The 72,089-nt window shown below is 39.3% G+C and overlaps 1 protein-coding gene and 1 non-coding gene across 4 annotated transcripts; both read right to left on the reverse strand.

Annotated features, from left to right (window-relative positions):
• Window positions 1-27,411: 27,411 nt before the first annotated feature.
• On the reverse strand, window positions 27,412-27,518 carry LOC140824914 (small nucleolar RNA R71). The gene has a single exon (XR_012116530.1). It is a non-coding gene; the product is annotated as a small nucleolar RNA R71 (small nucleolar RNA).
• Window positions 27,519-38,326: 10,808 nt separating this feature from the next.
• On the reverse strand, window positions 38,327-47,654 carry LOC140823002 (uncharacterized). Of its 3 annotated transcripts, none has more exons than XM_073184051.1 (10): window positions 47,240-47,654; window positions 44,704-44,747; window positions 44,264-44,399; window positions 43,213-43,339; window positions 42,221-42,813; window positions 41,339-41,672; window positions 40,662-40,929; window positions 40,384-40,476; window positions 39,474-39,935; window positions 38,327-38,770 (listed from the first exon to the last, which is right to left on the reverse strand). In XM_073184051.1, the coding sequence occupies exons 1-10, from the start codon at window positions 47,412-47,414 to the stop codon at window positions 38,450-38,452; spliced, it is 2,553 nt and encodes an 850-aa protein (XP_073040152.1). In that variant the 5' UTR covers window positions 47,415-47,654; the 3' UTR covers window positions 38,327-38,449. The 3 variants fall into 3 exon arrangements, with proteins under 3 accessions (XP_073040152.1, XP_073040149.1, XP_073040150.1); XM_073184048.1 differs by having other exon boundaries at window positions 43,213-43,345; XM_073184049.1 differs by having other exon boundaries at window positions 41,339-41,669; window positions 43,213-43,345; window positions 47,240-47,653.
• Window positions 47,655-72,089: the final 24,435 nt, after the last annotated feature.

The raw sequence follows: 72,089 nt of genomic DNA on the forward strand, positions 1-72,089 counted from the left end.
CGAAGAAAACTTACGTCACCTTGTAGCTAATGATGAGAGGAGTTCAAAACCGCAATCGGATTAAGGTTTGGATGGCTAAATCTTGTAAAACCCCAAATTAAAAGTTGCAAGACCATGAAGTTTCTCTCCTCTGAACGTCTGAAATTATGCTGGAATGAAGAGAAAACGTGCATGTTATATATATATATATATATCTTGCATGTCTCGAAACACATGGCAAATCCTTGGATGTACACGGCTCTCGCTCGGGCGGTCAAAAGTTGCCGCCCGGGCGAGTAATTCGCGGCCCTCGCCCATCCAGCAGCCTCGCTCGGGCGGTCAAAAACATCCGCCCGGGCGAGTGAATCTCGGCCCTCTTCTCCTAGGCACTCTCGCTCGGGCGGTCAAAAACGTCCGCCCGGGCGAGTCACTTTCGCCCAACTCTATTATTATCTCAATTTAATCTTAAAATAACCTGGTTATAATCATGTCCACTCAAAATCAATAATCTCAAACTAACATGTTATAAAATCTTGGGCATTACACATACCGCGCCATATTCGATACATCCAGGTATCACCAAGATGTATCAGGATCTTTGTAGACTCTATTGGTGGCCAGGTATGAAGAAATATATTGCCATGTTTATTTCTCAGTGCCTAACTTGTCAGCAGGTGAAGATCGAGCATCAGAGACTTGCTGGGACATTGTTATCATTGTCGATTCCTCAATGGAAATGGGAGCATATTACGATGGATTTCGTGACTGGTCTTCCCATAACGCAGAAAGGTTTTAACTCTATTTGGGTTATTGTTGATCGGTTGACCAAGTCAGCGCATTTTCTTCCAGTCAAGATGACGTACTCCATGAACCAGTATGCGGAAGAGTACATAGCAGAGATTGTTAGACTTCATGGTGTTCCTGTGTCGATAGTGTCTGATCGTGACCCTAGATTAACTTCAGAGTTTTGGAAGAGTTTGTGCAGTGCTATGGGTTCACGGTTAGCGTTCAGTACAGCATATCACCCCCAGAGCGACGGCCAATCAGAGAGAGTTATTCAGATTCTAGAGGATATGCTCAGAGCTTGTACTATTGATTATCCTGGTAGCTGGGATTCCAAATTGCCTCTTGTTGAGTTCACGTATAATAAAAGTTACCAAGCGACGATTGGCATGGCACCGTATGAAGCACTTTATGGCAGGGAGTGTAGATCGACCTTGTTTTGGGACGAGGTTGGTGAGAGGAAGATGTTGGGTCCAGAGTTGGTCCAACAGACAGTTGATGTTATTGCGGTTATTCGAGAGAGGATGAAGACAGCACAGTCGAGACAGAAGAGTTATGCTGATGTCTGTCGTAGACCGTTGCAGTTTGAGGTTGGCGACCATGTGTTCTTGAAGATAGCACCTCTCAAGGGTGTGATGCGGTTTGGCAAGAAGGGAAAGTTGAGTCAGAGATTCATTGGCCCATTTGAGATCTTGTACAGAGTCGGTGATCGAGCTTACAAGTTAGCCCTACCGCCAGATCTTGACAGAGTTCACAATTTTTTTCATGTATCTATGCTCAGGAAGTATATTGCGAATCCTTCCCATGTTCTTCGCCACGAGCCATTGGATTTGACGCAGAATTTGACTTACCAAGAGATTCCGGTCCAGATTCTGGATCGCAAAGTTAAAGTGTTGCGAAACAAAGAGATCGGCATTGTTAAAGTCCTTTGGAGGAATCATTTGATCGAAGAGGCCACGTGGGAACCAGAGGACGAGATGAAAAAGAAGTATCCTGAGTTGTTTGCGCAGTGACGTCAATTTCGAGGACGAAATTCCCTTAAGGAGGGGAGATTGTAATAGCCAAGCCTGGCGAACGGTACGGTTTAAGTTTTCGTATGTTTATGGATTATTTGGTTTAGATGTTAAGAGTTGTGATTATGGGTCATAGTATTGTTGGTTATTATTGTTTTGTGGCATTGTTGATATTAGTTGATGGTAGTTGTTTGGTATCAGCGTTGCGATTTGATTTTAGTTGCATAAGAGTTTGTTTTGGCCGAGAGCAGACCGCACCCGCGGTATTTTGAGCAGCGCCCCCGCGGTCTTTATTGCAGCATTTTTGGTGGATTGCCGAACAGACACCACACCCGCGGTGCGACAGTCACCGCACCCGCGGTGAGTTTCAGAGCGCACCTGCGGTCGACATTTTTGGATTTTTGGTTGAGGTGTCGTAGGCACACCGCACCTGCGGTGCATGTTGGAGCGCACCCGCGGTGCATGAATAGTACAAGCGTGTTTTCGGATTTTAAGTGATATAATTGGATGAGTTGGGTTACTTTTCCTCATTCTTTTCCCCTCATTCTCGATTTTTCTCTCCTTTGAGCTAGGGTTCTTTCATTTCCTTCATTTTGTGCCTTTGATTCAAGCTCTTAGTTGGATTATTGTTGTGAGAGCAAGGTTCTCTTGGATTCTAAGAGCTAAGGTAAGCATTTTGGTATAGTTATTCTTTGGTTTTGGTGTGAAAGATGTTATGGGTTTGTTGTTGGTATTGGTTTTATGGATTAATTGATATGGGTTTGTGATTATTGAGTTGTTGATGATACAATTTATGGTTTATTGTTGTAGGAATTCAAGCAAGGTTTAAAACCAAGTGTTCCAAGTGGTTGTAAGTGGAATTTCATTCCTTGTGCTCACATGATAATATATGTATTGTATTTCAATGGTTTTAATGTGCCATTCCCTTCATTTGATTCATGATTATGTATTGATACATTTGTGGTATATTACTGGAGGCATTTTATGTCTCAATCGTAAAAAGGGAATACAAGAGATTAGAGTCTTCAAAGTGTTTGAAAAAATACCAAAGTGAGAGTTCAAATGATTTATGGATTGATAGATACATAGTCAGAGATTGCATGCAATTAGTTGATCAACGACCATAGGCTTATATCCCTCAGAGTTATCGATTTATATCGATGGGATATAGGTACAGAGAGAGAGATACTATATAGATATCAATCCAACAGAGAAAAGAGAAATACCATCTTATTGTTATATTGTTTTGTTATTCATCAACTGCGTGTATGGGACTGAAAGAATGGACCAACATGATCTTAAAATGTCCTAGTACATGTCTAGATGCAGCTTTGAGAGCCTGGACATGAGCCATCCACCTGAAACATCAAAAACAAGCGATCCGTGAGAGCACAAGGGGAGGGCCGAAATCTACATGTTCTTTTCTTGAAAATTCTTGATCTATTTCGGGTTTCTCATCCATGATTGATGCACACATGATGTTTTAGAATGTTAATATGACTTGATTGAAGAGCCAATAAAAATATAAACATGCATCGTTTCATTTTGAAAAGAAAACGAACGAAACGACGACGCGGCGCGGAGGAGACGGAGTGATCTTCTTGATCTTACTTCTACTCAATTTTTTTTGCTCTCTTAATCTAGCTATGAGGCTCACATTTTTTACACTGAAATGCTCTCAAATTTTTGGTGATGTGGGAGAGGAAATGATGGTTAGGAGAGTGAGGGGAGTTCCAATAATAAAGGGGTTCAAATGGCATGACCAAGTCTTGCTCTTTCTTGAATTTTGAAATGGTTTGATATCAAAGTAATGGTTGGAGAGGGATGACCGATTCTACATGCTAAACTAGGCTAGGATAATGATCTAATATTAATTAATGGGGTTTAATAGATGAAAGGATTATCATGTTAAGAAATGACAAGGAATGGGTCAAAGGGGTGAGTTGTCAAAGAAATGTTGTAACTCCAAGGGGTGGCCGAAATTTGATCTAATAAATGGAAGGGAAATATTGTTTAGTTAGTAAATTTTAAATCTTTAGAGCCTTACCTATTTAAATAATTTAGTGAATTAATCCCTTAATTATGGAACCTAAATGAACTTATTTTCTACTTACCTCAAGTTGCTTAAATAATTCGTTAAACCTCCTTTTAACTTAAATCAACTTATTAGCTAGCTAAAATAAACTCTGGGAATGATTTCTTAAATTTTAAATTTTATCTCAAAACTCCAACTCTAGTCCGGCCTCACTGAATTAACTAAAAAGATAAAAATTAAACTACTGCCTAAAATAATTAACTTTAAAGAAAAGGGTTTAAATATTCATGCAATAAAATCATTTTAAAATACTAGAATTATGCATGGCTTATACGTAGTCTAATTTACGGGTTCTACAATACCATTTAAAAATGATCTTAAATATTTGACAGTAAAAATAGTGCAGTTTAAAATAACCAAACTCATCCCAAAATCATATGTAAACATGAACCAATCAAAATCTTAAACATCAACGTAGGAAAATATTCATCTCCACTCAATCTCATAAATTATAATGCTTAAAATATGCGGTCCTCGGGTCGTGTCACCCACCAGATTTGCCTACTCAGAGTTCAGCACCTCCAGTCTCCTCATCATTAAGCTCACCTGCATCACACACTCCTAGTGAGTCTAAAGACTCAACACGTCTGTACCAGAAATAACAAGTAGATATACATAGCACACAGCAGTGAAAAATACCATACTAAACATACCTTTTCATGAACTTTAAAAGCGTAACGTAAACGTGTTTCGTAAAATCATGACGGGTCAAAACAGCTCATCGTTAATCATCATTCATCCTTAATCAGTTATAATTCAGCATTCATCATTTATCATTCATCATTCATTGGCGAATTCAGTTCATTAGAGGTTACTATCATACATTATCATTTACGATGGATTCATCATATATAGAACCGCAGTACCCGGTGGCTGTCAGACATTTGTGACAGGATTACCCATCCACTGTGCCTAGGCCTCATCATTAGTATTTACATATACATCTTATATATTTACATATATTTCGATATCCACAATTAATTCCCATCATTCAAAACATTATCATTTACATCACTTATAAAAATAATGCACCAATGCAATTTTCTTTAAATTCAAGCATGCCACGTATATTTTCATAAAACATTAAAAATCTTGAATCATGATGCATAGAATTTTAAAATATGGTAAATTGGTGTTCAAGGCGTTACCAGGACCAAAATCTCACCGCGGGTGCAAAATTGTCATTTTGCACCTAGAAACCCAAAAATCACCGTTTTACCCCTGGACCTCCCGAAGCTTACCAAACTCCTTAAAATGTCCCAAAACATTTTTATAAGCATTCCTAGACATAAACTCGAGCCAAATCCACAACTTAATCGATCCGTTTTAAAACTTGGATCGGGGTCCCAATTTTAACCCGAATCCACTCGAAACTTAACCGAATTTTTCCCAACTTGAACCCTAACTTAAACAACTCATCCTTAAACATTTACTACTTAAATTATGCGCTTAAACCCAAAGTCTTTCTGGAACGTCTGCCCTTTTTATTGCTTTAAAAGTACTAGAATTTTTTTTTCTTTCTCTAAAATTTTCGGCTTTCACTAAAATATTTTAACCCTTAAAATAAAATACCAACCATCTAGCATTTTGAAAATCAAGTGAAATGGTCATAAAATAAAATCGTCACATGTTTACCAAACCTAAAAAGCAATAAATTTGAAAAGTATAGCTCATACTAAACCTCTCAAAAATCTCTCAAAAACATAAGTAAATAGTCTTAAAAATCTTTAATCATAAAGCGTGAGTCAAAAATCATAATGCGGAATAATAGAAGTGCTGGTCCTCGGGTTGTGTGCTCCATCAGTCCAGTCTAATCATCCGTCAAGTCCTCCTTCATCCTCACCTGCATCCATCACACCTAGTGAGTCTAAAGACTCAACACACCATAATCTTTATAACGATTAATACGTAATACAGTCAACATATAACGGTGAAAAATATTTGTACTTAAAATATCGTTTTCATGAAGATGCATAAACATAAACATTTTCGTAAACATTTTCATGATGCATAAAACTTTAAACATAAACATTTTCATGACATGCAAACATGAATTTCCTTTTCCTCAACATGACATGACATAAAACCTTAAACATAATCATGAACATTTTCTTTTTTCCTTTGTTGAATTCAGATCGTTAATTGTGACTTTCTTGACATGACATGACATGAAAATCGATGGATCCATCTACGTGAAACCTCAGTACTGGGAGGCGGAGGACACCAGCAACACTCTCACCGGTCAACTGGGCCCTAACCTATCATGATCGAATATAAATACGCTCGTCGGGGTTCTCTCGGGGGCCTATACCCATAAATAGGTTCCCTCTGGGGCCTTTTCCCCTCACGACATTCCCATTCTTACCGTTACCACATAGCCGTTATGTTGAACCCATAACTTAGACTACGTATAAGCCATGCATGGTTCGGAGTCATGATTAAATACGAAGACATTAGGCGCATTTGTCTCAGTTTTTGGTTTTTAATTGCATGGTTTGGTCAAGTAAAAACTATTGCATATTTTCATGGCATATTTAGGTTGCAGCGAGCTTGGGAGCGATCCAATCCAAGCAGTAAATTATTACAGAATATTTAATTATGTGAATTAATTATATTACGTGCAAAAATGTTCATTTTTAAGATTATGCGATATTGCTTGTGGTCATTTCACTATCATGGGATTATTGCTAAATCCGGTCGCCAGTTACCGGTCCGGTCGCCAGTTACCGATCAGTTCAGTTTGTACCACCCAGTATACTTTGGCATAGTCTGATCAGACGTTTATTATTTTACCCGATCGCCAGTTACCGGTCATGGTAGCATTTTATTATCCGGTCGCCAGTTACCGGTCAGTTTCAGTGCAGGGACCACTTGCGTAGACCATAATCTCACCAGAAAAATTATTACAGGCTATTTCAGTACAGGGCTCCAAGGAGCAACATTTTCACTATGATTTTCAGTTCAGTTATGCACGTATTATAATTAATTGTGACACGAAACTTTTACGATATGCCTCATGACATGATATTTTCACTTGCATGAAATTTTACTATTTATTTACTTGTTATTTACGATATATGCATGTTGAGTCTTTAGACTCACTAGACTTGATTGTTGTAGGTACTGATGATGCTGGGGCCGAGGACGGGGACTAGTGAGCTAGCTTGGGTCGGCAGTAGTGGAACCCGAGGACCTCATTTTAGCATTTACCATTTTTATGCTCAAACAGTTTATCCGTTGTTGGATTATTCTTAAATTGTTCTTTTGCAAACAAATAATTTCTTCCGTTGCTATTTTTAACAATTAAACTTTATTTAACGGTCTATTTTATGAATGAGGCATTTTACTTACTTTACAAAGAAAATTTTTAATTTTTCCGAAAATATTCAAACACGAATTTTCGGGCCGTTATAGCTGGTATCAGAGCAATGGTTCTGTATAGGGTTGTACTACTACTGACCACGAGAAGCTCATGAAGTCAAGTCTTCGGTCTGTAAGTTTACATTTACGCATTTTATTTAAAGCATGAATTATTTTTAACGGCATGATTTCATGAAGCATTTTATGTCCAGATTCATTTTATTTGTTCACTATTTAAATTTAAATAAATTATGGAATTATGCATGTTAGTTACGTATGGGTTATGTATGGAATAGTATGCCCCCTAGACGCATCCTTGAGCGCCCTACTGAGGATGAGCCTCGCCGAGAGGACAGGGAGGAGCCGAGGCAGAAGAGAGACTTACCACCTCCACCTCCACCGGACATGAATGCCCAGATGCTAGCTGGGCTGACGCAGTTCTTCGCACAGTTTGCGGGGAACCATGTTGTGGCGACCAGGTCGACAGGGCCCGAGGCTGTCTACGAGAGATTCATGAAGATGCGTCCGAAGGAGTTTTCTGGGACGTCTGACCCCATGATTGCTGAGGGCTGGATCAAGTCCCTCGAGGTTATCTTCGAGTTCATGGAGCTTGGAGATGCAGACAGAGTCCGATGTGCCACCTACTTATTCGGAGGAGATGCCCGCTTATGGTGGGAAGGAGCATCGGTAGCCCTGAACGTGGCTACGCTGAGTTGGGTGCGCTTTACGGAGGTGTTCTACTCCAAATACTTTGCTGAGGAAGTGCGCACCAGGTTGACCACTGAGTTTATGAGCTTGAGGCTAGGAGATATGACTGTTACGGAGTTCATCCGTAAGTTCAAGAGGGGTTGTCATTTTGTACCCCTGATCGCAAATGATGCTAGAGCCAAGATGATGCATTTTCTGGTGGGTCTACGGCCGATCTTGCGCCGTGATGTTAGGGTGTCCGACCCTACTTCTATGAGGTCGTTGTCTCCACAGCTCTAGCCGCAGAGCAGGATCAGCGTGATATCGAGCGAGACCGTTTGGGAAAGCGACCAGCCCAGGTACCGCACCGCCCTCCTCCTCAACAGCATTAGCAGCAGAACAAAAGGCCTTTTCATGGGCCGCCTAGAAACAGAGGCCAGCAGCAGCAGCAGCAGTGGCGGGGACGCCCAACCCCGAGGGCTATTGAGCGCCCAGTCTGTCCTAAGTGCTCACGTCGCCATCCTGGAGCATGTATGTACGGCTCAGGAAAGTGTTATAGGTGTGGTAGTCCATACCACTTATTTCTGCAGCGCCCTCAGAGGAACCTTCCTACCCAGGGCAGAGTGTTTGCTCTCCATGCGACGGAGACGAACCCCAATACTATGCTGATGACAGGTACCTTAAGCTTTGAGTCTGCATTTGGAACTTAATGTTTTGCGTTAATATTTTGAACATAGAATTGCGATAGGATTGCATGCTCTACTTTGTAATATTTTGGAAATTTAAGTTAGAAGAACTTCAATCTTTGCATGTCTATAAGTTTAGTCTTTGTAACTATTGGGTTCAACTTAGAGTTCCGATCTTTCAGGTAGAATTTTTATATCCGGTTCCGCTACGAAGGCCTTGATAGATTCAGGGGCCACTCACTTATTCATTTCAGAGGTCTTTGCTAATTTCCTCAAAGTTAAGACCATTGGGCTAGATATAGCCTATTCCGTAGTACTGCCGTCTGGCAAGGAGATGGCAGCCACCAATGTGATTCGAGACATAGATCTTGAGCTCCATGGCAACCTTGTTTACGCGGATCTTATCGTACTACCGATGCCAGAGTTTGACATTATTCTAGGGATGGATTGGCTACTGCGGAATAGAGTTTTGATTGACTTCCAGCGGAGATCTATTCTAGTCCGACAGCCTGGAATGACGCAGTTCTTATTCGAGGCAGACATGTACTTTTCTCTACCACGTATTATTCCTTATGTCCAGGCTAGGAAGCTCGTGCATATAGGGTGTCGGACGTTTCTAGCAACCTTTATATCTGTCCCCGAGGCGCCTAGTCAGTCAGCCTCAGATGTTCCGATTGTTAGAGACTTCTTAGACGTTTTTCCTGAGGACGTCTCTGGTATGCCACCTGAGAGAGAGGTGGAGTTTTCCATCGAGCTTATGCTAGGTACGGCTCCGATCTCAAAAGCACCGTACCGACTTGCACTGACAGAGATGGCAGAGCTTAAGAAGCAGATTCAGGAACTTCTTGACAAGGAGTTCATTCGCCCTAGTTTCTCACCTTGGGGCGCGCCAGTCTTGTTTGTTTAGAAGAAAGATGGCACGATGAGGCTTTGTATTGACAATCGGGAGTTGAACAGGGTTACCGTGAAGAATAAATACCCACTTCCGAGAATTGAGGATCTGTTTGACCAGTTGCAGGGAGCTTCAATTTTCTCCAAGATAGATCTGCGTTCCGGTTATCACCAGTTGAGGGTGAGAGATACTGATGTTTCGAAGACAGCTTTCAGGACTCGTTATGGCCACTACGAGTTACTTGTGATGTCGTTCGGTTTGACGAATGCGCCAGCGATCTTCATGGATCTCATGAATCGCGTATTTCATCCGTACCTCGTCTACTCCAAGAATCGGGAGGATAACAGCAGGCATCTGACCACAGTGTTGCAGACATTGCAGAAGCACAAATTATTCGCAAAGTTCAGTAAATGCGAATTCTGGTTAGAGAATGTGGCGTTCTTAGGCCACATTGTTTCCAGCGGTGGCATTGAGGTAGACCCAGCGAAAGTTGCAGCAGTCAGAGATTGGGTTGTGCCGTAGAATGCATCAGAGATCCGCAGTTTTCTTGGCTTAGCAGGATATTATCGGAAGTTCATTAAGGGATTCTCTTCGATTGCAGTTCCACTCACAGCACTGACAAAGAAGAATGTGAAATTTGTTTGGAACGAGGAGTGTCAGAAGAGCTTCGATACTTTGAAGGAAGCTCTTATCTCAGCACCGGTTTTGGCCGTGCCGTCAGGGTCCGGTGAGTTTGTACTGTATACCGATGCTTCGAAGCTCGGTCTTGGTGCCGTATTGATGCAGCATGGGAAGGTAATAGCTTATGCTTCTAGACAGTTGAAGACTCATGAAAAGAATTACCCTACCCATGATCTAGATTTGGCCGCAGTAGTTTTTGCCTTGAAGATTTGGAGGAACTACCTGTATGGAGAGAAATGCCAGATCTTTACCGACCACAAGAGCCTCAAGTATTTCTTTACGCAGAAGGAGCTGAACATGCGTCAGAGGCGTTGCTTGGAGCTTGTGAAGGATTATGACTGTTACATTAGCTACCACCTGGGTAAAGCTAATGTAGTTGCGGATGCATTGAGCAGAAAAGTCATAGTGATGGCTCATTTGACAGTGTCGAGACCTCTTCAGCTTGAGATGCAGAGGTTTGATCTAGAGTCATATCCTCAAGGTAGAGTTCCCCGTATATCTAGCTTGACCATTCAGTCTTCCCTTTTGGACCGCATTCGCAGTGGCCAGATAGCAGATGAGCAGTTGGCCAAGTGGAAGCAGAGAGATGAGGCCAAGGGCAGTGTCTTGTATTCAGACAGTGATGGTATTGTGAGGTACCGAGACAGGATATAGGTTCCTAGCAGTGATTCTATCCGAGCAGATATCTTATCAGAAGCCCATACGTCGCCGTACTCTATTCATCCAGGGAGTACGAAGATGTACAAGGATCTGCAGATATTGTATTGGTGGACAGGGATGAAAGATGATATCAGACGATTTGTATCCGAGTGTCTGACTTGTCAGTTAGTGAAGGCCGAGCATCAGAGACCAGCAGGTTTGCTCAAGCCTCTCCCTATTCCCGAGTGGAAGTGGGAGAATGTTACCATGGACTTTGTGACCGGATTGCCGAGGTCAGCCAGAGGATCGAATGCCATCTGGGTGATTGTTGATCGTCTTACCAAATCAGTGCATTTCTTGCCTATTAAGATGACTTTCACCATGATTCAGTATGCAGAGTTGTACATCCGGGAGATAGTCCGACTTCATGGTATTCCAGTTTCTATCGTATCTGACAGAGATCCCAGATTTACTTCCTCATTTTGGAGGAGTTTGCATTCGACTATGGGGACGAAGTTGCTGTTTAGCACAGCTTTCCATCTTCAGACATATGGGCAATCAGAGCGAGTCATTCAGATTTTAGAGGATCTTCTCCGCGCTTGCGTCATTGATTTCTCTGGGAGTTGGGAGTCGAACTTTGCCATTGATAGAGTTCACCTATAACAACAGCTTTCAGCCGTCTATATGTATAGCTCCTTATGAAGCACTATATGGCCGTAAGTGTAGATCTCCTGTTCATTGGGATGAAGTAGGAGAGAGAGAAGAGTTGGGTCCAGAGATTATTCAGCAGACTGTCGATGTAGTAGCCCGGATTCGTGATAGAATGAGGACTGCTCAGAGTCAACAGAAGAGTTATGCAGATCAGAGGAGGAAAGATTTAGATTTTGCTGTTGGCGACCATGTCTTTGTGAAGGTGGCACCTATGAAGGGTGTCATGAGATTTGGGAAGAAAAGGAAGCTCAGTCCGAGATTTATTGGACCGTTTGAGATCCTCGACAGAGTTGGGACGCTAGCTTATCATGTTGCTATTCCGCCGAATCTGGCCGGAGTACACAATGTCTTCCACGTCTCTATGCTGAGGAAGTATATGGCGAACCCTTCGCATGTCCTGAACTTTGAGCCGTTGCAGCTTACTCCGAACCTATCTTATGAGGAGAGACCGGTGCAGATCTTAGACAGGCAGGAGAAGAAGCTTCGGAACAAGTTGGTCAAGCGAGTCAAAGTCAAATGGCTCAACCATTCAGAGGAGGAAGCTACATGGGAGTCTGAGCCAAAAATGAGGAGTCGGTACCCCGAGTTATTCAGTGAGTCTTAATTTCGAGGACGGAATTTCTTTTAAGGGGGGAAGGATTGTAGAACCCGTAACTTAGACTACGTATAAGCCATGCATAATTCTAGTATATTAAATTAAAATGATTTTTATTGCATGAGTATTTAAATGCTTTTCCTTAATTTAATTATTTTATCATAGTAGTTTGATTTTTATCATTTCAGTTAATTCAGTGAGGCCGGACTGGAGTTGGAGTTTAGAGATAAAATTTAAGATTTAGGAAAACATTTCCAGAATTTATTTTAGCTAGCAAGTAAGTTCATTTAAGTTAAAAAGGAAGTTTAAGGAAGTATTTAAGTTACTTGAGGTGAGTAGAAAATAAATTCATTTAAGTTCCTTAATTAAGGGGTTAGTTCACTAAATTATTTAAAGGATAGGTAAGGCTTTTAAGAGTTATAAATTTAGTAAATAATCAACATTTCCCTTCATTTTATTTCCAAGAATTCGGCCACCCTTAGTAGATTAAGCTAGGACATGCCAACTCACCTTTGACCCATTCTTTGTCATTTTTAGCATGATAACTTTTTTAATTATTAATCAACCTTAATTAATTTATTAGTAAGCAATATCCTAGTCTAATTATTATGGATAAATCGGCCATGCACCCCCCAAGAAAACTTGTTCAATCAAATTCAAAATTTAAATGAGTGGTAGACTTGGTCTTGCATTTGAATCCCTTTCTTAGTGGATCTTCACCCTCACCTTTCCAACCATCATTCTCCCCCCTCCATCACCGAAATTCAGAGTGATTTTTGAGAGAAAAATCGTGGCTAGCACTAGAGAAAACTAGAGAGAAAAATCGAGCAAGAAAGGTAGAAAAGAAAGTGCTCCACCTCCTCCTTGCCGGATCGTCTCATTCTTTCGTTTTTTTTTCAAAACGAAACTTGGCATGCATATATTCTTCCTTGACTCTTCAATCAAGTCCTAATATCATTTATTTTCATTACATGATCATGTTTTATTAAGCAAAAACCGAAAGTTTCAACAACAAGAACAAGAAATAATTTCTGCACCGATTTCATTTCTATTATGCTTCACGTTGGGTATGCTTCTTTTCGATTTCAGGGATGGCTCGTTCCAGGGGCTTGAGGCTGCATATAGACATGTACTAGGACATGTTAGGATCATGAAAGAACGTTGGTTCCAGCCCCATACTCACTGGAATTCAGAAATGACATCACATTCCCCACGAATGTCATATTGAGTTTCGAAAATTCAGCTTGTTGTCAAAGGGAGGAGTTCTGATCATGGCTACCCAAAAGGCCTATAGCCATGGTTAGATCACTTCCCTAGCATGTCTAAGACGTGACTAAGTCACCCTTTTGGTGGCTTGGTCCATGGTGAATCGTTTTTCAAATAAAACAACAAGAACATGTCTAGCACACTTTCGGCCCTCCCCATTTTCAGCGTATGGTTTGATTTTGGTGGAATGGTGTGGATCTTGGTTGGCCTATGGCCCTTAGCCACGGTTCATTCCATACCCCTAGATGTCTAGATCGTGTCATGGTCAATAAAATGGCCACTGGAACGATCCGTGACCGCAAAACAAGAACAATGCTCGACGCGCAGAATTGTGCTCTCGGGTGAGTCTTTCGAGTTGTTGCTGGAATGGTTCGAATTGTGGCTGGCCTAGAGCCCTTAGCCATGGTCCAAATCATTCCTTAGGATGTTGGTAAGAGGTTATGGTCGGTAGTTCAATCCCCAATGGCCATTAACTCACAAACGACGCAAGGAAACCAAAGCACAGCCGCGGTATTTTGTGGACAGCAACTGGATGTGACGGTTCAGTGGCTCGTTCGAGTTCTAGGTTGGCTTTTAGCCTATGGCCTTGGACTGGACAATGCCTCATTGAGTTAGGAAGGTCATGTTTTTGACCGTTTGTCATTCGGATCATTTTTGATGTCGTGCGAGAATTTACGGTGCTATGTGCCAAATTGACTCTCGAAAGAGCGTTTCATGTTTTGGCCTCCATTCACCTAAGATTTGACATGCATCATTTGAGGAGCATTAATTCATCATTTTAAGCGTATTTTAATCATGACTATATGACGTTTCAGTGTTGGTTTGGGTTGGTTCGGAGTCATGATTAAATACGAAGTCATTAGGCGCATTTGTCTCAGTTTTTGGTTTTTAATTGCATGGTTTGGCTAAGTAAAAACTATTGCATATTTTCATGGCATATTTAGGTTGCAGCGAGCCTGGGAGCGATCCAATCCAAGCAGTAAATTATTATAGGATATTTAATTATGTGAATTAATTATATTACGTGCAAAAATGTTCATTTTTGAGATTATGCGATATTGCTTGTGGTCATTTCACTATCATGGGATTATTGTTAAATCCGGTCGCCAGTTACCGGTCCGGTCGCCAGTTACCGGTCAGTTCAGTTTGTACCACCTAGTATACTGTGGCATAGTCTGATCAACGTTTATTATTTTGCCCGGTCGCCAGTTACCGGTCATGGGAGCATTTTATTATCCGGTCACCAGTTACCGGTCAGTTTCAGTGCAGGGGCCACTTGCGTAGACCATAATCTCACCAGAAAAATTATTACAGGCTATTTCAGTACAGGGCTCCAAGGGGCAAACATTTTCACTATGATTTTCAGTTCAGTTATGCACGTATTATAATTAATTGTGACACGACATTTTTACGATATGCCTTATGACATGATATTTTCACTTGCATGAAATTTTACTATTTATTTACTTGTTATTTACGATATATGCATGTTGAGTCTTTAGACTCACTAGACTTGATTGTTGTAGGTACTGATGATGCCGGGGCCGAGGGCGGGGACCAGTGAGCTAGCTTGGGTCGGCAGTAGTAGAACCCGAGGACCTCATTTTAGCATTTACCATTTTTATGCTCAAACAGCTTATCCGTTTTTGGATTACTCTTAAATTGTTTTTTTGCAAACAAATAATTTCTTCAGTTGCTATTTTTAACATTTAAACTTTATTTAACGGTCTATTTTATGAATGAGGCATTTTACTTACTTTACAAAGAAAATTTTTAATTTTTCCGCAAATATTCAAACACGAATTTTCGGGCCGTTATACATTACCACATATTCGCAATGATGGAAACACGATCGTCGGGCTCCCACTGGGACCATAACCCTCACGACGTCGTCAACATTAACGAATTAGTCACAATCACTTCACATCCTTCAACATTTTATATTCACATCACTTAGAAAAATCATGAGTAATATTTACATTTTTCATTTTTGAAACCAAGCGTGCAACATGTATTTTAAATGTCTTCTTAAATCATAAAAATCATTTAGACATCTAAAAAAATCATATTTTAATCATGAACAATTCATAAACATTTAAAAATAATCGTAATTTCATAAAAACAACATTTAGGGCACTGCCATGACCTTTACTAATTTCTAGGTGTAAAAAGACCGTTTTACCACTAGACTCGACATTTTATGATTTCGACTTTTTTTGTGATTCCATTGACTCTAACATGTCCCAAATCATTATTTAAGCCTACATAAATTTTCTCATATTTTTGTTTAGCTTAAATCGAGGACTTTTAAATTAATCTTTAAATAAGACGTATTAACACGTTTTAATCCCGAATTAAACCAAACCTTAATATAAAATTCTAAAATTAAAAAATTAGACTTCTAATAATTATTTAAGCTTAAATTTAATTTTTCATAATTTTATAAAGCTTAAACTTAGGCGTTTCAATTAACTCGTTAATTAGCGTTTCGTGCGGCGATTAAATCCCGAATAAATCCAAAACTCATTATTTTGATCCCAAATTTTAAACATAGCATTTTTAAGATTTATTCTACCCTTCCAAGTCATGAGCCACCCCCGTGGACCCTTGGATCAATTTTAGTTGTTTAATTTTCGAAATTGACCTTTAACCGATCAACCCGAGCCATCTCCTAATTTACTAGAGCCACACCCGAGCTGCCTCAAGCTAAACCCTAGCCAACCCACTAGGACCCTACTGTGCAATTCCAGCCCAAAGAACCAGCCCCTAGCTCACACAAACCCAGCTGAAACTTGACCCAAAATCCTGCATCTTTTGAGCGTGACCCTACCATTTCACCAAGACTCCTAGCCAACTAGGACTCCTCTAGCCACCTAACCAACGATCACCTAGGACCCTCACCGACCATAGACCACGCCCAGCCCTAGCCCAGACCAACCCACACCATAAACCCAGCAGCGAAGCCACTAAACCAGAAGCACACACCTGCTCGCACAAGCTGCCCTCGTGGCCTCTCTCACGTTTTCTGTTGCCAGGCCCCTAACCCTCGAGCCAACCCTTGAACCATCCCCTCAAGCACCCTCCAAGGACCCTAAGGACCTAACCAACTCGCCCAAAAACCTTCTGGTCGAGCCCTCTCTTCCCTGCACCACAGCAACAACCTGCGCCACTCTCCCTAACTCTCGGGTGGGAGTCCTAGCAAGCTAGGACTCCTTCCCCAGCCCTTGGTTCGAGTCCTAGCATGGCTAGGACTCTACCCCCGACTCAAACCCGTCCCTAGCCCGACCCTAGCCCAAGCCATGACCCTCCAGCCCCCTACACAAGGAACCCGATCACCTGCACATGCACATGACAGCAACTCACGGCATCCAACTATTCTGCTTGTTTCTCTTCGATTCTGCCGTGAGTTGAGTGTTTGTGTGTGACTCTAATTCACATAATAACATAGCTTGATTATCTCTTAACTTCATGGCAGCCCCTTAGGTATAAAAAAAACGTGAACCATAGCATCATACATGTTGCAATAAAATCATGCATATGAGAAACGATAGCAGCAAAAGTTCTGGGCTTCAAGCTTCATACGACTTAACTTAAAAATATATATGACATGATGGATGAGAAAAAAAATATGTATAGCGTGCCTTTGCGTTAACTACGCTCGAATATCGTTGACGTTGAAGAACGGATCGAAACCAAGGCTTGAATCTCCCTTGCCCCTTCGAATTTTCCTTCAAAAAGCTGTGTTGTGTGTGCCGTGAGCTGCTGGGAGGGTTTGGGGAGAGTTCTGAATTTTTAAAATTGTGAGGCGTGAAGTTGTGATGCAAAGAAAAGGGTTTTTAGCATTTTAAATACCAATAAAACCACTAACTAGGCTTAGGCCTATTAATCCAATAAATTAAGCCTATTGGTCTTAATTAAAATTTAATAAAATATTAACAAAGTTTTTTGTTTAAATAAATTTGTGAATTTATTAGTCGGGTTGTCAAAAAGGTCGTATTTTTGTTTTAAAGCCAATACCGATAAAAATTTACGTCCCGGCGTATAAAATCACCTAAAAACCCCATATTTTCAAAAATAAGTAAAAGAATCACCCATAATTTAAATAATTAAAAATAATTATTTAATAAAAACATTTTCTATTTTTCAGCCCTCGGTCTCCATTCCTCGATCGCAACTTGAATATCCTTTAAAAATTACATTTTAATGCAACAATGTAGAAAATATATTTTGAACATGCAATTACGCACAACATAATTAATTAATGCAATTAAAATATTTACTTAAAAATACAGGAGAATTTAATAATTCAAATGCATGTGGTTCACGTGGACCTTTAAATTTTCGGGGCGTTACACTTTCGGCCACTGCCTATTTTCCGAAATTAAGAATCTTGGCCACCTCCCCTTTGTGCAATCATCAAACTACCCATGGCCCTTATCCTTGCCCCCTTTGGTCCTCCCTTATACCACCACTTGTCCAGCCCTTAAGACTCATCATTAAGACCTTAATGACCCTTCTAAAATATGCCAAACCCAAGCAAAAGCCGCTGCACCACCACGTGTAGAAAACCAGCCGACCACTTCCCTCCCGATTCACATCAAGCTTCCGAGGATCGAGCTTCTCCCTCAACCAGACACCCATGACTCCTTCGTAGCATCTAACTAGACTCTAAAAGGTCTGAAACATGGCTGGGTTCAAACCCATGCACAGCCGAATCCTCCATACATCGATCAAACCCATTACCGAGCCAATAAACAAGAACCGTGGATCACTCCTACTCTACATCGCGTGGCCTCGCTCCCTGAAACGTCCTGATCTTTTTGCTTAAAAGTACTAGAAAATTTTTTTATATATAATACGGCCATCTCATAGAACAAATGAAAATATTTTTATAAAATATTTTACGCCTTTTTAAAATAAAAACTCAAGCGACTAGTATATTAAAAATCAAGTGCAATCGACATCAAATAAAATCGTCTACTGTCTTGACCAATTTAAAAAGCAATAGTTTGAAAAGTATAGCCCATACTAAACTCTCAAAAACCTCTCAAAAAGCAAAATTAAATAGTCTTAAAATCTTTAACATAAAACTTAAAGCATAATGCGGAAAATGTAGCGCTGGTCCTCGGGTTGTGTGCGCCATCAGTCCCGTCAGATCACTCATCAAGTCCTCCCTCAATACCACATGCATCCATCACACCTAGTGAGTCTAAAGACTCAACACACCATAATCTTTGTAACGAGTACTACATAATACAGTTAACATATAACAGTGAAAAATATTTGTACTTAAAATATCATTTCATGAAGGTGCATAAACTTTAGACTTATTCGTTTTCGTAAACATTTTCATGATGCATAAAAATATTTTCAAAGGCATAAACATATCACTTAAACATATTCATATTCATGTTCGTATTCGTGTTTGTTGAATTCGGATCGTTGATTGTGACTTTCATATACGTGTTAGGCGATGGATCCATCTACATGTAACCACAGTACTGGGCGGCGGGGGACACCAGCAACACTCTCACCGGTCAACTGGGCCCTGGCCTTACGTAATATCATGTCATCATATACATATACATATCCGTATCCAAGGAAATACGATCGTCGGGCTCCCACTGGGACCATAACCCTCACGATATCTCCAACATATCATCGTGTTAGTCACAATCCCGACACATCCTTCAACATATTATCATTACAAAAAAAAACGTGCATATAACATTTTTCATTTTAAACCAAGCATGCAACATGTTTTTTAACGTTATCGTTTCATCATAAAAATCCATAGACATTTTCAATCATCGTTTTAACATTTAAAACCATAAAATAATCATTTTAACTTGTAAACATTCATAAGCATTGAAAATAATCATATTATCATTTAAAACAGCTAATAGGGCACTGCCATGACCTTTACTAAATTCCCGGTGTAAAATGACCGTTTTACCCCTGGACTCGACATTTTACGTTTTCGATTTTTTTCTTGATTTCATGACTCTAACATGTCCCAAATAATTATTTAAGCTTACTTGAATTTTTCGTAATTTTATTTGGCTTAAATGTTAGACTTTTTAAATTATCTTTTCTTAATTGTTTTAACAGTGTTTTAATCCCGAAAAATACCAAACTTTAATATAAAATTCCTAAATTCTAAATTTAGTCTTTTATATTATTTTAGCCCTTATGGACCACGACTCGACCCCCGTGAGTCGTTTTCCAAAAATTCTTTATTTTAAAACTCGTTTTGACATCTAGACTTCGACCCCGAGCCATCTCTTAATTTTATCGAGTTACCCCCGAACCATATCAAGCCAAAAGGTGCCCAACATGTTAGATTAGCCTACTGTACCCTTTAACCACCAAGAAATCATGCCCAACCCCAAAACCGAGCCCTCCCAAGAAGACCCTAAACTGGCCAAGGACTCCTTGTTGGACAAGGAGTCTTGATCAAGCCCCTAGGACTCTACCGGTGCACCCAGCCGCTGAACCAACGTGATAATCACTTCCTAAGGACCCTAAAGAGTCACCCTAACCCAGTCCACTAGCCCTCACCATAGCCTGATTGCGCGAAGCCTGCACCTTAAGGTGCAGCTTCTCGGGTGGAGTCCTTGCTTGCAAGGACTCCTCCCTGCCCCTTCCCGATCGAGTCCTAGCCTGGCTAGGACTCCCCTCTTGACACCAACGGACCCTAGGCTAGCCCTGAGCCCCAGCCCAGGCCGGCCCTCCCTTGAGAACATGCACACCGAAAGCCCTAAGGCTTTTGACAGCAAGTTGGTTGTGTGCAGTTTATCTTTCTGTTCTTAGTTTTCCTTCGATTTCCTGCTGTCAAGGGACGAGTGTAAGGCTTAGTTTTATATTTAAATCTTTGCTTGAACATGTATAGCATCATGGCAGCCCCTTAACCAAGCCTAAAACAATTTAGTTGCATCAAAACATCATGAATTCGAACATCACATGGACAGAAACTCGAAAACCTGAACAAAGCTTTCATGGCGTTTATGTATACAATAATTCAAGGACATAATATGATATAATGGATGAGCAAGGGAGATTAGGGTGTGCCTTTGCGTATTTTACGCTCGGATTATCGTTGACGACGAAGAACGGGACGGAAACGAGGCTTGCTTCCCTTGAACTCTATTTTCGAAAATCTCCTTCAACTAGTTGTGTGTGCTGCCGTGTGTGAGGGAGAGTTTTGGTGGTGGAGAAGTATGTGGCCGATTTTTGATCAATAAAATAGAATAGGGTTTTCAATAATTAACACTTTAAATACATTTAAATCCCTAATCTAGACTTTAGGCCTAATAAGCCATTAAATTAGGCCCATTAGTCTATTTTAGGATTAAATTAAAATTATAACAAAGTTTTCTTTTATTTAAAATGTGAATTTAATAGCCGGGTTGCTAAAAAGCTCGCATTTTAGTTGAAAAACCAACACCGATAAAATTTACGTCCCGGCGTATAAAATCTCCTAAAAACCCTAAATTTTCAAAAATACTTAAAAGCATCGACCATCTTTTAAATAATTAAAAATAATTATAATAAAAATATTTTACATTTTCTTCAGCCCTCGGTCCCCGTTCCTCGATCGTCACTTGAATATTCCTAAAATACCATTTTATGCATGACGACAATAAAAATCGTATTTAACAAATAAACATGTATGTCACATAATTAATTAGCATTTAAAATAAATTAATTACTCATTTTACGAATTTCCTAGATTTGCATGCAGTTGGATTACGTCGTCTTAATTTTTTGGACCTTACACTCCCAACCTACGACTCTTCTCCTGATCGGTAATACAGACCCCATTCGCACCAGTTGATAGTCCCCTTGCACAACCAGAAGAGAAAACGTGAGCAACTCAATATAAGATACGATAAAATTATGCAACCCGAAAGATTTATCGTGTTCTTGCCTATATCGGCAGATTACGTTAAGGTTTGTACACACAAAATTAATATTGATGTGCCTGATGCAAAAACAGGAGTAACAAGCGTGCGTGATTATGTTAAACGCGAGGAGATAGAAGAGAGGAGCACCGGAAGAATTTATCTACGCAAGAACTGAAATGGCCGAAGGTTCCTTGAGCTTTGCTGCTGAGAAAATCGAGAGGATGAGGAATTCTGAGTGGGATGTCGGCTGGTGAAGGTGCTAACAACTAGGTTTAGGTTAAGATGATAATTAGGCAATTAATATTTAAATAGCTAACAACCAATTAATGGGCCTAATTTTTTATAATAAAATTTAAAAAAGGATTTTAAGCCCAGCAAGCTTAAAAATAGGCCCATTAAGTCCAAACGTACTCCCAAAAAATATTTCGTGTTAGAAATATTTTGAAAATACTAGCCGAACCCTTATAAAGTCCCCCGATTTGATAAAATTTACGTACAGTTAAAAACAAAATCATGCGGGTAAAAATTCTAATAAAATCTTATTTTGAAAAATACCCTAAAAAACACCTTATTTTAATTAATAAAAATTAATCATGTAATAAAATAATTTTTCCTAAAATTCTCCGGTCTCCGTTCCTCGTTCGAGTGTGAAATGCACATAGAAACCCTAATGCATGAACTGATAAAATTCATGAAATAAATCCCTATCATACAATAATTATACATAAAATGCATGAAAATAATTAAACACAAATTAATAAAATAAACATGCATTTTATGCTTTAAAAGAATTTAATAAAATAACAAATAAATTTAATAATTTACATGCACGTGGTTCACGTGGACTTTCAGATTTTCAGGACGATACAATCTACCCCCCTTAAATTGATTTTCGTCCCCAAAATTCATCCTCGATAACCGAAAGTTTAGACTCTTAATTCTTGTATCCCAATAATCCACGCTTCTGTTGTGCTACTCGAATAAAATAATTGTTAAGCTATCCTTACGTCTCCTCAATCCTAATTAAATTTGCCTTCAACATCCTCGTTGCAAATCTCAACTTAAAACAGCCTATGGTGACTTATTTTTATTTTCCTAATACCTCGAATTTCGACTTACCTCGCCTTTTCTCATACTAGAAATGGATGTCCAAACTTTATCGTGCTTTATTTTTCTTATACTATACCCATAATGTTCATTGACCTATTATATTAGCATTTATGCGGTTCAACTTGAGAAACCTTAGCACCAAAAATTACCGATCAACTTCTATCCTCGGTAATACACTTATAAGTTAAACCTTATCTCAACCCCAAAATAATATTAGCCTAAGATCCTTGAATCGAATCTTGATCTTACGACACCAAACTTAAGTAACTTACTATTTACAAATACGTCCCAGATGTAAAATTGTTGCAAATATTAAACCTTGAATAACATTAATCAATAAAACCCAATTATACAATAATGATCTTCTACCTAATTAGTAAAACCCTTCTGGCATCAGTTGCATGCTTCAATTATTCCCTTCCCAATTACAATATAGTTGAGACCTAAGACCATTGGACTTTCCTCAATGGAACGAATATCTCATTCTTACGTACTCAATCCTTAAATAATCCTGGCGTATAAAACTTAATAACTTATCACATGGTAGTTTTAGACTAACTCTAATAAATCAACTATGCTTATAACCCATAGAGTTCTAGAATTCCCACACCAAGATTTAGATTTTTTACTCGGTAAAAATCTTAATATTCGTTCATTGGTAATCTATGATGAACACCACTAATTCTCTTTTGTTTTTTTTCCACTCAAAATTTTCGTATGAACAAATATCCCATAAATTTGAAATTCAAACTTACCTAATCCAAATAGCTTTGGACAAAATAATTCCAATACACATATCCGCTTAGCCCCAAGTTTCTTAATGACTTTCAAAATTTCTCAAGACAATGCGTCTATCAAATATCTTAACCATCAATCACATCCAACTTTCTTGAAAAATAAACTCCAACAGAGGTATAATTATAACTCTTAATATCACGATTAAAAATTATGATACATCAAAATTAAGTTCCCAAAATTTTGTTAGCTCCATGTCTACTCTTATAACTTAATTAACTGATCAACTTCACCTTAAATTGTCATCACTTTAAATTCTTAATTTGCCACAACATTATTTCACTAACACTTAAATTTTCAAGCCCAAGATTGATTCATCCTACAATGTCCTTGATTACAATTTCTTATAACATTATAACCCAACTATCTTAAGGTTCCAAATATCCCTTCAAATCTAAATCATCAAAAATTCCGGTCATTTAAACCATTCGCTTCTCATTTACTACTAAACAAATCCCCCAAAATTTCTTAAAATTGCAACATTAACTCTTAATTTCCTCAAAATTTATTCAATTTGTCCTTAATTTTGAAAATTCCACCATCACCCATAAGCTCTTGGCGTTCCTAATTCTATTTTATAGGTTTCTCGTAACATAAAGTTCAATAATTTTGAACTTATTAAACCCAAAATCAATTCTCATAACCTCGAAAAATTACTGATTTAACTCAAGTGTCCCTCAAAGTTAGAATTTAATCCTAAAAAATTTCAGAATTTGCAATTTGGCTCTTATAGTTCTCAAAAATTACATTTTTGGCCCTACACTCTTCGAAATTTGCATTTTTGTCCCAATAAAATTTTTAATTTTATCCTCATTAAACTTAAAATTCTCAAAACTCAGAATTAAATCCCAAATTTAGGTAAATTCAAAAATAGTGTCTTAGAATTTTATTGTTGCACTTAGGTCCTCAAATTATTGGTTAATACATTTAGGTCCATAAAATTCTCAATTCATACAATTCAACCCTTAAATACCACTAGGTAGAGCATGCATCCTAAATAATTTTTACAATTTTATACTTCCAAAAATCGTCGTAGTCTTTGAATCATTATTTTTTACGTCGAGTCCTCAAAATTAACTCAACTAGCCACCACGAATCGTCAGTAATTTCTAATAAAATCTACAAGTCCCAAAAGCATACATAATCGTCAAGTTTAACTTATGACCCACAAGTAAAACATAAGTACTACCAACCACAAATTAAAAGTCGAATCATTTCCAATATCTCCTAATGCCCAATAGCAGAATTCTTATTCATATCCAATTCCACCACTAATCCAGCGTGCATGAAAATCATATAATTTTCATTTCATGTCACAACATGCATAAAATTTTTATAGCATCTAATCTCAAACATAACGACAGATAAACATGCACTGAAAATCCTCGTAAATCGTATATCATAAAGACATGCAGGTGATAGCAGTAAAACAATTAAAACATTAAAACTTACAGACTTGAGGCTTGAAGACTGAGCTGCAGAAGTTGGCGGTGGCACAACCCTCTACAGGACTCTTGCTCTGATACCAACTGTAATGTCTACTCGTTTAATAATGCGGAAATATTTATTTATTTATTTTATATAAATCTCACATTTTCGAAATAACATTTAAATGTTTCGTATGCATGCGCTGTACAAAAAAATATAACATTTAAAAATGATCTTTAAAATTCGACGGTAAAATTAGTGCAGTTTAAAATAACCAAACTCATCCCAAAATCATATGTAAACATGAATCAATCAAAATCTTAAAAATCATCAACGTAGGAAAATATTCATCTCCACTCAATCTCATAAATTATAAAGCTGAAAATATGCGGTCCTCGGGTCGTGTCACCCACCAGGTCTGCCTACTCAGAGTTCGGAACCTCCAGTCTTCTCATCATTAAGCTCACTGCATCACACAGGCCTAGTGAGTCTAAAGACTCAACACGCATATACCAGAAATAACAAGTATATATACATAGCACACAGCAGTGAAAATTATCGTACTAAACATACCTTTCATGATTTAAAAGCATAACATAAACGTCTCGTAAAATCATGACGTGTCAAAACAGCTCATTGTTAATCATTGATAGGACTCATTTTTACGTGTTTTTAGTGTTGTTTTCGAGTCGCATTCATGCATCATATTATTTTGTTTTAGTTTAATTTAGCATTTTTCTATCATTATTTAGCATATGGCTGATCTCGTGTATTTTGTGGTTGTTTTGTAGGAATTGGACCGAAAAGTGGGATTTTATTTGGCACAGCAGCGAAGAGATCTCGCTAGGGCGGTCAAAAGTGTCCGCCCCAGCGAGCATTTTAAGTTGATCGAGTAGTTGATGCGCGAGTGTCTCGCTAGGGCGGTCAAAAGTGACCGCCCCAGCGAGAATTTTAATCCAGCCGAGGAGCATTTGCGCGAACCTCTCGCTAGGGCGGTCAAAAGTGACCGCCCCAGCGAGACCAGAGACATGGCCAAGGATTTTAATTCGAGAACCACTCGCCCCAGCGGTCAAAGGTGTTCGCCCTAGCGAGCGACGAGATCAAAGAAGATTTGTTTCCAAGTTTTGTGGACTCTATTCTACACCTAACCTAATACACGAGATTGGGCGCCGTTTTTTGAGTCTGACACCATATTTTTTCATCACTTTTCTTGGGAGGAAGGCTAGGAGCAAAGAGATTTCGAAGACATCGAGATTTCCAAGCGTCGTGGCCGTCATCCATCGTCAACCTTAGTATTTTAATTATTCAGTTTTTATTTCTTAGATTGTTGTTGATTTCTAGCATGAATTTTAGTGGCTAAACTCTAGATTTGTTGGGATTTGAGGGGATCCTACCCCGTACTCGTTGTTGAACATTATTTAGCGACGTTTTTTATGAGTGATTTGTTTATGCTTTTGTGCTTTCTTATTTCAATTGGAGTCTAGCTAACTTCCTTTGATTATTTCATGTTGTTGATGATTTCGATAGAATAATTGACAATAGGATCGAATAGTATAGACCACGGATTTACAATTTTAGTAGATATACGGAATTGGATACGTGTCGATAGTGATAATTCACCCGGATGAAAGCTAGCGGGTTCCATAGAACGTAATGCAATCGTGAACTGTTAAATAATTGAGGATACTTGATTACTGCATGTTTATGATTAGTATTAATATAGCTCGACAGAGTATATTAATTAGTCTAGGGAATTCCGTCGAATGCACGAGTAAAAGTCGAGTATAATTGTTTAAACACGAGTGGTAGGTGAACTGATAATTCCCAACAAATTCGTCTCTCATTTGATTTTCATCCAATTTAATCATTGATTTCTTGATTATTTGTTCTTGCACTTTAATTATTTCAGTTATTAAATTCACTTTAGTTTAATCACCAACTCAATCTATCGTTGCTAAAGAAATTTACTTGAAAATAAAGATATTGTAACGCAGTCCTCGTGGATCGATACTCGTATTCACTTACGTTTATTATAACTTGACTATCGTGCACTTGCGATATTTTAAATCGAGCTTTCATTTATAAAACAATTTTTGGGACTATTCACTGTGCAAGTTTTGTTCGATCAAGTTTTTGGCGCCGTTGCCGGGGACTGTTGATTCACAATTTTTATTTCTCGTTTAAATTCTTTAGTATTATTTATTTTATTGTTATTGGATACTCTCATTGTGTTGCAGATCTTTCTTGCGGTGCATGCGAAGATCACTCGAATTTAAGCTTGAGCTTTTTGACCCCGAGATTGAACGCACAGCTAGACGTCGAAGACAACAACAAAGACTCAAAGAACAGATGGAAAGACACGAGCAAGAACGTGGAGAGGAACAGCGTGACAATAGACAAGTTGAGATACCACGTCGCATTCCAATTTTGGATTATGCACAGCCGTCTCTTGATGGAGCACGTCCAAGCATCGTAAGACCAGTCATCCGAGCTAATCAGTTTGAGATCAAGCCAGCTATCATCCAGATGATTCAGAACACTGTTCAATTTGGGGGAAGTGCACTTGACGACCCTAATTCTCATATAGCTGACTTTCTTGAAATTTGTGATACTTTTAAGTTTAATGGCGTGTATGATGATGCTGTTCGTTTGCGCTTATTTCCATTTTCACTGAAAGATAAAGCTAAGTCGTGGTTAAACTGTTTGCCTGTAGGGTCTATCACTACATGGGAGGATATGGCAAAGGCATTCCTGATCAAGTACTTTCCTCCGTCGAAGACTATGAAGCTTAGAGCCGACATTACTACGTTTGCTCAATATGAGAACGAGTCACTTTACGAGGCATGGGAGCGCTACAAGGACTTGTTGAGGAGATGTCCACACCATGAGCTACCGCTTGGGTTAGTTGTTCAAACTTTCTACTATGGTCTGATTACTCCTAACCGTACTATGATAGATGCTGCTGCATGTGGTAACTTACTGAGAAAGACGGCTGAGGAAGGATATGAGTTATTGGAGGAGATGGCTGCGAGTAGCTATCATCCTCAGTCTGATAGGCAGAGACGAGGTGCTGGAGTTCATCAAGTTAATGATTTGTCTGCGGTTTCAGCACAGTTAGAGGCTTTGAGTAGAAAGATTGATGGGATGAGCATGAGTGGGTCGGCTATGCGTCTGCAAGAAATTTTCTGTGATAAGTGTGGAGGTGAGCATGACGTGCAGGATTGCCAAGATGGAAATCCATTCTATGTGCCTGAAGGAGCACCAGTAAAACAAGTGGTATTCCTGAACCGTCCAAGAAATGACCCGTATTCAAACACATATAATCCGGGATGGAGGAATCGCCCAAACTTTTCATGGGGAGGTCAAAACAACCAGAATCGCCAGCAAAGAGGTCCACCATATGGGATGCACCAAGGGTTCAAGCAAGAACTGCCTCGGGAGGAGAAATCTAATTTAGAGCAAATGATGACTAAATTCATTTCTGCGACGGAGACGAGATTTCAGAACCAGGATGCATCCATAAAGGGGTTAGAGACTCAAATTGGGCAATTGGCTAAGTTGATTGCTAACAGGGAGCAAGGAGCTTTGCCAAGCAACACGGAAACTAACCCGAAGGAACATGTGAAGGCGGTGGAATTGCGCAGTGGAAAAGCACTTGAGTCTAATGAAAAAAAAAACAAGCAAGGTGAGGATGAGGTGGAACATCAAGGAGGTAAGTCTTCTAACTCTACATTTACACCTATTGCACCGAACAAAATTGTTGTTCCCCCACCTTTTCCTGCAGCAATGAAAAAAGCTAAGATAGATGCACAATTTGGTAAATTTCTTGAGATACTCAAAAAACTGCATATTAACATTCCTTTTGCTGATGCTTTATTGAATATGCCAAGTTATGCAAAATTCTTGAAAGATATCTTGGCGAATAAGCGGAAGCTAGAAGATCATATGACTGTGAACTTGACTGAAAATTGCTCCGCTTTAGTTCAAAACAAGATGCCTCCAAAGCAAAAAGATCCAGGGAGTTTCTCTATACCTTGCATTATTGGTGATATTAATTTTCATAAAGCTCTATGTGATCTTGGTGCGAGTATTAATTTGATGCCCTATTCTGTGTTTAGGAGACTGGGATTGGGTGAACCCAAGCCAACTAGGATGTCATTGCAGCTGGCTGACAGATCTGTCAAGTATCCACGTGGGGTTATCGAAGATGTCTTGGTGAAAGTGGATAAGTTTATTTTTCCTGCAGATTTTGTAGTACTTGACATGGAGGAAGATTTAGAGATGCCTTTAATCCTAGGGAGACCATTTCTGGCTACAGGGAAAGCACTGATTGATGTTGACGAGGGAAAATTGAGACTGAGAGTTGGAGAAGAAGAAATTATTTTTGATGTCTTTAATACTCTCAAGCACACAATGCACAATGATAGTTGTTTTCGTGTTGATGTCTTAGATTCTCTCGTTTGTGATTTTGTGCAGGATGGATTGCAAGAGCCATTGGAGGCCACTCTCACTACGGAAAAGTAGGAGGACGAGTTAGACGAGGAAAAGATGGAGATGGTAGCTCACTTGAATGCCATTCCACCTTGGAGAAAGCAAGTGAGGCTTCGACTAGAGGAATTGGGAGACAGAAAAGATTTAATGCCTCAAAAGTCGAGCCTAGAGGAGCCACCTACTTTGGAGCTCAAACCACTACCTCCACATCTCAAGTACGTATATCTAGGAGAAAATAATAAACTGCCTGTTATTATTTCCTCTTCTTTGACAGATGATATGGAGAGTAAGCTCTTAGGAGTCCTTAAGGAGCATAGAGGAGCATTCGCTTGGAAAGTTGCGGACATCAAGGGGATAAGTCCTTCGATCTGCATGCACAAAATTCTGATGGAGGATAAATACTCACCCCTAGCACAACCTCAAAGGAGACTCAATCCAAAGATGCAAGAGGTAGTGAAAGCTGAAACGATCAAACTTCTGGATGCAGGTATTATCTATCCTATCTCTGATAGTGCGTGGGTAAGTCCTGTACAATGTGTGCCGAAAAAGGGTGGGATTACTGTTATTACCAATGAAAAAAATGAGTTGATTCCCACTATAACTGTTACGGGTTGGCGTGTGTGCATGGATTATAGGAAATTAAATGATGCAACCCGTAAAGATCACTTTCCCTTGCCATTTATTGATCAAATGATTGAACGATTAGCCGGTCATGAATTTTACTGTTTTTTGGATGGATATTCGGGATACAATCAAATCACAATTGCACCTGAGGACCAAGAGAAAACTACTTTCACTTGCCCTTATGGTACTTTTGCGTTTAGACTGTATGCCCTTTGGTCTATGCAATGCACCTACTACATTTCAAATATGCATGACCGCTATCTTTCATGACATGATTGAGAATTTTCTTGAAGTTTTTATGGATGATTTCTCCATTTTTGGCTCTTCATTTAATGAATGTTTAGAGAATTTAAACTTGGTGCTTATTAGATGTGAAGAAAGCAATTTGGTGTTAAATTGGGAGAAGTGTCATTTCATGGTGCAAGAGGGGATTGTGTTAGGACACAAGGTGTCGGAGAATGGAATCGAGTAGACAAGGCCAAGGTGGAAGTAATCAAAAATCTACCACCACCTGCATCGATAAAGGGAGTCAGAAGTTTCCTAGGCCATGCGGGTTTTTATAGGCGTTTTATTAAGGATTTTTCTAAAATTGCTAAGTCTTTATCCTCTTTGTTGATGAAAGATGTTGAGTTTAAGTTTGATTCTACTTGTCTGCAGGCATTCGAAATACTCAAGGAGAGCTTGGTGACAGCACCTGTTCTGACTGCCCCTGATTGGGAGTTACCGTTTGAGGTGATGTGCGATGCTAGTGATACAGCTGTTGGTGCGGTGCTAGGTCAAAGGAAGAACAAGGTATTTCATACCATCTACTATGCAAGTAAGACCTTAAATGATGCTCAATTGAATTACGCTACTACTGAAAAGAATTACTTGCTATAGTATTTGCTTTTGAGAAATTTCATTCATACCTTGTTCTGTCTAAAGTGATTGTGTATACAGATCATTCTGCCCTAAAATACTTGCTTGCTAAGAAAGATGCGAAACCTAGGTTAATTAGGTGGATTTTACTATTGCAAGAATTTGATCTCGAGATTCGAGATAAAAAGGGTGTAGAAAATGTGGTTGCTGATCATCTGTCTAGGCTTGAGGATGTTAGAATTAATGGCGTTGATACTGATATAGATGACTGGTTCCCTGATGAGCAATTGTTTGAGGTGAATGCGTGCCCTTGGTATGCCAATGTTGCAAATTTTCTTGTCACTGGCACACCTCCCCCAAATTTATCGTTTCACCAAAGAAAGAAATTCTTTTCTGACGTGAAATATTATTTTTGGGAGGAACCATTTTTGTTTAAGATCTGTGCAGATGCCATGATAAGGAGATGTGTAGCGGAGGAGGAAACCAGTCAAATTCTGAACCACTGCCATGACCGTGAGGTAGGTGGTCACTTTGGACCCATACGGACGGCATCTAAGGTACTTGAATGTGGCTTCTATTGACCAACTCTTTTTAAGGATGCTCGTTTGTATGTTCTCAATTGTGATAGATGCCAACGCACAGGTAATATTTCTAACCGTCATGAGATGCCTTTGAATAATATTATTGAGTGTGAAATATTTGATGTGTGGGGGATTGATTTTATGGGTCCTTTTCCTGCTTCTTTTGCAAAGAAATTTATTTTGGTGGCAGTGGAGTATGTGTCGAAATGGGTGGAGGCAGAGGCTTGTGCCACGAATGATGCACAAGTGGTGTTAAAATTTTTGAAGAAACACATTTTTAATCGATTTGGTACACCACGTGCAATCATAAGTGATGGTGGCACCCACTTTTGCAATAAAATTTTTGATAAACTATTGGGCAAATATGGTGTCACCCACAAAGTTTCCACTCCATACCATCCCCAAACTAGTGGACAAGTTGAAGTGTCCAATCGAGAGATTAAGAGGATTCTAGAGAAGACAGTGAATGTGAATAGAAAACACTGGTCCATGCGGTTAGATGATGCTTTGTGGGCTTATCGTACTGCTTTTAAAACACCTATAGGCACTACACTATATAGGTTACTTTTTGGTAAAGCATGTCATCTACCCGTAGAATTAGAGCATAGAGCATACTGGGCGACCAAGGCACTAAACTTTGATTTTGCTCTTGCAGGTGAAAAACGGTTGCTGCAGTTGAATCAGTTAGACGAGTTTCGAGGAAAAGCGTATGATCTTGCACTATCTTACAAGGAACGCACCAAACGAGCCCATGATAAACACATTGTAAGAAGGGAGTTCAAAGTGGGTGAGGCGGTGCTGTTATACAATTCTCGCTTGCGACTTTTTCCGGGCAAGCTGAAGTCCAGATGGTCAGGACCATTCATCATAGCCGAGGTGTTCCCATCAGGTGCAGTGGTGTTGCATGATTGCAAGGAAGGGACGTTTACTGTGAACGCCCAAAGATTAAAGCACTATATTGGTGGCACAATTGAGCCACAAATTGGAGTCACTCGGCTCCATGACAGTCGTTGAGGACACGGGTGAAAAGTCGAGCTCTAGACTATAAATTGAGAACTGCTTCTTCTCCTTTTTATTCTTTTTCCTTTATTCCTTCATCGTATCATTTGCATTTAGGTAGTTGCATGGCATGGCATTCATTGTTTTTATTTATTTTTTCGAGAGTATCTCGCTAGGGCGGTCAAAACCGACCGCCCCAGCGAGACGTCGTTTTTTTTCAAAAACATAGCCACCGAGAAAGCCTCGCTCGGGCGGTCACTTTTGACCGTCCCAGCGAGTGAATTTTTTTAAATTGGTTTTCCTGGCGAACACTCCTCGCTAGGGCGGTCACTTTTGACCGCCCCAGCGCGCCCTCATATTTTTCAAACAGTCTGTCACCGAAAACCACTCGCTAGGGCGGACACTTTTGACCGCCCTAGCGAGTCGCGCATATTTAAAAAGCTGCGTCGCGTTTTTTTTCTTTCCCACTCGCAAACCCTCGCCTCCCTTCTCGATTTTCGGAGCCTCCTCCATCTTTTAAGCTCAAATCTTCTTATTTTGTGATAATTTCAGGAAAAGACTCGATCTTGGACGCTACCCTCCACCGGGACGTGTTTACACTACAATTTCTTCTACTCCGGTCATCTTCCAAGGATTCCGGCGAGCTTCTCCGGCGAACTTCAAAAATTTTCCGGCGACTTCAGACTCTTTGCACTCCCATCTCGACATGGCACCTAAACGGTCTAAGGTAACTCACGGTGCCTCTAGTTCTCATTAGACTCCGTCTAATTTTGTTAATGAGAAAGCTAGGGAGCGGTTTGAGCATGCTAAACTACATAGAAAACCAATACCTGAGCGAGGGTTTACTACATCTGCTCTTCGTTATTTTCCGGACGTCTTAGTAGAGGGACGAGGGTGGAGTAATTTTTTAGCACAACCGAATGCCGCGGTGATTCCGGTTGTGCGTGCATTCTATGCGAATGCTCCGGAGGGGAGTGAGCATAAGGCATCTGTGCGGGGAGCGTCGAGTCCCATATGATTCGAGAACTATCAATGACTTGCTGGGTTTACCGTCGGTGGATGACTCTGAGTTTCAGGCGTGGGTACTTAACCCGGATTATGATTCGATTATACACACACTCTGTTATCCGAGCACCACGTGGAAACAACCGGGGACGTATACGGTTTTCAATGAAAAATTTTTGAGAGTGGAGGCGGCAATGTGGTATGCGTTTCTATCTAAGAGATTGATGCCGGTCGGGCATACGAGTGATGTCCAGCAGTGAGCGGGCGGTTGTTCTGTATGCCATCCACACTGGGATGGCGATTGATGTGGGCAGACTCATCTTTGGACAGCTCAACATGTGCATAAACAGCAGCAATTTGGCGTTTTATTTTCCGACGATCGTGACTGAGCTATGCGCCCGAGCGGGGGTGATATTTGCTGATGATGATGAGTGGCTACCACCGATGAGAGCCATTGATGACGCTCTCTATCGATCCAAGAGGGAGAAGAGACAGGCAGAGCTGCCCGAGGATGTATTTTTCGAGTATGGGGGAGCAGCTCAACCACCTCTGGCTTTAGGACATGCACCGCCACCTCCGCAGCCACGCCGCCGTGCCATGCGAGATCGCATCAACGAATTGGGCGCTTGGGCCACTTATCAGACTGAGTATCAGGCCGTGAATCAAGCTCATATTCAGAACGTCGAGTACTTGGTACAGAGGATCTCCATGCATCTGGGCATCGACACATCCGGCCGGCCACCTGTACCCGCATACCCGCCACCCTTCCAGTTTCAGTATCATTATCCTATACCCCCAGCTGCTGACGAGGGAGTTGCACCGCCTGAGCATGACGAGGAGGAGGATTTCTGATCAGGGGAGTTTACTGTTTCCCCTTTCTTTTTATTTATTCTGTCGTTGCATTTGCATTCATGAGTTTTTTTAGTTTTTAGTGTGTGTTTCGTTTTGTGCATTGAGGACATTGCACAACTCTAGTATGAGGGGGTGGGTATATTGTTTTGATTGTTTAGTTAATTGGTTTAGTTTCGTTGCATTTCTTTTGTTGGGTGTCGTTTATGGTGAGAAGACATCGTTTATGAGCCAATGATGATTTGAATTGATAGTTTACAAAAGTGTTGATTGGGTCACGTCGTGAATGATACTCTTGATTGTTAAAGCATGAATTTTGGTACAAAATTTGAACCTTTTGAGCACACATGTGTGGGGACTAGAACTTTGTAGGAATAATGGTGAAATTTGAAAGTTTTGTGTGGCTAACTTGAAAGGCACCATTTATGAGTTGATTTGGCATGTAAACCCGTGAAAATAAGTCGCTAGTTGGGACCTTGAATGAAAAAATTTGATTTGTCTTGAACTTTACATTTACCTCTTTTCCATTGCACTGAATTACAATTTCATACTCCTAACCAGCTGTGATCCAAAGTATTATATTCTTAGCCTAGGGAGTACATATGTGAAAATTGTGCAATTAAAAAAAAACAGAAAAAGAAAGAAAAAAAAAAAGAAGGAGATGTAAGGTGAGGGGGAGCCGAAATAAAAGGAATGAAATTCTATTCCTAGGCTAAAAGTTGGAGATGTAAGGAGACGAGGAAAGTCAGACGAAAAGTCTTGACGATTGCACAATGAAAATGATCGGTGTACTCCCAACTTTTAGCCACTTGAGCTTATTTTCCTTCTTTTCGACACCCTTATCTATGCTTAAAAGCTGAATAAAGTTCAATTTGTGGCTAGTGATGAATGGACACGGGGATGCATGCTAGTGAGACTTGTATTGAAGTGTTAATTGAGTGACTCGCATGATTTGATAATTGATCTATTTGAAGTACGAATGACTAGACCCATCATGACACACACACACGTTCAAATTAGTGTCGAAATTTATGTATAGATGAGAATGAGTATTCGGTTGCGATTTGACTTGATTGGTAGTAGGAAAGTAAACTGAGGCATGAACATAAACATTGTTAACTCACCATTGACATTTACTCGTGTTAGTTATTTCTTGTTTGAGTAATTTTGTGGTTGTTGAGTTTGTTTAGTATCTCATGCTTTAACCTATTTTACTCGAGGGCGAGCAAAAGGTTAGTATGAGGGGGTTGATAGGACTCGTTTTTACGTGTTTTTAGTGTTGTTTTCGAGTCGCATTCATGCATCATATTAGTTTGTTTTATTTTAATTTAGCATTTTTCTATCATTATTTAGCATATGGCTGATCTCGTGTATTTTGTGGTTGTTTTGTAGGAATTGGACCGAAAAGTGGGATTTTATTTGGCACAGCAGCGAAGAGATCTCGCTAGGGCGGTCAAAAGTGTCCGCCCCAGCGAGCATTTTAAGTTGATCGAGTAGTTGATGCGCGAGTGTCTCGCTAGGGCGGTCAAAAGTGACCGCCCCAGCGAGAATTTTAATCCAGCCGAGGAGCATTTGCGCGAACCTCTCGCTAGGGCGGTCAAAAGTGACCGCCCCAGCGAGACCAGAGACATGGCCAAGGATTTTAATTCGAGAACCACTCGCCCCAGCGGTCAAAGGTGGTCGCCCTAGCGAGCGACGAGATCAAAGAAGATTTGTTTCCAAGTTTTGTGGACTCTATTCTACACCTAACCTAATACACGAGATTGGGCGCCGTTTTTTGAGTCTGACACCATATTTTTCCATCACTTTTCTTGGGATGAAGGCTAGGAGCAAAGAGATTTCGAAGACATCGAGATTTCCAAGCGTCGTGGCCGTCATCCATCGTCAACCTTAGTATTTTAATTATTCAGTTTTTATTTCTTAGATTGTTGTTGATTTCTAGCATGAATTTTAGTGGCTAAACTCTAGATTTGTTGGGATTTGAGGGGATCCTACCCCGTACTCGTTGTTGAACATTATTTAGCGACGTTTTTTATGAGTGATTTGTTTATGCTTTTGTGCTTTCTTATTTCAATTGGAGTCTAGCTAACTTCCTTTGATTATTTCATGTTGTTGATGATTTCGATAGAATAATTGACAATAGGATCGAATAGTATAGACCACGGATTTACAATTTTAGTAGATATACGGAATTGGATACGTGTCGATAGTGATAATTCACCCGGATGAAAGCTAGCGGGTTCCATAGAACGTAATGCAATCGTGAACTGTTAAATAATTGAGGATACTTGATTACTGCATGTTTATGATTAGTATTAATATAGCTCGACAGAGTATATTAATTAGTCTAGGGAATTCCGTCGAATGCACGAGTAAAAGTCGAGTATAATTGTTTAAACACGAGTGGTAGGTGAACTGATAATTCCCAACAAATTCGTCTCTCATTTGATTTTCATCCAATTTAATCATTGATTTCTTGATTATTTGTTCTTGCACTTTAATTATTTCAGTTATTAAATTCACTTTAGTTTAATCACCAACTCAATCTATCGTTGCTAAAGAAATTTACTTGAAAATAAAGATATTGTAACGCAGTCCTCGTGGATCGATACTCGTATTCACTTACGTTTATTATAACTTGACTATCGTGCACTTGCGATATTTTAAATCGAGCTTTCATTTATAAAACAATTTTTGGGACTATTTACTGTGCAAGTTTTGCTCGATCAATCATCATTCATCGTTCATCGTTCATCATTCATCATTTATCATTCAGCATTCATCATTATCATTCATTGTTCATTGGTGAATTCAGTTCATTAGAGGTGACTATCGTACATCATCATTTACGATGGATCCATCATACAAGAACCGCGGTACCCAATAGCTGTCGGACATCAGTGACATGATTACTCATACACTGTGCCTAGGCCTCATCATCAGCATTTACATATACGTCTTAAATATTTACATATACTTCGATAGCCACAACTAATTCCCATCATTCAAGTCTCTGACTAAGTCAGTGAACTGTAATAAGTTTGATTGGTGTAAATCTTCAAGTGGTCTAGTAGAAATGTAAGTAATAGGGAAATGCAAAATTTAAAGGATGTGTGGTTCCAAGTGGGATAAAATGTTGTCGTGTGAATGGAATTATGGATCGTTGAAACGATGAATGCTTTCGGCGACAAGCAATGTTGATTTTCAAATACGGCAACTAAACATTAATTTCAAGATGATATTTTCAGACGAGGAAGAGCACATATAAATAGGTGCATCACTCCACCTCATTTCTCATCCTATTTGAGTTCTCTCTTCACCTATCACATAGTATTTGAGTGTTTATTTTTTAAATATTTGTGCGAAATTTGTTCTCCTATATTAAGACAGTAAATATGCTATTTGAAAATACGGTGATTGTAATCTATAAAATATTGTAATCGAATCTTTTTCATCTTCTCCGTGTTTATTACTATATTAATTTTTTGTTTTTCATATAAATTTCGATGTTCAATTTTATCATTTATTTTCATATTTATATTTCAAAATTGCTGCGCATGCCACCAACATAAATGGATTTAATATAACTTCAAGCTAATATCATAATAATAGACAATTACAATTTATCCGATTGATGTTTTATGCCACCAACATGAAAATAAGCAGAAAACGGACTTGCATTTTGGAAATCCCAAGAAGAAATTCACAGTTACCACACACCATTTTGGAAATCCCAAGAAGAAATTCACAGTTACCACACACCATCGGATGCATCATATATTTGCAGATTCAGATAAATTATCTATTATACCCATTTGATTCAATCCAACGAACGCTTGTCAATGGAAGGTCTACTTGGCGGATCCAATCTTGAAAGTAAACTAATTGGGTAAGAGGCACCCGAGGCCGAACGGATTGCAGTTCCTTTATTTATCAAAAGTTAGACAAGACACCGTTGAGTATCAATCCATCGCCCCTCAACATTTCCTCGCACCAATGGCTTTTGAGCGAACAAAAAAGACTAATGTTTACACACGATTTTCAAAACCTAGTCGTGCGACAACTAGTATCTAGTTAGCAGGACCATCTTCAAATTCTACAGTTCTCGAATTAACTAATTATGACACGATAAGACAAAGGCGGGGGTGGTGAATGGTAAAAGGCAAATTTGGCTGATCAAAGATCAATGATCTCAGGAACCAAGACCAATTAGGTACAGGCTCAGAAAACGAACGCCTAATGAGGCCTGCGGTTCCTTCTCAAGAAAACTGTCCTCGAGGACACATTAGACATGGCAACACAACTTAATGCATTGATAGAAACGACAGCATTTTACACATTTAATAATAGCAAAATCTAAAATACCTATGGCTAATGTCCGTCGCTGTAAGCCGAAGGCATTTAAAGAACTATCTTCAGAAGTTAACGGCCCAATTCAAATGACCCAACTGAGGTTGATGATAGGCACCAACTTGTGCTCCAGGACCTGGTGCAGCCACACCAACTCCAACATTACCGCCCATGGCAGAGCCCAAATGATGAGGATTCGCAATTGCAGCAGGCTGCGGGGATGGATGGTACATGCCAGAGAACTGCATATGAGAAGATTGTGCTGCCGCTGCTGCATGTGAGGGCAAATACGCAGCATGAGGTGTCTGCCCGGGAAGATTGTAATATGAAGCAGACTGCAGACTAGGAAGTTCCCTGGGGTTCATCCAAATCTCAGATGTCTCTGCCTGCCAGCCAATTAAATTGGAAAATGGAAGCAATTAAGCGACGAAGGAATTTTCAACAGGAAAATATGCAAATAAATTTTTAACTTTTAAAGAGAGGAGAGTGCACTCATATACTAACATTTTTATCATATACAAACAGTCATCAGCAGTGCTTGAAATATTGGAAATCCAAGAGAAATTAAAACTGTCTGATATCATTACCAATAAAAATGGATTTGAACAGAGTAGTTGGGAAAAATCAAACATCTGGATGCACATTAAACAGTCATTCTATCATTCACTGAAAACTAGCATGGGAAACCAAGCTAACAAAGAAAAAACAACTTCTACATTTTCTTAACATTTTGCAAATCACATCAATAGATGAATTTCGTTGAGAAAACTCTCATGATACACTACTCGGAAACCTCATTTGCTAGTCCATGTGTAATCAGAGAATAAATCAAATATATAGATATTTATGCAAACCAAAATATTAGTAAACTCGCTCTATCGTTTTAACAAGATAAAATAAAATTTGAAGGTGGCCTCCACAATAATGACTGCACAGATAATTAAATAATTAAAGAATTTACGCTTCCATTCACCTTTATTCTGGTATATTAAAGTAGAACAAACTATAAATTTTCCACAAGCCAAATTCATCATTAGGCAAGTCATGCATGATAAATTGATAATACGGTTAAAAACGGGATGTAGTCACCTGAGGATTTGGAGCATAAAGACTATCATTATAGTTGAGCCGAGATGACTCCTCATGCCCCACTGCGTTTCCAACCCCAGGAGTATTGATGGCATAACCTGCTGGACTGGAGAAATTTCCATACCCTGTTGGACCACCAGTTGGGACTGGCTTAAATTGCTGAACACCATACTTGAGGCCGCTTGGAGATATATGGGCGCCATTTCCAGGCATCAGCAAGTAACTGTTTCCGTTAGAGGGATGGGGGTGGGCAGGACTGTTAGAGTAACCAGGTAAGGGCATTGGAGGAACATATACGGGGGAGAGGAACTGGCGATATGGCATTAAATTAGCGTAATGGGAAACGTGAAGTTGGGGATACATCTGGGCCATCTGTTGCTGTAGCTGCTGTTGATGTTGCGGATGCTGTATCATTGCAATTGTCGAAGTAGGAACAGTGTTTGTTAAATGAGAACTCAGGACCTGTAAAATAATTAATATATGAAAATCTAAAAGCTAAAGATCAACCCATGATAAAGCATTTATTGAGGCAAACATGTACAGAAATTTGTAATACTTCAGTTACCATTCAAAATAAACCATCCCCTATTTCCCCTTGTCATTCTATTCATGTGGATTACCACAAACATGAGAAAGGCAATCACCAAACAGCAGCCTTTCACTACTGTTTTTTTACTATTTAGGGCAAACACTAGGACTCCAGCATTCATTTGGTTCCAGCACACAACCTAATCTCCACTACAGAAAGCAACTAAGTGCTAGTAAAATCTAAAAGGTCCTACAGTACAGTCAAATGAGTGACAACACACCACAGTGATTGAATGTTTCTTGGAGAATGCCAGCCTAGGGCAAGAAAGGTGAGAAACAAAGAGGTGTAGATACGCATGGCATCTAATCATTTTATTCTAACCTCTTGAGAAGATGGTAGAGCTGGCCCTCTAACCGTGTCATCATCCAATGGGCGAAAATATGGCATATCATATCCCATATGAGGGTCATAATCCTGCTTCCAGTAAAAATATAGTTAAAAAAGTGTGGAGGGCTGCTGATATTAACATCAATAGTTAAAATTAGCTTTGATTAATGAAAATATGTAGAGTCCCAAAGTGGCAATCAAATCAGTCCACGAGACATAAAGATAAACAAGAATGCTCTTTCATCAGCAGGATTAATCAATTTTGAACTCACCGAAAAGTTTGACAATTCAGAAGTATCTTGATGTATCAATTCCTGAACATAGGGTGGCAGGTTGTCTCCAACCAACCCAATATCAGCATAGTTTTCCAGGTTTTGTGGGCTGGAAGCCTCTTTCTTCTCAGTTAATTGAGAATCAGACACAGCATCTGAAGCAGCAGGAAAATTGAATCCTGAAGCTTGGACTGAATCATTTTTCATCTCTAGCTGCTTGCTATCACCAGACTCATCTCCTGAAGCTTCTGGATTTGAGACTGACACACTGCCAATTCATATGGCAGTCATTCAACCAGGGCTCCAAATAAATCAGACAAATCACAGATTGCAAGTCTGAAAGAAATTTATAATGTTGTATCACAAAAAATGACTGGACCATCTAATTCTAGCAGAAGACCCAAATTGTGATTCTGGTATTATCAATGCTTCATTTTCAGGAAATCAGAAAGCACGTCCAATAGATGTACATACAACTTTATTTGACATCGCAAGCTTATACAATCTTTAATGACTACAACATCAATAGTAAAGAACCTATGGAAAATTTGCATGTAAATGTTTTCATGCCGAGTTGACTCAATTTCTTAAATAAGGTGCCACTACATCAGGAGACAGTCAACAACTAATCCTTATAAATGACAGAAAAATGGAAGTTAGTAATTAAAGAAAGCAACCTCGCAGAAGGTTCTCTGGATAATTCTTCAGCCCCCTCGTTGACCTTAAAAACTAAATTCCTAGATGCTTCTAATTCAGTTCCAAGGCTACCAAAGGTCAGACGATATCTGTCAGCATCGGAGACACGGATGTGTGCAGCTATAATAACATTTTGATTCTCAGAGATGGCCGACCGTGAAATATTATCTTCCATCTCTGTTGCCTCCTCTTTCAATTCTTCAGGACAGGCAGCAGGAGAAACAATTTTAGCAGAAGTTTCAATAACCACTGGAGTGCTAGCGATTGTTTTGACCGTTGACTTTGGCTTCCACTCCTTATTAGGCTGGGGAGCTACTGCAAGAAAGCATTGGTAAGTTCCATCATAACTTCACTATAGATGCATAAGTATTTCACGATAGACTGTATTATCCATAATGCTAGAAAACACCAACCCTACTAAGAGGGAAAGAAAAATTTTATACAAAGGAAAAATCAAATCCAGGACTTCCTCGTTCTTTTGCTTACATTTCTCTTTGAGAAAACATTCCCTCCCTCCCTCCCTCTAGAGTCTAGACATCCATCTTTCTGCATGGTAACTTTATCCAATCACCAAAGAGTTCAGATAACATGAAACCATATGCAGTAGGATAACAAAAACGATTTCAAGGTAGAACTTTGGTATCCATGTTATACTGCTCAATTCCAGCTAAATACACAGCACATACCAATTATTATATTATTATTATAATAATAAAGAAGCAAATCACCATGTACCAACTTATCAACTAAGTTAGGTCAAACTGCTTTCTATGATCATAATTAGAAGTATGAGCAATCAATAGCATCGACTTTGAAATTAAAGAGAAAAACAACATTTGAAAAGGATAGTAAGCAACAGTTACCTTTCTGATGACCAGTCACTTGATGATGAGATCTGCTGCCAGATTGATTACTCAAAAAAGATCTGCTCGTGGATGGACCAGGAATAGAAGATTCTGGCACCATATTTTGTCCAGATTGGTTACTTTTAGATAATCCACTGGATGGCCTAGCTGATTCCCTTGAGTGGCTTTCCCTAACTAACTGAGAGTTAGAATTTGAGGTGTTTTGAAACGTTGAGGACTTGACAGAAAATTCAGACGAATGCCGGCGAGGACCCGCGACTCCAACCTCCCGCCTGATAGCCCCGACATTGATTGCTGGTTTAGAATAAAGGGATGGCACATGGACGGGATCCAAAGAGGACGAATAAACCCCGATGATAGAATTATTAGAAGAACTTTCACATGGTAAAGCATCGTTTGCCTTTGTTTGAACTCGCAAATCAGCACTAGGAGTTGGAAGATGCTTCTCCACAAGTAATTCTTTACTGTCATTATCACCTGCTGTGGTATCTTTACTTTTCTTCACTAGTGAATCAGCAGGACCATTCAAAGCCTGAGATGAATGTTGACCAACAGGAGAATTTTGATGCCCAGAAGGGCTGGTTGAATCTCTGTAAGAGCTAACAGTGTAAGATACATATCATGCTCAACAAAATTTAGAGAAACCCACACTTGAATAAATGTGGAGGTGATAGCTAATTCAAATTTCGTTATGTGTGTACAAACCAAATATATGAGAAGTTCCTAAGAAATCCCACCAGACATGTACTAAACAAGCAAAGCATGTTAATAAAGCAGGTCACTGCCACATCCCCGAGAAGTTGAACAATGATTCAAAAAATTATTACCCTTTTCCTGATTAGTTATATCAATTGTATATTAATTTCTTTTGATTTTTTTACAAGTTTAAAGTACATTTTATTAACTAGCAATCAGACAATTAAAATTAGCCATGAGTAATTAAAAACACCAGCAGTAGAAAATAAATCATTTGAATCAATTATCAGTACCTCTTCACAGGCCCATTAGATATTACTCCCTCACCTCTGGAAGTTGAACTTTGAACAAGCTTTGAATCTGAACTGGCATTTTGACTAACTCTATTGTCCCGAACAACACGGAACTCTCGAGCGGTCCCTGCATCTAGTCAAACCATATATCTCAAAGTTGTAAGAATGCCACATGAAACCTATTCTAACAAGCATATGAGAAATATACAGAGCAAGATGAACATGATTGACTCAATACATTGACATACTCACGAGTAAAAATGGAAGCTTACAGGAAGATTTTTACAACCTTGACAAACAAATTTTCCTTTGACACCACGATCTCAGATAAAAACAAGTTTTGACATTTGATTGTAGGTTTATACGAGGAATAGTCACATATCCTAAAAACATGTGTCATCTTATGGACCTATCAACATTTTGTGACAGAGAAAAGACGAATATAGGAGAAGTTTTGGGATAACCACGGCAGAATAATCTCTTCAAACAATCAGCACTTTCGATTTAAGTTAGCCAAATGGTCATACATATCAAGTAAATGATACTTTTTCATCTGAGGTTTGATCCATGGTCTAAAAACACAGCACAATTATTCAGAATAGAATCCGTAACTTCCTTCCTTGGCAGTTTTAGATGCAACATAGACAAGATCTATTACATAATGGAGCTAAAGCATGGTAGAGTTATCGTAAAATTAGACCAAACATCAAATCCCCCTGTGATCAGCCATTAAGTTATTTCTATATTTAAGAAGTTGAGCATGTGTCACTCACACTTGGATAATATTTTCCCTAATCATCAATGTTTTCAAATATCAACAAAAGCATAAGAAGAATTCCTGCCAGTTTGAAAAAACATAGCATGGGTTACAAATTGGCTTACAAAACCAAGTTGCTCAAAATGTGTTAATTTACAAAATGTTTATAGTTTTGCAGGAGGCAGAACGAATAGAATGCCTTTCTAGTATAAGTATTACGATCAGAATACTGACCATAACAATTCCTCAACACTCATCTAAAGGTTAAACGAGAATATTGACAGAAGAGCGTACCACCATATATGACATTTCTTCCATATCCACCTCTTTGCGTATCACGGTCAGAATAAGTATTATACTTCACTGGTATATGTGCAACATCAACGTTATTCTTGGTCTCTGCAGCAACAGAATTCTTATACCCTGAATTCTGAGGCAAAATACAAAATATTTTAAAATTTAAACATATTATCTTGTAACAATTTATCTAAATTACAAAAAGTATAAAACCTGCAACATCTTAACATCTAAATAATAGATGAGACCATATGTATATTGCATGCACACAGATCAAACTCGTACTTAAGGCTTTAAAAGGGGGAAACTATATCAAGAACACCACCTGATAAGCAAATAAAAGCTTGCCAAGAATGATACGGGAGATGGCATAGATGGTTTACTGAATAGTCTACAAGGCATATTGGAAAAACAGGAAGTAATGACAGAAAAAATACCTCTTTTCTCCGGTCTCTTTTTCTTTTCACCTCATGAAATGGATCTGAATGAAAACACAACGTATGACATAGAACTTTAAGAAATAAATTAAGCAAATAGGAAAAAAACAGAGTGCTCAATTAACTAAGTCGAGGAATATAGATCTACAAAATATGATGATCATGAAGTACATCTTGAGAAGAACAAAAAGTGAACTCTCTAAAAGAATGCCATTAAGGTTGCAGTTGTTAAGATTGAGACTTGTACCTAACTCAATCCCAAAAGCTAGCTCCAAGGAGAGGATTGTCCAAACCCATATATACAAGTCCCAGGAATTTTATCCAACCGATGTGGGACATCTAACACATCCACTCAAGCCCAGAAATGAACATCTAGAACGTGAAATTTACAAATGACCCAAATATGGGCAGAACGGGTAACCCAACTATGGGCAGTCCAAGACATAACGGTGGAACCTGTAATGACCCGAATCCTTGTTTTGAATGAAGTATTAATTAAGTGATAATTAATGAGTTGTTAATTAAGTATTATTAAGGAATTGATAATTCGGGATCAAGCTGTTGAGATCCACCGAATTTAAAAAGGGATAACACGATTTACTTCAGATTTCATTATCTCGAGAAATCCAACTAGACCAATTCTGACACGTGGCAGATAAGATTGATTCGCATTTTCTGGAATAGTCCGGATGGAGCCTATAAATAGAAGCCGATTCTTTTGTTTCCTTCACCGCATTCTTCAGAGAGAGTTCTAGTTGTACCTTAGGTTTTCTAGCCAGTTTCTAGGGCACTTTGGTGTCGGGAAGTTTCGGAGCTAGAATCGAGTCGAGGAGGGGTCGGTGAACTGAGATCGAGACAGCATCAGCGGGCTGACGAAGGACGCAGGTATAATCCTAAATCCTTAGATAGTGATTTAAGGATCATTAGGGAGAACTTGTAACATGTTTGTTCTGGTTTGGTAGTGATTTCATTATGTTGGTATTGTCTAAGTTCAGAGCTTTCTGTCAGATTGTTTTAGTGAGGTACGTGATGTACTGACTGAGATATCCAAGCGTAGTATACACACTTAATATGCAGCATATTTATCTGTTGCATGCTACATGTTTTACTGCTTTGACATATTATGCATGACATATCATGTTGAGCCTGATATCTTTTGAGATATACCTCGTTTGTTGAGGCCGCTCAGCCCTATTTTGTATTGTGGACGATGGGGCATCGAGAGCTACAGTGTCCGACGGGACCCGCGGGCTCTGATGACCTGGACATTGCAGGTCCTCGTCTTGATAATGAGTGTTGGAGCCAAAACATGCCTAGGGCAGATCAGAGACTACACACTCAGGCGTCTCTAGACTGAGCATGAGATTCTTGACTCGATTCTTGATATCCGAGCATATTGTATTTCGCATGCATCATATCAGTTTGTATACTCGTACATTCTCGTATTGGGCAATTGTCGCTTACGTCCTTGTTTTCATCTTGGGCACCCCATTCCACGGGGCAGGTCTTAGGTTGGACGGTTCGGACGACCAGGGCAGTGGCTAGAGCAGTTGGGTTTTCGGTGGTGATCCAGTAGAGGTTTTCGGTGGTGATCCGTATTCTCGTTCAGAATTATGTTTTAATTAGGTTGTATTAATGTTTAAGACTGCTGTTATTGTTATGTTTTCGTTTGGGTTGTAAGATGATTAAGTATTTGGTTTCCGCTGTTTAATTGTTGTTATTAAGCTTAATGTCGCATGTTTATTAGTCTGTTTAGTAGTGGCTTGGGTAAGGGCGCTACAGAACCTGAACTCTGATACAATGTTAAGATTGGGACTTGGACCTAACTCAACCCCGAAATCTAGCTCAAGAGGGAAGGATTGTCCAAGCCCATATATACGAGTCCCAAGAATTTTATCCAAGCGATGTGGGACAACTAACCACAGTTGAATTTTAAATCCTTAACTATTTATTTTTTGAATTACTTTTGTGGATTTCAAATCTACCATAATACAGAGTGATTCAAATCCTTCCTCAAATCTAAATACTTCATTTCAAATGCAAACTCAAAATCAGATGAAACACATGAGTCAATGCATCAAGGAAATAAAGACAGTAATGTTAAACTTAACTAATATCAACTACAGTAAAAACCATCCCACCTCCAAACATAAAGCAAAAGCATTCCTTAATCAGCTGTTTCCAGAGGAAACAAGGTTTCCGTTCCTCAATGGAGAATTACAAAACTAACGTCATCCGAAATTGAGTAGAAGGAAAAATAATTTGTAAAAAAAACACTTTCCATTCAAATCAGATTTTAATTCTAACGAAAAGCCTCTATTTGGAACAAAAAACAATACACACGACATTTAAGTAGACTGAAATCACCGTCTAACTAAACATCTCAAAAATTCTCCACCAGAGTCAACAATCCCACTCCATTCTGCCAAATATCAAGAGACCACCAAGAACTACAAAACATAAAGAAAAAGGCACAAATAAAAAACGCTAGGGTACAAATTTAAAACAGAATGAACTTAAACCCAAAAAAAAGGACCTTGATTGAGCAACTTTTGAGTGGTTTCATTAGGATCCATGTCTGTCTCTTTAAGAGCCACGTAAATATCAGCATCGGAGTGATTCCCCACGATTTCTTTGATCGATTGTATGGTCTTCCGTACACCCGCCGATAAAAATTGCGCCCCGCCATCGATTTTTGAGCCCGACACCATTTCCAAATCCAATCCAAATTAGTAATAGCCAAACAGTCCAATATGGCAACTTATATCGAGATAAAATTGCTATAATACTCAAAGACAACCCCTAGATTGAGAGACTCATCGTTAGAATATGAATAGGCTATGAATTGGGAGAAAGAAGAAGAAGAGCGCGGCTCGGAGTGAGTGATGGGGATTTGGGGTTAGTGAGCGAGGGTTTTGAAATTAAAATCTCTTTTTCTATTAATTGGGAAATTGGAGAATTTCAATCAATTAATTATTGTAGTAAAATGATCAATAACAACAAATTTTTTTTTGTTAGTGGTCTTCTCGCTTAAAAAAGAATGGGTGAGATCGTCTCACATATCATAATTTGTGAGACCGATCAATCTTACTCATATTCACAATAAAAAATAATACTCTTAGGGAGCGTTTGGTTTGAGTGATAAGGTGGGTTTATTTTTTTTAACCAACCTTATCACTCGTTGGGTACGCATGATTATTTAACCAAGTCAATACCTCCTATGAATGATAAGGTTATATTAGGTGAGTTAAAATAATACCTCCTCACCCCCTAGGATTATTTATCCAACTCTTAATCCTTTCTATTTTCCAATTTTACCTTTCTCCTATATCCAAACTCACCACCACTTCCCGCCATGACCGACGCCACCGACCACCGACCGTCGCCGCCCCGCCGCCGGCCGACCTTCGTCGTCCGTCGGACCGCCCCCGCCGCCGCCAACAGCAGCCGGACCTCTGCCGTCGCCGTACCTCTGCCGCCGCCGGACCTCCGCCCCATCGCCGAACCGCTGTCACCGCCTGAGTGGAAGAATAAAAAAAAAAGAAAGGGCAATTTTGTCTTTTCATCAAAAAATTCAAAATTATCCTACACTTTAAAATCATACCAAACATAACACCATATATTACATTCCTACAACAATCATTTTCTTTATCATTTACTTACTAATCATTAGTTTATTTTATCCTCTAAACCAAACGTAGCCTAGCATAAAAAATAATACTTTTTCATGGGTGATCCAAATAAGAGATCCGTATCACAAATATGACCCGTGAGACCGTCTCACACAAGTTTTTGTCCTTAAAAAATTGTCATTTCTCTTTCTCAAATGACTTCATCCAGAGCGAGAGAAAACATTGATATCCGATGAAAAACTTGCTAATACAAATGTCACCATTATGACGAGGTGAATAAATTTTTTGTAAAGTAAAAGAAGTTATAGGGGCAACTAAGACTCGTAATCCCCGAAACTCAACAAAAGAAAGAAATCATAAAAAGTTCGATATTTTCCTTGTAAATTTCTATTTAATTTTAGAAATCGACCAAAATGTGCTTTTTTTGCAAGTAACTAAGAGTTTTAGCATTTGACGTTGATTTTTTATCCTCATACAGATTGTGTCCGTTTTTTCTCAATTTTTTTTATGATTTTGGTGTCGTTAGTGTTGTTACTTTTCTTGTTTACTTTTTTTATTTGTTTTATTTGATTATGTTTTCGAAATTTTTGAATGAGTATTCTTAAGTTCGTATATTTTTGTTATAATTATTGAGTTTAATTTGATAAGAATTTATTTATTTTTTTTATTGCCGAAGAGTATTTATTTGAAATACTTCAATAATATTTGTAAGTTCACGAATTCGTTTTTATTTCCTCGTTGTCGTTTGTTTATCTCCAATTTTTATGTTGTTGTTCTTGAATTTGTTACGTGTTTATGTTCATAAGATTGTCCACTTTAGTGAAATAATTATTCATTTGAAATGCAATTAGTATGTTAAATCTATATTTGGCCATAATTTGTTTTGGTTTTTGAAATTTTCATTAAATTGCTTGTTAAAATATTGTGTGGTTTTATTAGATCAATTTTTCGAAATTCATACATGATTATCATAAAGCTCGTGATTTTGATATAGTGCTCGTAGACATTGTATTGTTACAAAAAAATTGATTATTTTGTTCTTGTTAATGCATATTTGATACTGTGATAATATTAAATCTTTTTATATATTTTTCAAATATTAGTAATGGGCATGGAAGAAGAAATAGTTGATGATGTTGAGATGATAAATATTGGAAAGATACTTTTTGCATGATGTTCCTCTTCCATAGTGTGAACAAGTGATGTCAAAGTTAGAAGCCAATCATTGGGAAGCAATAGATGAGTAGGATAAACGATACCTTTGTTAGTAAATTGAAAGGCATGCCAATTCTTCCTGTCAGAAATTGCAAAATAAACTACATTTTTAAAAGATTTGAGGGTCATTCACGCTCTTTCATTGTTGATGCCGATATTTCGATTCTTTTTTAAAGGAATATTTTATTTCTTAATTATTTTTTCCTTGTTGATAATATATGATATGATATTAACATATGGAGTTTTGCTTTTCTAGACTAATAAAATTGTTAGTGTAACCTCCAAAAAGCCAACTTACGAAAACCACATGTATGCAAATGAACTAAATAGCTTAATTATTTTATTTAATTGATTTTAAATGCTTGCATGATGCATATTATATGATTAAAGATATGATTTCATGATTAAATGATTATATGACATAATTTCATGATAATTGTAGATTTTGTCCGAATATTCGATAATAGGCTGGGGAAAGGAGACTTGGGACGACCAAGACAAAATGAATATTCTTCAATAAATGTTTTCAAAACTTCTTAATATGATTAAATTTTTCTAAAAATGATAGAGTTCAAATTATTTTACGAGACGAACAAGATTTTATTCGGGAAGTCGGTTTTGGGCAAACGAGAGACTTTTAAAATACCAAATTGTCTTCGTCTCCCGTTCGTTCTTTCTCGCACCCCACGCCGACGATCGCTTATTCGAGCATTTTAAAACGCAAAGGCTCGTATCTAATCCCTCTGACGCATCATTCAAACAATATTATGCATGTTTGAATTATTTTGCATGAAAAATATTTACGTTCGATGGATTTAACGATATAACGATTATTTTCAAAATTTTAATGTTTTTAAACTTGTTTCTTTAACGCTATGATTCTTAAATACACGCTACCAATAGGAGGTGTTTAAGGGACATGAAAAGAGTCGTGAACGGATAAAAATATGTGCTGGAGTCGAGCTTGGCTAAGGTTGGATAAGAACCTAGACATGTACTATGTAGTGCGCAAATTCAGTACACGTATAATCCATGCATTCATTTAATTATTAAATCATTTAATTAATTTTAAATGAGTTTTAGCCATGCATAATTTATGAAAATGCATTATTTTAAATCATTCATGTTCGTTGTGATGCACGTTAAAATGTTTTTCGAGTTCATGTTTCAGGCGATTATTCGAGGCGGGATCGAGGAAAAGAGATCGGTGACGATCTTGACAATTGTTAAGCGTGGTATTTTATTTTTTTAAGTTAAGGATGAGATATTTTAAATAATTTATACGTTTAGCATTTTTAAAAGCCAATATATTGATTTAGATGATTTTGTGATTTTTATAACTTTTAAAGATATAGCACATGTGTGCATTATTTTTCTTTGGGGTATTAGCATTCTAATTATCTTGTGATTTGTCATTATTTATTTAATTAACTTAATTAGCTCTAGTTACCCTACTTTTAACACCAAACACACGCACACACACACCACTAACACACACACGCATTCACCTAAACACCAACACACACAATACAATTCAGAATTTCATTTTTTTTAAGAGAAAGCCTAGGGTTCCTAGTTACACAGCAGCTGCCCCTCCCTCTCCATATTCTCCAACAAACTTCAGTGATTTTATTGCAAGAAATTAGTGTCACGTTCGTCCCGGATCAATCCTCGCACTCGTTCCGCTTCGGTATCTTCGTTTCGGTAACGTTAAAGATTTAAAGGCACGTATAATCTCTCTTTTGCTGCGTCGATCATGTCATCTTATGTGTTGCGTTGTTTTATGCATAAAATTCATGTATGATGTTCATAGTTTGAGCGGTTAATTGTTTGGATCGATTTTGAAGGAAAATTTTTAGATCTAAACCACGTTTTTACTGTTCTTGTTAAAATTGTGAATTTTTGGTCGAGATTTTGAGAAAACTTTTAAAAAAAACGTAGAACTTTTCGATACATTCGATTTGATATAAAATTCGAAATTTTTGGACAACAATTGAGTGAGTTATGGCGTTTTTCGTGGGACTGCTCAAACTGCGACTTTTACGTAAATTGTGTTCTTGAAGTTATTTGTTGCAGGATATGTTGGAGATCGATGGGTGATCTTGCTGCGTATAGGTGCATTGGTAATGATGTTTGGAGTATTTTTGAGGTTTCGTTTCATGTCTTTAGGCTCTTTAATTCATTAGAAGTCGTAGAAAGCAATGGGGTGTCAAGCTTTCATGTTTTCGGATTGTATGTATCGTAGGGGGAACATCGTTGTTGTGGGTGTCGTACGAGTTTAGTTCAATGCTATGGTGTCTTAGGATGGTCTCAAGGTGTTTAATTTCGTTCTATTAGTTGTTCGATTGGGAGAATAGACATTGTGTAAGTTTCCTCGTAGGTTCAGAAAAATAGAGACCACACGGACCCATACACGGACCCTGACACGGGGTTCGTGCCTTTGTTCCCTTTGAGTAGTCATTTTTGCGAAGCCACCCGGACCTCTACACGGACCCTAGCACGGGGTCCGTGTCCTAACTTCTTCCCGAACTTCAGTTTTGCACAACTACATAGAACTCCACCCGGACCTTAGTACGGGGTCCGTGCCTCCCCTTTTCTTCACGAGTCATTCCACCGCACCTACACGACCCGGAGCCGGACCTGGGCACGGGGTCCGTGTACTTGAGTTTTTGGGAAATATTATGCTATGCTTTGAGGTTGACGTCTTGGTTTAGTGCAATGTTTAACAATGTCGAGTCACGGGAATTTTAGAACGCCCTAAGGAAATATATGAACTCGTGAGTAAGCATGATTGTTACGTCTAAGTTACTCCCATTGAGTTTATGAAGTCACGTTAGTATGTTGCAGCAACAACCCCGATCGAAGTCCAACGGATCCCTCCACGCCAAGTAAGTATGTTGACGTGCAAAAAGAAAATATTTTAAGTTTTTGAGGTATGCTAAATGTCTTGTGACCAAATTATGAATGGGTTTGGAAGTCGGTGAACGTGGCCGAGGACCTCTCCACCCCGTTAAATTATGAACGGGTTAGATCGTGGTTGGAAAGCGTTAAATTATAGCGGGGACCAACCAGCCCGTTAAATCATAAACGGGGATCTCATGTATGTGGGAGTGGATACGTCCCTGTCAGCCCAGTACTGTGGTTTGTCTGATCAGGCGTTTATTATGTATGGGTCACTTGCTTTGAAACATGCCTCTACGCAAAATGAAGTCGTGTATGTTTAAGTATGATCAAGTATGCTAGCATGTTTATGAAAGCTTTCAAGATAAGGTACGTCTATATATGTATGCAAGTTCAAGTTCATTTCAAAGCCAAGCTTCAAGTATGTATGTTCTATTTTAAAGTTGCATGTGGTTTTATTATGTAGTACTTGTTACTTCTAGTTTATACGTGTTGAGTTTTTAGACTCACTAGATTTGATCGATGCGGGTGAGGATGTCTATGAGGAGACAGGAGGTGGGGACTAAGGAGCATGCTTGGACTGAGCTGGAGGCTAGACCCGAGAACCGCCCACGTTATTTTAATATTTTTATGCTAGTTTAAAAAACTCTGATTTATTACGTTTGACATGTTTTGAAAATTATGATATTGTTAGAATTGAATACACGTCATAATATGTTATCTTGACCTGTTAGACAGTGTAGAATCGAAGTCAAGATTAAGAAACGGACTGAATATGGAATTGTTATGAATTCAGAATGAGATTGACTAGAATTGATATCAGATTTATACCATGGTTGATTATAAGTTATTGAAATTAGTTAGATACTGGTTTGGTATCACCGGTATGTAAGATGTACGTTGTACCGTCAGAATTTGATAAGACAGAGATGTCTGATTTGAATAGATTATTGATACAGAATATATTGATATTGTCATTGCCAGATTGAACAGTGACAGACTTTGAATCAAGACTTTGATTGTATCAGATCGACAGCAAGAAAGGTATAAATAAATGTTGATTCGGGATTGCACAACTCGAGTTAGGTTTGACTTGAGTTTTCCTAAATCACATACTTTATTTATTGCATTGACATTTGCAGATTATCAGATTGATAAGTTAATGTATTGACTTAAAACAGAGTCAGAGTCCGAGTCTAGGGCAGATCAGCCTAGCTAGGGCAGAACCGCCGAGTCTTTCTCAGAACCGATAAGACTCTAGACTTACGGTGTATCGAAGAGCCTTAGATGTAGATCGACGTCTATCTCAGACACTCGATACAGCATACCAAAGTCTAAATTAGATTGGGATCCCTAGATTTGAGATAAGATAAGATTAGATCACGAGTCATTGATTCATGTAGTCAGATTAGATACATGTTTTGATGTTTGTTTATGCTTTTATATATGTTTTATATGATTGCATTTAATACATTGTTTATACTGGGATTTTATATCTCACCGGAGTTGAGACGTCTTGTCCTTTTTATTGCTTTAAAAGTACTAGAAATTTTTTTTTCTCACTCAACCCTTGGCCATGTACATTTACTATATGAAAATATTTTTATAAAATATTTTGCCATGTGAAATAAAACGTCGACCAACTGGCATTTAAAAATCAAGTGATATAGTCATAAAAACGAAGTCGTCAAATGTTTTACCAAACCTAGAAAGCAATAAATGTTGAAAAGTGTAGCTCATACTAAACCTCTCAAAATCTCTCAAAACATAGATAAAATGTCGTAAAAATCTTTAACTTAAAATCATAAACTTAAATGCGGAAATAGAAGCGCTGGTCCTCGGGTTGTGTGCACCGACAGTCCAGCAAGTCACTCGTCAAGACCTCCAATAGCATAATTATTAATATCACCTGCATCAACACACCTAGTGAGTCTAAAGACTCAACACGTCCTATCTTTGGTAACAAGTAATACGTAATACAATTAACATATAACAGTGAAAAATATTTGTACTTAAAATATCATTTTCATGAAGATGCATAAACTTAAACTTAAGCATTTTCGTAAACATTTTCGTGATGCATAAAAACATTTTCATAAAACCTAAACATATTCATATTCGTATTCATATTCATATGCATATCCATATTCGTATTCATGTTCATGTTCATGTTCGTGTTTGTTGAATTCAGATCGTGATTGTGACTCGTATTCTTAATCTTAATGGGCGATGGATCCATCTAGAAAACCACAGTACTGGGCGGCGGGGACACCAGCAACACTCTCACCGGTCAACTGGGCCTTGGCCTACGTATTAACATATTCGTATTCGTATCACGTATTCGTATTCATATCCGTATCCAAGGAAACACGATCGTCGGGCTCCCACTGGGACCATAACCCTCACGACATTTCCAACATATTCAGTAGTCACAATCTCTTCACATCCTTCAACATGTTATCATCACTTAATAAAAATCATGTATGTACATATCGTTTTATTTTTGAAACCAAGCATGCAACATATCTTTTAAATGTCAAAGATTAATCCATAAAAATCCATGAACATTTAACATAAACGTTTTAACATATAAAAATCATAAAAAAACATAAATGTTTTTAAAATCAACATCATGAAACTCTTAAACATTTCAAGTAATCATATTAACACATAAAACAGCATTCAGGGCACTGCCATGACGTTTACTAATTTTTAGGTGTAAAAAGACCGTTTTACCCCTAGACGTAAAATTTCACGTTTTTGACATTTTCTTAATTTCATTGACTCTAACATGTCCCAAATAATTATTTAAGCTTACGTGAATTTTTCCGTAATTTTATTTGGCTTAAAACTTAGACTTTTTCAATTATCTTTTCTTAATTGTTTTAACGGTGTTTTAACCCCGAAAAATACAAACTTTAAAATAAAATTCCTAAATTCTAAATTTAGTTCTTTTATAGTATTTTAGCCCTTATGGACCACGACTCGACCCCCGTGAGCCGTTCTCCAATTTTCTTTTCTTTTAAAAACCCTATTTGACCCCTAAACTTCGACCCCGAGCCAACTCTCGATTTTCACGAGTTACCCCCGAACCATATCGAGCCAAAACTTGCCCAACATGCCAAAGTACCCTACTGGACTCTAAGTTTTCCAAGAACCCATCCCCAACAACAAAAACGTGAGCCCCATACATGATGCATGTGCTGGCCGAGAGTTGCACCTAGACTAGGACTCTTGTTCTTGGCACTAGGACTCTTCCCACACCACCAGCCCCTGAACCCACGTGACATGCACTTACTAAGGACCCTAAGGACATGACTCAACCCTACCCTGGCCCCCTGGACCGCGCCCCAAGCTCGCCTGAAACGAGACAAGCCTGCGCACCCCAAGCATGATTCTCGGGTAGGAGTCCTTGCTGTCAAGGACTCCTCCCATCCCTTCCGTCTGAGTCCTAGCTTGGCTAGGACTCTTCCCTAGACTCCCTCAGGACCCTAGCCCTCCCCTGGAACCGTCGCACCAAGCCCCAGCCCTTGCAACCCAAAAACCGAACCCCTTCACATCCCATGACAGCAATTTGCATGCAGTTTGTGTCCAGATTTGTGTGTGTGGTTTGGGTGGCGTTTTAGGAGTCTGAATTTAATGAAAATCCATACCTTAGCCCTTCCTAGACATGGCAGCCCCTTTATTCCCATAAACAACACAATTTGGATACAAGTTTCTACTTGAAATTGCATGATGCATGCTAAAAACGAAAATATTCATAAAGTGGAACTTGTTTTGCAACCTTTCATGCATAAAGAAAATAATATGATGTGTTGATGGTTTAAAAGAAAGAAAACGCGTGCCTTTGCGTATTTTACGCACGAAAAACCGTTGGCGGCGAAGAACGGAGTGAAACCTTGGCTCGAATCCCTTAGAACCTTCGAACTTCCCTTTCAAATTGTGGTGTGTGTTGTCGTGTGATGAGGGGTTTTCTTTGGAGAGATTTTTCAGAAAGTGGGCGTGGGTATGATGGGTTTATGGTAGGGTTTTTGAGTATTAAATAGTTAATTATTCACTAATTAGGCTTAAGCCCATCAAGTAGGTAATTTAGGCCCATTAGTGCTTAATTAACTTGTTAGAAACAATTTTCTTTAAATATGTTTGTGAATTTATTAGCCGGGTTGCCAAAACGTTCGTATTTTTGTTGAGAAACCAACACCGATAAAATTTACGTTCCGGCGTATAAAATCACCTCAAAACCCCATATTTTCCAAAAATAATAAAAGCATCTCCCAAATTTTAAATATTTAAAAACAACGATTAAATAAAAATCATTTTCTATTTTTCAGCCCTCGGTCTCCGTTCTTCGATCGCAACTCGAATAACCTTTTAAAAATATATTTTAATGCAACCATGTAGAAAATATATTTTTAAACATGCAAATATGCAAAACATAATTAATTCATGCAATTAAAACATTTAATTAAAATACACAAAGAATTTAATAACTTGCGCATGTGGTTTAAGTAGACTTTAAAATTTTCGGGGTGTTACAGGAGTTACCCGGCTGTTGTCTTGTTTGTATGTGTGCATGACAATAGGTGGGACAAGTACAGGGTCACAGAGGTGAAGACAGATCGAGATTAGAGTGGTGATTCCGGACTTGGACTAGAGATAGGGTTTAAACACTTGATAGTTAGGTGTTAAACCTGAGATGTTAATTATTGTATGATGTTAAGATTTATACTTTTATACTGATATGTATAGGAGTTTAATTCCATTACCTTCCGCATTTTAAAAAAAAAATTAGACCCTGTTTATTATAATTAATTTAGTCCCAATGACGATTAAGAACATGATTAGCGTCCGGGTCACCACAACAGGTGGTATCAGAGCGATAGATCCTTTAGATTGAGATAGAAGAGGCTAGTGAGCGGGGTAGATTGAGGTTTTCTTTCCTGCTTTTGAATGCTAGCATGTCTTACTGTTTTATTACATGTTACTTGTTTATCTGATTTGATATAGTAATATGTTTTATTGAGATTGGATCAGTACTGATTCTAGATCAGCAGTAAGATGATCAGAGGAGGATTGAAACAGAATTGTGGTATTTGTTGCTAATCTATTTGATTATCAGATATGCCTCCGAGACGAGTACCAGAACAGGGAAGTACATCCAATCCTCCAATGGATGTCACACCGACTCCAATGGAGACGTTACTGAAACGATTTCAGTCATTTCATCTGCCAACCTTGAAAGGCACAGAGAACGCTGTGGAGTGTGAGAGTTGGCTTGATGATATAGAAATGTTGTTCGAATCCTTGGAGTATACAGATGAGAAGAGAGTGAAATTAATTGGACACCAGTTACACGACGTTGCCAAGGACTGGTGGATCACGAGAAAGAGAGCCATGGAGCATAGAGGTACGATTATCACCTGGAATATATTTTATCAACGATTCTTTCCAGTGTCGTACCGGAAGGACAAGGGGGCGGAGTTTGCCAATCTAAGGCAGGGACAGATGAACATAGAAGAGTATGTGTCAAAGTTCTCCTCGCTGAAATTTGCTCCACATGTGGCTGACAGCGAAGAAGCTACGGCTGACCAGTTCATCAATGGCCTGAACCCCGATATTTTCACATTGGTGAACACAGGGCGACCGAATAATTTTATTGACGCCCTGAACAGAGCCAAGGGAGCAGAAGCCGGTCTGATGAGACCTAAAGGGGCTTCATTTGTACCTCCAGCACCGAGACCACAGCAACCACCTCTCAGATTTGAGGGTGGCAGCAGTAGTGGAGGAAAGAAAGAATTTTTGAAAGCCAGGGGAAAGCAATTCAAGAAATCGGTGAGTAGTTCTTCCAGCTCCGGTGGTTCCAGACAGAGCCACAGTTACACTGGAGTTTATTGCAAGACTTGCGGAGGAAGACATGCTACCGAGCAATGCCAGGGAGTGACTGGTAGTTGCAATTTCTGTAAACAGCCGGGACACTTTGCTAAAGTGTGTCCACAGAAAGGTTTGCAGAGAGCTCAGGGGGCCGAGTCATCGGGATCAGCAGCACAGACTGAGAGACGATCAGCTGCTGTTCATACATTTCAGCCAGCGCCAGCTCAGTCACAGCAGAGGCCAGGAGGAAGCCAGACAGTTGGTCAGCCTCCTAGACATCAGGCCATAGTCTTCGCTTTGACAGAGGAGCAGGCCCAGGAAGCACCAGATGACGTTGTAGCAGGTAACTGTTCTTTATGTGGTTATCCTGCTTACGTGTCAATTGATACGGGTGCTTCACATACATTTATTTCTGAACGATTTGCATTGAGTCATGCATTGCCTGTAGAGTCTTTAGCTACTGTAGTGTCTGTATCTTCGCCTTTGGGGATAGGTTTGATATCCGTAAATTCAGTTAATCGTTGTGTACTACAGTATGACGAGCATGAGATGGAGTTAGATTGCATTGTACTTGGGTTGTCAGATTTTGATTGTATTATCGGTATTGACATGCTAACCAAGTACAGAGCGACAGTTGATTGTTTCCACAAGATAGTGAGATTCAGACCAGATATGGCTGAAGAGTGGAAATTTTACGGTAAGGGTTCTAGATCGAGAATTCCTTTAATATCCGTATTATCTATGACTCGATTGTTACAGAAAGGAGCAGAAGGGTTCCTTGTATATTCAGTAGATTTACTGAATTCGAGTCCAGCATTGGTAGATCTGCCAGTGGTACGTGAATTTGCTGACGTTTTCCCAGATGAGATCCCGGGATTACCTCCAGTTAGAGAGATAGACTTCAGCATTGAACTGATGCCAGATACAGTACCGATTTCTAGAGCTCCGTACAGAATGGCACCAGTTGAACTGAAAGAATTGAAGGACCAGCTTGAAGATTTACTGGCCAAGGGGTACATCAGACCGAGTGTGTCTCCTTGGGGTGCTCCAGTACTATTCGTAAGAAAGAAAGATGGTTTGATGAGACTCTGCATCGACTATCGGCAACTGAACAAGGCAACGATAAAGAATAAATATCCTTTGCCTCGTATTGACGATTTATTCGATCAGTTGCAGGGTTCTTCAGTATATTCCAAGATTGATTTAAGATCGGGATATCATCAGCTGAGAGTCAGAGATTCTGATATCTCAAAGACGACATTCAGAACCAGGTATGGACACTATGAATTTATTGTCATGCCATTTGGTCTGAAGAATGCTCCAGCTGTATTCATGGGATTGATGAACCGTATATTCCAGAAATATCTCGATGATTTTGTGATTATTTTCATCGATGATATTTTGATTTATTCAAAGAATATGAGTGAGCATGCTGAGCATTTAAGAACTGTATTGTGAATTTTAAGAGCTGAGAAATTATATGCTAAACTGTCGAAATGTGAGTTTTGGCTAAGACAGGTAGTATTTCTGGGTCATATTATATCCGGAGATGGGATATCAGTTGATCCCAGTAAAGTGGAAGCCGTGATTTCTTGGCCAAGACCGACATCAGTGCCCGAAATTCGCAGTTTCATGGGTTTAGCAGGATATTACCGCCGTTTCATTAAAGGTTTCTTGAGTATAGCTAAACCAATTACTCAGCTGACTCAGAAGAATGCTCCATTTGTTTGGTCTGAAGAATGTGAGACCAGTTTTCTGGAGTTGAAGAAGAGATTGACCAGTGCACCGGTGTTGATTATTCCATCCGGTACTGGTGATTTTGTGGTTTATTGCGACGCTTCTCACCGAGGGTTGGGATGTGTGCTGATGCAACGAGGGCATGTTATCGCTTATGCCTCAAGACAGCTTAAACCACATGAGACTCGTTATCCAATTCATGACCTAGAATTGGCAGCCATTGTCTTTGCATTAAAGATATGGCGACACTATCTTTATGGTGAAAATTTTGAGATATATTCTGATCATAAGAGTTTGAAATATCTGTTTTCACAATCTGAATTGAATATGAGGCAACGAAGATGGCTTGATTTGCTTAAAGTTTTGATTGTGAAATCAAATACTATCCGGGAAATTCTAATGCAGCAGCTGATGCACTGAGTCGAAAGGTATGTTATTTATCCTTATCGACGATTGGTGTTTCAAATTTGATAGAAGACCGCTGTTTGTCTGGATTAGAATTTGAAACAGATTATAGACCGTTGAGACTTTATACGGTGCAAGTAGAACCAGAGCTGATTATGAGAATTAAGGCAGCTCAGCAAAGTGATCAGAATATACAGAAATCAGTATCGATGGTTAGAACAGGACATCGATCAGAATATCAGGTACGTGATAACGTCTTGTATGTGAATAATCGTCTGGTTGTGCCGAATGTTTCAGATTTGAAACGCCAGATATTGGCAGAAGCGCACAACAGTCGATTCAGTATTCATCCTGGTGGCAGAAAGATGTACAATGATTTGAAAAGACAGTTTGGTGGAAACAAATGAAGACTGACATTGCCGAATTTGTTTCCAAATGTCTGAATTGCCAGCAGGTGAAAGCAGAAAGAAAGAAACCAGGAGGTTTATTACAGAGTTTGTCCATTCCTGAATGGAAATGGGATCATATTTCCATGGACTTTGTGACGCAGTTGCCGCGTTCCTCCAAAGGTTGTGATGCGATTTGGGTCGTGATTGACAGATTGACCAAATCCGCATGTTTTATTCTGTACAAGATGACGTACATATTTGACCAGATGGCAGATATCTATGTCAGAGAGGTGGTCAGATTACACGGAGTGCCGAAGTCAATTGTATCAGATCGCGATCCACGATTTACTTCGCACTTCTGGCAGAGTTTGCAGCAGGCTCTCGGTACGAAATTACATTTGAGTACCTCGTACCGCATATCATCCACAGATCGACGGACAGTCAGAGCGGACTATCCAGACACTGGAGGATATGCTGAGAGCAGTAATGCTAGATTTCAGCACTAATTTGCGAGATGCATTGCCTCTTTGTGAGTTTACGTACAACAACAGCTATCAGACGAATATTGAGATGGCACCATTTGAAGCATTGTACGGAAAGAAGTGCAGATCCCCTCTTTATTGGGATGATATCTCTGAAGTTCCTGAAATTGGACCAGATATGATCAGAGATATGACAGAAAAAGTAAAGCTAATTCGAAAGAAAATGAAGGTAGCGCAAGACAGACAGGCCAAATACGCCAATGTTCGACGTAGACCGTTGGTATTTGAGGTAGGAGACCGAGTATTTTTGAAGATTTCACCTTTCAGAGGAGTTGTTAGATTTGGCAAGAAAGGAAAATTGTCTCCACGATATATTGGGCCTTATGAGATTCTCGAGAAGATAGGAGATCGTGCCTATCGACTCGCCCTACCGCCTTCATTATCTGGGATCATGATGTCTTTCATGTATCATTATTAAGGAAGTACCTTCCTGATGCTTCACATGCTACTCAACCAGACGAGGCCGAACTGGATGAGATATTGAGCTATGGTGAAAACCGATTCAGATTATTGATCGCAAGGAAAAACAGCTTAGAGCGAAAACTATTCCACTTGTAAAAGTTCAATGGACTCGTCATGGTGTAGAAGAAGCAACCTGGGAAACTGAATCAGATATGAGACAAGAATTCCCAGAGTTGTTTAGATGATGTAAATTTGTATACAGTCTTGTATATACTCCTTATGGATACGAATGTAATGCTTGTGATTTCGAGGACGAAATCGTATCTTTGGGGGGGAGAAATTGTAATAGCCGAGCCCGGTGTACGGTACGGTTTAAGCTTTACTTGTTATTTGGGTTATGATTTAGATGTTTAGAGTTGTGTTTTGGGCCATAGTATTATTGGTTATTATTATCTCGAGGTATTAGATGTTGTTGGTTGTTCGTTTCAGTGTTTCGGTTCGATTTTAGTTGCGTTGATTTTGTTCTTGGCCGAAGCAAGAGTGCACCCGCGCTCTTAGAGGAGTGCCCCCGCGGTGTACTATTCATCATTTTAGAATTTGAAGGCCGTGGCATGACCGCACCCACGGCAGTGCAAGGACCGCACCCGCAGTGTGCACCGCACCCGCGGTATTTGTAGCACCGCACCCGCAGTGATCGTGCATGGGATTTTGTTGGAATGCCGTGAGCTTAGCGCACCCGCGGTGCTTGTGTGACCGCACCCGCGGTGTAAGTATGGGCGAGATATTTAGTTGCTTTTTGGGAGTTGTTGGCCATTCCATACCTTATCATATCTTTTTTTTCGAGATTTCCTCTCTAGTTCCAAGGGTTTTCTCCACTTTCAATTGCTTCCTACCTTTGATTCTTGGCTTTGTTTGGAATTCCGGCTTGAGATTGTCGTTCTCCGTGGTATAAGGAAGCTTAGGTAAGTTTTTGGTGCGATTCTTTTAATGTTTCGAGTTAAGGGTTGACTTGGGCTTGATGTTTGAGTTGATTAATGGATTATTTGACTTGTACTTGTGGATATAGAGTTGATATTGGTGTTGTTTATGGATTATTGTTGTAGGTGGTGTACCAAGAGTTAGTTTGGAGGTGTTCTATTGGTTTGTAAGTGGAATTTCATCCTTTTTGCTCACATTATGATATATGTATTGTGTTTTAAAGGTTTCAAAGTGATATTCCCTTCAATTGATTCATTGTTATGTATTGATCCCATTGATTATCTATTGGAGACAATTGATGTCTCACTATTGTTAAAAGGGAATACAAAAGAAAATATAGAGATTGCGAAACGACGGCTTTAAATGATATTCAGAGTTCAAATGTTTTATTGGATTGATTAATCATAGTCAGAGCATTGCATGCAATTAGTTGATCAACGCCCATAGGCTTATATCCCTCACAGTTATCGATTTATATCGATGGGATATTTGCACCCACAGTCAGAGATACTATTGATATCAATCCAACCAGAGAAAAGAGAAATACCATCGTATTGATATCTATTGCTATGTTATTGCTACAGTTATTGCTACAGTATTCATGTTTCAGAGTTGATGGTATTTATGATTTCAAAGTCATGATTTACAGAGTATACTATGTATCATTGCTATGTTAGAGTTCCACTTGCTGAGATTTATTCTCATTTCAGTTTATTCATGTGATGCAGATCAGAGTGGTGGCCCTGGACGTTGACTGTGGATAGAGGTCATATGCATGCACCGTTGGAAGGAAGATTTTGGCATGATCATAGGAATGATATTTTGTATTTTGTTATGTCATTTAAATGATAATGTATTGTTATTTTGTAAACATTTTTATGAAATGTATTTTGAAATTCCTTCCATTTGAAAGAAAATTTTAAATTCCGCTGTATTTAATTGTAACGGGTCAGGGTGTCACAGAAATGTAATGCCCAAGATTTTATGTCGTGCTAAATTACGATTATTAATTTTAATCGAGACGATTATGAAATGGCTAACCGAGACACGAATTGAAATAAATACGAAAAGATGTGGGTGCGAGGAAATGAGCCTCGCGCATATGCGCGACTTGATGCGGCGCATATGCGCGGAATAGGCAGAACCCCTCGCGCATATGCGCGGCGTGTATCGGCGCACATGCGCGAGGGTACCCGAGAGTTGTGAAGAATTCATCGCGCATATGCGCGGAAGAGGTGCGCGCATATGCGCGAGTCCCCGTGAAGCTACGCGCTGAGACTTAAGTCTCGCGAATATGCGCGAAGACAATACGCGCATATGCGCGAGAGGCTTTGGACGAATTTTGAGATTGACACGTAGCAAGTTGCATGCAATATATATATATATATATGCAACAAATCTAATTACTGAGAAAAAGAAAAAGGAAACGAGAGCTTCCAGGGGAATTACGTTCAATTCGATTTTACGATCAATCTGTCCGTTAGATTTTAAATCCGACTTCGACACTGTGTTCCTATCAACGCAGGCTACTACGTGACGTAAGTTTTATTACGTTTTGACATGTTTTGAAATTATGATGTTGTTAGAATTGAATACACGTCATATATGTTATTCTTGACATGTTAGACAGTGTAGAATCGAAGTCAGATTAAGAAACGGACTGAATATGGAATTGTTATGAATTTCAGAATGAGATTGACTAGAATTGATATCAGATTTGTACCATGGTTGATTATAAGTTAATGAAATTAGTAGATACTAGGTTTGGTATCACCGGTATCGTAAGATTGTACTGTTGTACCGTCAGAATTTGATAAGACAGAGATGTCTTGATTTGAATAGATTATTGATACAGAATATATTGATATTTTCATTGCCAGATTGAACAGTGACAGACTTTGAATCAAGACTTTGATTGTATCAGATCGACAGCAAGAAAAGTATAAATAAATGTTGATTCGGGATTGCACAACTCGAGTTAGGTTTGACTTGAGTTTCCTTAAATCACATACTTTATTTATTGCATTGATACTTGCAGATTATCAGATTGATATGTTAATGTATTGACTTAAAACAGAGTCAGAGTCCGAGTCTAGGGCAGATTAGCCTAGCTAGGGCAGAACCGCCGAGTCTTTCTCAGAACCGATAAGACTCTAGACTTACGGTGTATCGAAGAGCCTTAGATGTAGATCGACGTCTATCTCAGACACTCGATACAACATACCAAAGTCTAAATTAGATTGGGATCCCTAGATTTGAGATAAGATAAGATTAGATCACGAGTCATTGATTCATGTAGTCAGATTAGATACATGTTTTGATGTTTGTTTATGCTTTTATATATATTTTATATGATTGCATTTAATACATTGTTTATACTGGGATATTTATATCTCACCGGAGTTATCCGGCTGTTGTCTTGTTTGTATGTGTGCATGACAACAGGTGGGACAGGTACAGGGTCACAGAGGTGAAGACATATCGAGATTAGAGTGGTTAGTCCGGACTTGGACTAGAGATAGGGTTTAAACACTTGATAGTTAGGTGTTAAACCTGAGATGTAAATTATTGTATGATGTTAAGATTTATACTTTTATACTGATATGTATAGGAGTTTAATTCCATTACCTTCCGCATTTTAAAAAAAAAATTTAGACCCTATTTATTATAATTAATTTAGTCCCAATGACGATTAAGAACATGATTAGCGTCCGGGTCCCCACAACGACCGTATGGATTTTTTTATTTAAGAAAATTTTAAATTTTTCAGCAAATTTTAAGTAGCAAAAGTACGGTTCGTTACAGTTGGTATCAGAGCGGTGTTCTTGTAAAGGGTATGCCTATTGCCAGTCGCAAGAAGCTCACGAAGTCACACCTCAAGTCTGTAAGTTTTAAAGTTTCAAATTTATGTTATGTAGTAAGCATTAAGTTCTGATTTCAGCATGTGCATATTTTCAAGTTGTAGTACGTGCATCTTATGTCATTTATATCATGTTCATGCCTATTGGGTTTACGTGTTGGGTAAATTATTGGAACAGTATGCCTACTAGACGTGTAGGTTGACCGTGAAGCAAGGGAAGAGGACAGAGAGGCCCGTAATGAGGGGAGGGCCAATCCTCCACCTCCACCTCCAGACATGCAGGCTCAGATGCTTGCTGGTATGACGCAGTTCTTCGCGCAGTTTGCGGGTAACCAGGCTGCAGCGAATGTAGGGGCAAGGCCTAGACCAGAGGCGGTGTATGAGAGGTTTCAGAGGATGAATCCTAAGGAGTTTTCGGGATCTACTGACCCAATGGTGGCAGAGGGATGGATTAAGTCCATCGAGGTAATCTTCGACTTCATGGAACTGGCTGATGCAGACAGGGTTAGATGTGCCACGTTCCTTCTGACAGGGTATGCCAGACGTTGGTGGGACAGTGCGTCGGTGGCAATTAATTTGCCGACTTTGTCTTGGACTGGATTCAAGGAAGTGTTCTTCGCGAAGTACTTCACTAAGGAAGTACGCTCCCGCCTGACCAGGGAATTTATGACACTGAGGTAGGGGACAGCAGCGTGGGAGACATTGTCAGAAAGTTTGAGAGGGGTGTTACTTCGTACCCCTCATTTCGAATGATGTCCAGGCAAAGCTGAGACATTTCATGGATGGATTGCGGCCAATCTTACGCCGTGATGTGAGGGTAGCTAGCCCCACGTCTTATCCAGTCGCCATATCTAGGGCTTTGGCGGCATAACAAGACCAGTGGGACATTGAGGCAGACAGGCAGGGCAAGAAGCCCTATCAGGCTCCACCGCAGCAGCAATAGCATCAGAGGCCTCAGTTCAAGAAGCCTTACCAGGGGCAACCTGGAAAGAAACCATATCAGGGACCGTCGAAAGGCAAGGGTCCTATCCAGCAGCAGGGGGCGCTTCAGTGGCCCAGTAATTTCCAGTGTGTCAGAAATGCAATCGCCAGCATCCCGGTCAGTGCTTATGGGGATTCGGGAATTTAAATGTGGAGCTACGGATCACATGTTGAAAGAGTGCCCACACTGGAAGCAGCCAACCCAAGGGAGAGTATTCGCCATGCATGCCCAAGAGGCGAATCCAGACACTACTCTTTTGACTGGTAATTTATTTAATTCAGTACAATATTGATTTCATTGCCTTGCATGTTTAATTTTAATTGGGAATACTAGTGTTTTAGTTGGAATTGTGGGTGTCTTTGTTGCATGAGGTTTATGGTAGAATTTTTGGGATATAAGTTAATTTGTTGTGCTAACGCATCTCAGGGAATATTTTCATAAAGAAATTAACCACGACGACACTGATAGATTCAGGAGCAACTCACTCCTGTATCTCGGAGACTTTTGCTAATCATCTGGACATCAAGTCCATTGGCCTAGACATAAATTTTTCGGTGATAGTCCCATCCGGGGAAGAGCTGTCAGCAACTAGCGTGATCAGAGATATCGATCTGGAATTGCAGGGCCATCTAGTATATGCAGATTTGATTCTACTGCCGATGCCAGAGTTTGACATTATTTTGGGAATGGACTGACTGACAAAGAACAGGGTTCTGATTGACTTCCAGAAAAGATCAGTATTGGTTAGGCTGTTGGGCATGGAACAGTTGCTATTTGAGCCAAACAGATGGAAAAGCTTCCCTCGCATGATTCCGTGTATTTCAGTCTTTCCTTGACCAGTTTGTCATAGTGTTTATTGATGATATTCTCATATACTCGAAGAGCCATGAGGAGCATAGCCAGAATTTGAGGACAGTGTTGTAGGTTTTGCAGAGTCGCAAGTTATTTGTGAAGTTCAGTAAGTGCGAATTTGGTTGCAGAAAGTAGCGTTTTTGGGTCATATAGTGTCTAGCAGTGGTATTGAAGTGGATCCAGCAAAGGTAAGCAGCCATTAAGGAATGGGTTGAGCCAAAGAATGCATCGGAGATCCGCAGTTTTCTGGGTCTAGCCGGTTACTATCGTAAGTTCATTCAGGGATTTTCATCCATAGCAGTGCCACTCACTTCACTAACCAAGAAAAATGCTAAGTTTGTGTGGAGTGAAGAATGCCAGAAGGGCTTCGACACTTTGAAGCAAGCTCTTATTTCAGCGCCAGTGCTAGCCATGCCATCTGGGCAAGGATATTTTGTGTTGTATACCGATGCATCTAAGCTCGGGTTAGGCGCAGTGTTGATGCAGTAGGGTCGGGTTATAGCTTATGCTTCCAGGCAGTTGAAAGTGCATGAGAAGAACTATCCGATGCATGATCTTGAATTAGCCGCAGTCGTCTTTGCGTTGAAGATTTGGAGACACTACTTGTATGGCGAGAAGAGTCAGATTTTCACTGATCACAAAAGTCTGAAATATTTCTTCACGCAGAAGGAGCTGAACATGAGGCAGAGACGGTGGTTGGAATTGGTGAAAGACTATGATTGCGAGATTAGCTACCATCCGGGAAAAGCTAATGTTGTGGCATATGCCTTGAGCAGAAAGGTTGCAGTCATAGCTCAGTTATCAGTGCAGAGACCTCTTCAGTCTGAGATTCAGAGGTTTGGTTTGGAAGTTTACCATAAGGGCAGAGCACCAAGGCTGTCTAATCTGACAGTCCAGTCTTCTCTGCTAGACTGTATCCGGACAGGCCAATCTTCAGATGAGCAGTTGCAGAAACGGAGACTGAAGGATGAAGCCAAGGGCAGTCTACTGTACACAATGTCAGATGGTATTGTGAGATACAGAGGTAGAATGTGGGTGCCTAGTGTTGATTCGATCAGACAGGATATTCTGACGGAGGCACATGCATCTCCGTATTCTATTCACCCAGGAGGTACCAAAATGTACAAAGACTTGCAGATTCTGTATTGGTGGCCGGGGATGAAGAGAGACATCCGCAGATTCGTATCAGAATGTCTTACTTGTCAGCAAGTGAAATCTGAACATCAGAGGCCAGCAGGGATGTTTAAGCCACTCCCAATCCCATAGTGGAAATGGAAGAACATCACGATGGACTTCGTCGTTGGATTGCCTAGAGGAGTCAGAGGCTTTAATGCCATTTTGGTTATTGTGGATCGACTCACGAAGTCAGCGCACTTTTTGCCAGTGAAAACGACTTTCTCCATGATGCAGTACGCGGAGCTTTATATCAGGGAGATAGTCCGTTTACATGGGTTCCCAGATTCGATTGTGTCCGACAGGGACCCGAGGTTTACGTAGTCCTTCTGGAAGAGCTTACATGCAGCCATGGGGACAAAGTTGCTATTCAGTACAGCTTTTCACCCGCAGACAGATGGCCAGTCTGAACGAGTGATTCAGATTTTAGAGGATTTGCTGAAAGCCTGTATGATTGATTTTCAGGGGACTTGGGAGTCTAAGATACATCTAGTGGAGTTTACCTACAACAACAGTTTCCAATCATCTATTGGTATGGCTCCCTATGAGGCGCTGTATGGACGGAAGTGCAGATCACCAGTCCATCGGGATGAAGTTGGGGAGAGAGCAGATCTTGGTCCAGAGATAGTTCAGCAAACTGCAGATGTGGTGGTCAAGATTCGTGACAGAATGAAGACTGCCCAAAGCCGTCAGAAGAGCTATGATGATAAGAGGAGGAGAGATCTCGAGTTTGCCGTTGGTGATCACGTATTCGTCAAGATAGCACCTATGAAGGGTGTAATGAGATTTGGGAAGAGAGGCAAGCTGAATCCGAGATTTATTGGACCGTTCGAGATTCTGGACAGAGTTGGGACAGTAGCTTACCGTGTAGTCCTTCCACCGAATCTGGCCGGGGTACACAATGTGTTCCACGTTTCTATGCTGAGGAAGTACCTTGCGAATCCTTCGCATATTCTGAGCTATGAGCTGTTGAAGTTTGCTCCAGACCTGTCATATGAGGAGCGACCGATTCAAATTCTAGACAGACAGGAGCACAGACTCCGGAACAAAGTGACTAAGTTAGTCAAAGTCCGGTGGCTAAATCAATCAGTGGAGGAAGCTACTTGGGAAGCAGAAACAGATATGAGACTTCCTTACCCGGAGTTGTTTGGTAAGACTTAATTTCGAGGACAAAATTTTTATAAGTGGGAGAGGAACTGTAGTGCCCAAATTCAGTACACGTATAATCAATGCATTCATTTAATTAATTTTAAAAGAGTTTTAGCCATGCATAATTTATGAAAATGCATTATTTTAAATCATTCATGTTCGTTGTGATGCACGTTAAAATGTTTTCCTAGTTCATGTTTAGGCGATTATTAGAGGCGGGATCGAGGAAAAGAGACCGGTGACGATCTTGACAATTGTTAAGCGTGGTATTTTATTATTTTAAGTTAAGATGAGGTATTTTAAATAATTTATAAGTTTAACATTTTTAAAAGCCAATTTATTGATTTAGATGATTTTGTGATTTTTATAACTTTTAAAGATATAGCACATGTGTGCATTATTTTTCTTTGGGGTATTAGCATTCTAATTATCTTTTGACTTGTCATTATTTATTTAATTAACTTAATTAGCTCTAGTTACCCTACTTTTAACACCAAACACATGCACACACACATTCACTTAAACACCAACACACACAATACAATTCAGAATTTCATTTTTTTTAAGAGAAAGCCTAGGGTTCCTAGTTACACAGTAGCTGCCCCTCCCTCTCCATATTCTCCAGCAAACTTCAGTGATTTTATTGCAAGAAATTAGTGCCACGTTCGTTCCGGATCAATCTTCGTACTCGTTCCGCTTCGGTGTCGTCGTTTCGGTAACGTTAAAGATTTAAAGGCACGTATAATCTCTCTTTTACTGCGTCGATCATGTCATATTATGTGTTGCGTTGTTTTATGCGTAAAATTCATGTATGATGTTCATAGTTTGAGCGGTTAATTGTTTGGATCGATTTTGAAGGAAAATTTTTAGATCTAAACCACATTTTTACTGTTCTTGTTAAAATTGTGAATTTTTGGTCGAGATTTTGGGAAAAATCTCAAAAACAAAACGTAGAACTTTTCGATACATTCGATTTGATATAAAATTCGAAACTTTTGGACAACAATTGAGTGAGTTATGGCGTTTTTCGTGGGACTGCTCAAACTGCGACTTTTACGTAAATTGTATTCTTGAAGTTATTTGTTGCAGGATACGTTGGAAATCAATGGGTGATCTTGCTGCGTATAGGTGCATTGGTAATGGTGTTTGGAGTATTTTTGAGGTTTCGTTTCATGTCTTTAGGCTCTTTAATTCATTAGAAGTCGTAGGAAGCAATGGGGTGTCAAGCTTTCCTGTTTTCGGATTGTATGTATCGTAGGGAGAACGTCGTTGTTGTGGGTGTCGTACGAGTTTAGTTCAATGCTATGGTGTCTTAGGATGGTCTCAAGGTGTTTAATTTCGTTCTATTAGTTGTTCGATTGGGAGAATAGATATTGTGTAAGTTTCCTCACAGGTTCAGAAAAATCGAGACCACACGGACCCATACACGGACCCTGACACGAGGTTCGTGCCTTTGTTCCCTTTGAGTAGTCATTTTTGCGAAGCCACCCGGACCTCTACACGGACCCTAGCACGGGGTTCGTGTCATCACCTCTTCCCGAACTTCACTTTTGCGCAACTACACGAAACTCTGCCTGGACCTCAGTACGGGGTCCTTGCCTCCCCTTTTCTTCACGAGTCATTCCACCGCACCTACACGGACCCGGAGCCGGACCTGGGCACAGGGTCCGCGCACTTGAGTTTTTGGGAAATATTATGGTATGCTTTGAGGTTGACATCTTTGTTTAGTGCAATGTTTAACAATGTCGAGTCACATGAATTTTAGAACGCCCTAAGGAAATATATGAACTCGTGAGTAAGCTTGATTGTTACGTCTATGTTACATCTGTTGAGTTTATGAAGTCACGTTAGTATGTTGCAGCAACAACCCTGATCGAAGTCTAACGGATCCCTCAACGCCAAGTAAGTATGTTGACGTGCAAAAAGAAAATATTTTAAGTTTTTGAGGTATGCTAAATGTAATGTGACCAAATTATGAAAGGGTTTGGAAGTCGGTGAACGTGGTCGAGGACCTCTCCACCTCGTTAAATTATGAACGGGTAAGATCGTGGTTGGAAAGAGTTAAATTATTAACGGGGACCAACAAGCCCGTTAAATCATGAACGGGGATCTCATGTTTGTGGCAGTGGATACATCCCTGTCAGCCTAGTACTGTGGTTTGTCTGATCAGACGTTTATTATGTATGGGTCACTTGCTTTGAAAATGCCTCTACGCAAAATGAAGCCGTGTATGTTTAAGTAATCAAGTATGCTAGCATGTTTATGAAAGCTTTCAAGTTAAGGCACGTCTATGTATGT

The sequence above is a fragment of the Primulina eburnea genome, chromosome 2 (assembly GCF_022965805.1).
Source record: "Primulina eburnea isolate SZY01 chromosome 2, ASM2296580v1, whole genome shotgun sequence".
In the NCBI taxonomy this organism is placed as follows: Eukaryota; Viridiplantae; Streptophyta; class Magnoliopsida; order Lamiales; family Gesneriaceae; genus Primulina; species Primulina eburnea.

What these genes read in the sequence shown, in the direction of transcription:
- LOC140823002 (XM_073184048.1), bottom strand. Translation starts at nt 47,414, where the DNA reads ATGGTGTCGGGCTCAAAAATCGATGGCGGGGCGCAATTTTTATCGGCG. An exon ending in AAAGAGACCGGAGAAAAGAG is followed by an intron (nt 44,400 to 44,703) that starts GTATTTTTTCTG and finishes ATTTTGCCTCAG; the next exon opens with AATTCAGGGTATAAGAATTC. An exon ending in CTCTACCATCTTCTCAAGAG is followed by an intron (nt 39,936 to 40,383) that starts GTTAGAATAAAA and finishes ATTATTTTACAG; the next exon opens with GTCCTGAGTTCTCATTTAAC.